Raw genomic sequence first — 69001 nt, forward strand, 5'->3', positions numbered from 1 at the left:
TCGCCGAGTACTATATCACCCGGAAGGAAAAAGGTACTCCTACGGGGGTGTGCACACTTAAGTATAGTCACTCTATGTTCGGGTAGGTGTCGTTCTTGTGAACCTAGTGAGGCTAGCTAGGAATCATTCCAACGCTCCTATAAGTCCAGGGGATCAGTATTAGACCGGGCGATGACCACTGAACCCGAGTTCAACGATCCAAGTGGTCAAAAGTGGAGAAAGAACTCCAAAGGCCTCACACTTTCTATCTAGGACTAAGTGGAATTTCGAAATACGAATGTAGTTACTCCGTAGCTACGGGAAAGAGAGATGTAACAATTTTTAAGTACCCAAAGGTTGTGGGTGATCTCTCTCTTTGAGAGGTGAAAAGTGATGAGCATCTCATTATGAGGGAAAGGTTTCTACTAAAGTGATCACAAGCAAGATATGTGACTTATGTTTTATACTACTTACTAGTATGTTTAAGTGTTTAGCAATATATTGTTGAGTACGTAAGTGAATATCAAATGACCCTGTCAAGAGGGAAAATGTTATGAGACGTTATGGAATTGTGCTCATAATCTATGCAAGTTGCTATTTATGACTGTTGCAGGTAGAATCTTGCAGATGAGTAAGGTATAGGGTTTCTATGTAACAATTTTTACAAAACCTTTANTGAACCTAGTGAGGCTAGCTAGGAATCATTCCAACGCTCCTATAAGTCCAGGGGATCAGTATTAGACCGGGCGATGACCACTGAACCCGAGTTCAACGATCCAAGTGGTCAAAAGTGGAGAAAGAACTCCAAAGGCCTCACACTTTCTATCTAGGACTAAGTGGAATTTCGAAATACGAATGTAGTTACTCCGTAGCTACGGGAAAGAGAGATGTAACAATTTTTAAGTACCCAAAGGTTGTGGGTGATCTCTCTCTTTGAGAGGTGAAAAGTGATGAGCATCTCATTATGAGGGAAAGGTTTCTACTAAAGTGATCACAAGCAAGATATGTGACTTATGTTTTATACTACTTACTAGTATGTTTAAGTGTTTAGCAATATATTGTTGAGTACGTAAGTGAATATCAAATGACCCTGTCAAGAGGGAAAATGTTATGAGACGTTATGGAATTGTGCTCATAATCTATGCAAGTTGCTATTTATGACTGTTGCAGGTAGAATCTTGCAGATGAGTAAGGTATAGGGTTTCTATGTAACAATTTTTACAAAACCTTTATTTAGTTTGAATAACCCATGGATATCCTTACTTAGCCGTTGTGCTAACTACACTTCACTGTGTTCTTATCAGATGCCGTCTAGTGTCAGTTCTTGCAGCCCGGTGAACTCCGAAAGTTCACCGGAGTATGTGTGTCAGGGCATGGATTATGATGATTACATACAGATGATGGAGGGAGAAGACCCATACGCACCCGGTTATGCTCCCGAGGCTCCCACGAACCCAGATACTCCTATGGCTCCGTCGGCCCCTTTTGTCTCTTGCCCGGTTATGGACGAGATCCAGGCTGCTTACGGCTTTTACCCCATAGCGCCGTTAGATGGTAGCGATCCCCTAGAGTTCATTGTGCACTACCCCTACCCTTGGGACCCTAGCCCTCGGGATGTTTGGGAGGAGTGGTCGATGGTCATAACCACTTCTCGGTTTTTGGACCATATTACTTGGTATGAGGGGGAGTGGCACCTGGTCTGGGGAGAGTTCACTGGCCCTGTGTACCGCATGCTTGACTAGACGTCGGATCCTTGGGAGTCTTTGGGAATTTTTGGTGTACATATATTTTTGTAGCCTTTGTGATGGCTAGGCATGACCAGTTGCGTCTAGGTTAAACTTTGTTGGTATTTTGGCCCGAGGGGCAGTCTTATGTATGTATTTTTGCAAAACTATATACTTGCTTAATGAAGCTTCACCAGTTAATATGTATGAAAGTGTTTAATATCTGTTGAGTGATTGTTGTGATGAGGATAGTTCCTTTAGCCTGTGCACCTAGAGTGAGGTTTATCGCGGAATGATAGAACTCTCTCTCTAGGTGTGGCGGTAACGCCTCGGATGTACGGGAAGGTTGGTCCGGGGTGTTACACCAAGCCCCGGGTATTGGGAAGGGAACATCTTGGTTGATAGCGTTCACCGCCTCCGGTGGCGGCACCCCGGCCATGTTGTTGGGATCCATCCGGGAGCTCAAGTGAGAACGAAGATCGTAGTTATCGTTGGCTTCTTGGTTATCGAAGAAATCCATGTCCGGATGCATGGAGGGACCGATTATGGCAAACTATCGCTTTTAAGTTGCGGTCCCCACGGACGGCGCCAAAAATGATATGGTTAAATACGAATACCAAGCTAAAACCGGAAAATACGATCTGTTATTGCCTCAAGGATCCAAACCCGGTTTACAATACAAGTATGGGCTCGAAGGGCTCGGCAGGTCGGCAGTGGGCTTCCCTACTATCCGAGTTCGCTTCAAGACTTAATCAAGAATTGTCCAAAAGATCCTCTCTCTCCTCATAAATGCGCTATTTATAAAGGGGGAAGGCGCGGTTGCCGGGCCTCCGGCATGGCAGGAACGTGGCGCGCATGCGCCAGCCTCATCCCGCGCCCAAGCAGGAAGGAGTACGTGGTAGCCGTTGGCACGCCACGTTGTGGATGGGTCGAGGGTACTGTTCGGCCCGTGACGCCCGACCTCGCCACGAATCTCCCGACCAGCCGGCCTCCCGACCTAACGTCCACCGACCGGGTCTGGAATGTATCCGACCAGTCCTAGGGTATATTTACTATCAATGACCATTTTGGGAATTAACACTTTCTCATCATACAAGGCATGGTTTTATAATGATTCTTAGGAGAATCACTAACTATTGGCTAGTCAACTCATTACACATGCAATTGGGGAATTTTTGGTCCTGAGAGGAATACACAATTACGTTTTGAAGCATTTGACTTCTGATCCTAAAGTATCCTGATATCATTAAATTGCCCTATATACTTTGTGTGTATAATGATGTATGTAGAAGGTAGGATCAAGCCAAGAATTTAGCTCCCAAAGTCCTCCTTTATTCATTGTTCTTCAATAAAATAGAGAGAAGGGAGAGAATATGAGAGCTTTAGAGAGAAGAAGCGAGAGAGGCCAAAAGCCTTTTTCTTGTGAGTCCAATGGCCCTTATATAGGCCTAATTTATTTTGACTTTGATTAAAGACTTTGAACCGATCACACGACCTTGACCAGAATTTTGACCGACTTGGGATTGTATATCGTATAGTGGAGAGTTTAGCATGGTGTTCTCCTCTAGAGAGAGGAAGAGAAGGGAGCAAAAGCCCTTAACTTGAAGGACTAGGGTCTTTTTTATAGGCCCATACCCATATAGCATACTGAACATATGTATAAAATACTTAGGGTCGTATACCCAGAGTATATTCCCTATCAAGTAGCCCCCCAGTCCGAGCCCTGACATCGAGTCAATAAGGAAGGGGTAGGGCTGGAAGACTGGTCTTATGGTCCGCGACTTAAGCTAGTTGCCTCGTTAAAAACCTCGGGCTAGGAAAAAACCCAGTGGGAAAAAATCATAGCCAAGGAAAAAAGAGCACAACTTTAAGCGCCAATGAGGAAGAGTTCGGGCTGGGAAAACTAACCGTATAACCTGTGACTTATGCCGGTTGCCTCGTTAAAAAAACCTCCAGCTAAGAAAAAACCCAACGGGAAAAAATCTTAGCTAAGGAAAAAGGAGCACAACCTTAAGCACAGTCTTTTGGACTATAAGGGTCGGTTGAACTCTACCGATCTAAGGATCGAATTTGCGATACGATTGAGAGGTCGAATTTTACCGATCTAGCAACCGGATAGTCGGGAGGTCGAACTTAATCTCGATTTAGAGATTCAAATTTTCCAATAAAGGGATTGGATTTTCAAATGAGAAACTAACCAAGGGATTGGATTTATTCGAGGCGGAATGCCGACCTGGCGGGCAAAATTGCCTACCTCGTAGGACTTATGTCGAGATATGATCTCGGACCGATGGTGGCAATGCTGACCTAATCGGGCTTAAGACGTCGGTGGTGGTAATGCCGACCTAACAGGACTTAATTACCTACTACGTAGGTTTTATGCGGAGATATGGTCTCGGGCTCATCATGCTGATGGTGGCAATGCCAACCTAATCGGACTTATAGCACCGGTAGTGGTAATGCCAACCTAACCGAGTTTTGCACACGACTAATCTATATATATGACCATGTACAATTTACAAAGTGAATTAAAAATTCACAAGTTTTTAAAACTTCAACTTTGCTTTGTCGCAGCTTCGAACAAACAGGCTCGAGCATTTGATGGAGTTTGTAGATCTTAATGATCGTAAATGGGCACCTTACTCCCAACGCCCTATGACCGGGCAAATAAATGGAAATCTTGCTCCCGTGGTGGGCACTAAACCCAAAAGATCGGTACGAGGACCGCAACGGGCACCTTGCTCCCGTAGTAGGCACTATACACCCAAAAAGATTAGTCCGAGGACCATAACGGGCATCTTGCTCTCGTAGTGGGCACCTTGCTCCCACAAATTGGTTAGAGGACCGTAACATTTTTTCCGACCGCCGTCATAGTGGGTACCTTGCTCCCACAAATCGGTTCAAGGACCGTAACGGGCACCTTGCTCCCGTTAATGGGCACTAAACCCAAAAGATCGGTTCGGGGACCGCAACGGGCACCTTGCTCCCGTAGTGGGCACTATACACCCAAAAAGATCGGTCTGAGGATCATACACGGGCACCTTGCTCCCACAAAATCGGTTCGAGGACCATAAACGGGCACCTTGCTCCCACAAAGATCGGTCTGAGGACCATAGCGTTTTTCTGACCACCGTCGTAGTGTTTTTTCCGACTGCCGTCGTAATTATGCTGAGGTCTAACCCCGAGCTTACAGTGCCGGTGGTGGAAAGACCAGCCTAACCGGGCTCATTACATTTATAGCTTTGTTATTACAAATTTCTAAAGTCTAAGCCTATAACTTATATAAATTACAGCTTAGGCTATACAATTTACAATTAGAAAGCTATAAATTATACAATTTTTACAATGTAAAATTAAATTACAAAGTTGCAAACTCTCAAAATTCTCATCCTGCATTCTTCACTAAATGCATGTAGACTACCAGCCACTATTGGTCTCGTATGTTTATTTTATTTTATGCTTTTTTTAATTGCACAGTGCGTAACGCACACCACCAGTTCAACAAATTAAACTGGGCTCGGGGGTGCTCCTTTTCTGTGAATTAAGAAATTCATATGCTCGTCCCGATCATCCGGCTAACCGAGATAGTTGTGCGCTGGGCGGTGACTACAGTAGTGACCGGGAAACCGACCTTCTTTGTAAAAGATACAGCTCGATCAATAAGAGGTCGAAGAACTTTCAACTCTATTAGTAAGAGGTCAGGGAGTTGTCCAACTCTGTTGAGGATACCGCTCGGTGCTCAGTTCCGACTATTAACTCAGACGAAGCCGGGGAACAACACGACGCTATAATTAGTTTCAGATAGAAGTCCGGGTCGGGAAAATTCAAGACCACCAGAGAGTTTGTTAGTGTTCATTTGCTTGAGGTCGGCAATGAGTCCGATCTCGGCTCTATCACCAGTCCCGAAGAATATGCTCGGAGGGAAACCATCTCAGGTCCAGCAGTATGAAGTTTTGATCGGGGGCTGCTAGAGCTCGGATATCATTGTTTGGTTTAGCCGGTCATAGGAGCTTGCTACAGTGCTGGCCTAGCAAATAGAAAAGATGTATACGATCTGAAGTCCACCTTGATCTGGTACTCAGCGAAGATCATTCTCAGCTTGGGAGACCAGTTTCGCGAGACACATGAAAGTGATGGATTGATGATAGATACCCAAGTAATCGGGCCTCGAACTCGATAGTCAGCACTCGAGACATGACCAGGCGGCTCCCTAATTATCTTTCTGTAACCCCCAATTAAATACCTCATTTTTTACCCATTAACCCCCAATTAAAACCGATTAACTACCCATAATATCCCATTAATTAGTCATAAAATTACCGTTACCTTCCTTACTCATTCTACTACTACGAAAAGCTAGAGTCAAAGAACAAGAGGGGACAACTCCATCATTCTAGAGAAACCGACAGCTTCATCTCTATAATATTACATGAATCAATTATCTATCAAAATATCTTGGCACCGCCCAAAAAGACCCATGATTTTCACCTTTCGATTTCCATGTTAAAATTCTTGTCTCGTCTATTTTTTTCCACTTATTTATATTTTATTATTTGCTTCTCATCCGATCGGTCATGTTGGCCCACCAAGTGACTACCCCAGGTTACAAAACCAACAATATTGTAGAACAGTAGACAATTGAAGGATTGAATTTGCATAAATTAACGAGTATGGATCAAATTTTAAACGTGAAACAATTCAAGTGCTAAAAATGTGATTTTTACTCTTTTTTTTAAAAAAAAAAAAATCAATGTATTATAAAATTGATCTGTTTTTAAAATAATACAATGGAAATATTAAGAAAAAAAATCATTATAAACCATTATAATTAGTGATTAGTAAAGGCCAAACACTATCCGGTGGATGATCGAGCAAATAGAGCTTTCCGTTCAATGGTTGATATGCATACATTTTTTTTTTTAAGATCCTGAGTATGATTAAATGATTAATATGAACCTCTAGGTCCAAGGCAATGAAATTTGATCTTTATTGGTGTAAAATAATACCGATTCCAACATAAATCAAATGATTAGTTAAATAATGTAAATATATAGAATGAGGCAATAATTTTGTCATGAAAACCTTATGGGAAGCTCGAGTCTTTTTGGATTCAGGCTCGTCAATGATTTCACTATTGATGTAATATTACATTTACAATTGCTAACTCTAATGGCACGTTTGGTTCGCGGAATAGGCCTGGAATGGAATAGCATTCCCGGTAATAGGCTTATTCCGCTGTTTGGTAAAACCTTCTATTCCTAGGAACAATATTCCTGGGAATGACCTATTCCCCTTGCAAGGGGAATAGAGATTCCTAGGAGCCCCCTAGGTATTAGGCTATTCCTGGGTTCTCAGGAATGGCCTAATGTTGTTATTTCCAATTTTACCCCATTGCGTTTTGGGATAAATTTTAAACCTATGACCTCCCAGTAAAAATCGATAAGTAAGTTAAAGAATAATAAATAATTAACGAAATATTCCATTACTAAAGTTTACTATGGAATTCGAGGATGATATTTAGAAAAACTAAATGATATAATAAAGAGTAAAGTAGGAAAAATAATTAAAAAAATACTAAATCAAAATAATATGAACCATTTAATTATTTGTTTATTTCAACAAATAATTGGATCAACATTTTTTAGTTCCCTTCATGGGCTCTTATTAGATTTATTATAGTTATCACACGCACATTGCGCGATTAAACCAATGCCCAATGCGTATTTTTAAATTAGTATTTCTTAATTGGTTAAAGTAGTCATATAATAATGACAGAGAAAAAATACTAAATTAATAAAAATCAAATAAATAGTCTCGATGCTTATATATTTTAATAAAACATAACGAAATTGTAAATAGCTAAATTGCAACTAAAGTAAGTAGAAACAAATAAACCACTTACATGGCAGCAAATGGCATGTCATCATTGTCACTTGTTTGGACACCGATCCGACCATTTAAAATCCATGTATAATTGTATTTGTGATCAAGTACTTTATAGTTCGTCCGGATAGGTTGACAATGACATTTGATATGATGTACAATTTGTTGGTTTGTAAAGTGATATCATACATTCCAATGTCATTATCAAACACTATTGATTGAACCCGAATTCCTTGTATTTAGATATAGCATTTACAATGATGTTGGTGGCGAATGAGAGCATCTTCATAATAATAATAATAATATATACTAATAATGATAAAAATAATAATAATAATAATAATAATAATAAATAAATAAAGCGAGAAATTTTTTACTATTTACTTACTGTTTCATCCTCAAGTACGATGAGCATATACTTTTTCTCAGGCGTTCCAATAACGTTTTTTGGTTCGTTTTTCTTAATGACATGAACTGTACAACTCCAGTCCACAGTTTGTGTGTCAATATCAATTAACTTTACTGCATTTGTCATGACTAATATCCTTGTGCCATGGAAAATATGTTCATAAAGGATGTTATAAAATAATATAATGGAAACCACAACATAAATTCAAAAACCATAGATTAGGGAGTTAGGAGTAACTAAAATGTGTAGATTATAGAGGAATATATTGAGAACTACAACATTACATACAATGATACAAGTATAGATGAACAGATTATACAATAGATATATTTAGGTAACAAATAGATATATTTAGGTAACAGTATTGAAGTTATACTAATTAATGAGTATACCATCATTGATTTTTTTTTAAATTATAATCATTATGAGTATAAATACAAATAATAGAATTAGCAATATAATATTTTGACAATCATACCTATAGAATGTCAAGTAGATGGTGTGTTACAGAATATGTTAGGTTTAGTTTTGGGTGAATACCAATGAGAAGATGAGGGGTTTATATACTGTTGTTTTGGGTAGAATAATGGTTTATTTAGGAATCTATACAAAATTGTACTATAGAACCCTATTAAGACTTCAATATTCTAATTTTAAGTTAGGAATCTATACAAAATTGTATTATAGAATATCGCCAATTTGTTTGAAAACTGCAATAAAGAAATAAATTGCCTAAAGAATTTAATGTTAAACTTCCGTTATATTTAACGGAAAGAATTTAGTAAAATTATAAAGGATTAGGATATATTAGAAATTTAATTGGAGGTTGTACAATAAGAAGAACACAAAGTACAATTATAGCAAACTATTACACTAACATTTTTTTTAGTTCCAGTTAAGGGTCTACATTATTGGCTCTTATTATAAGTGTAGATAGATTAGTAGAAGTAGATATATTAGTATTATTATATCAAAAGGGAAGTAGCTTAATTGAAAATTAATTAATTATAAAATCAATCGTTCAAATCTCATTTCAAACGAAAAAAAATAAATTTATAATTAATTTATATAAAAATAAATATATACAAAAATTCTAGGCCTAGCCCGGGACTAGCTAGTCCACAAGAGGCCCAGGATAGATCCGACACAAGACCAGTCCAAGTTATTCTGGACCAATCTTGGTCTGTGCTAACCCAGGCTGGGCCCAAGTCCGGGATTTGGCCACGTCTTATTACTTGTGTAAGAGCATTCTTATCAATTGATTTTTTTCGTGGTTTTTTAGGAGTTTTTGTAAGTGTGATTAGAAAAGAGAAAATGAGTAGGAATTAAGAAAAAAAAAAACAAAACAAAACAGAATTTAAAAAAAAAAAAAATAGTTAATGTTGCTGTCAGACGCGTCGCTGACACGCACAGAAAGCATAGTTAAATTTTTTTTTTCTTGGACTCCTAAAATCCCCATTCTTTGGGGTTGAACCCCACACCCTCTCTCTCTTCTTCTCACACTTGCCATGTAAGCATTAGATCTGACATTATCTTCATATAAACCATAGATGTAGATGCTCTAAAATATATATAGCACTAAATCATATCATTTCAATAAAGAAATTTAAAAAAAAAAAATCATGATTTCTTTTCCCTTTTACATTAAACTATCTAAAGAAACCTTAGACCAAATACTACACTAACCTACTAGACTAGGATGGTTTGTTATGAATCAACATTCCTCCCTGATTCATATCTCAAAATCAAGTGTATCTTTACAACTATACAGTACAAAACAACAAAAACACATATACAGCTTGAATAGTACATATGAAAAATGTCTTCTACTGCTCCTCTACTCCAGTCTCCAGGTACCAAAATTGGCAAAGCATCAATCCAGTGAGAATTCCTCCAGCCATATAAGCACTTCATTTCTCTTCAATCATAACAGAAAGTGAAATCAGGTATGAGAGATAGAGATGAAGGGATCATTGCTAGCATATGCAAAATGCGTGGGTGAAAAACACTTGATATTGCACATCACTCGAGTCCTGTTCGCCTCAACTACAAGATTAAACTAATAGAAAATTCCATCTAATAATGAAATGAAGACAGTATGTATGTGGGTATTTCAATTCTAAAACAAGTAAGGATGGGAGTGGATACCATTATGTGTTCCCAAGTTTTATCAGGATCATTGTAGCGAGCGAGCAGGCACCCCGGTTTAGGTTTGAGGCCATTTCTAATAAGACTAGACCTCAGCTCTTTCTCCTTCTCTAGAACAATGTTCTCTGTTGGTTTCCCGCTGAATTTGGTCACTGCAGCAATGCCTCCTTCAACTTTCCTCAATTTTAGTCCTTCTTCATTCGGAGTTGGTAAACTGTTGTTGAAGAATTCATAAAAGATTTTTTTTTTTTTAATGATACAGACAATGAACTAATGAAGTAAGCTTCATTATTCAGCAAGCAACATGTTTCCTTTTGCAAATGAAATTCAAATGTTCCCAGAAATTTATGCAGATTAACAAATTTCACCTGTTCAAAGATTTAGTTGATGGAAGAACAATCTGGATTGAGACTTCGGATTTTTGATCATCTGATGCCCGAGTGAACACGGGAGTAGTCATAGGTATCTTCTCCGATGCAGAGTTCTTTCCAAAGATATACCTATTTACCCGTTGTAAAAGATTGATTGATTGCATTGCATACTTCAAATAAAGAAAAGAACATAACAGACATGAATTAGAATTCGAAAATCTCACCCAGCCACATCATTGAAACCTTTTGATCCTGATAACACATCGCCATCTGCTTCTACAACTACAAATGGATCATACTTTCTTATCTGTATCACAACAAATAGAAACTCTGTCAAGAAAATACAAACCATATGGTAGTTTACTTCAGATAGTAAAAGTTAAGAACTTTCGGGTTTTGGTTAGAAATTCCAAGCAAGATCTACAAATCTACAAACCTGGCAACTTGCAGTTCTTTTTAGGATTTGATAAGAAGGTGTTTCCAAGTCTGGGGTCTTGTAAAACCACAACTGCTCAAGCCACACTTCACGTTACCAAAGATGAACACATATACAAATAATATAACATTGACAAGCTAGCTAGGGTGATACTGCACCTGCTGTATTACATCGAATAAACCTTCTATCGAAAAAAATTCATTGCTCATAATTGAATCCCAGTAATCCTACAATATCCAAAAAAAAAAAAAAAAAGCTAAACAGTGATTTATCAGGTCAATCTTGAAAATTTTGTTTTGTATTAAGGGTATAGTAAGATTCTTACAACATGTTTGATAAATTTCTTTGTTTCTGGGTTGACTTTCATGACAGAAGTTCCGGTGAAGACTAACTCAGGTTGCCATGGCAGAAGAAGGAACCTCATGACCATAGTCCAGCGTGTGGTTATTTCAGAGGGTCCTGTCTGCACCACCAAATCAATCACTCAAACCACATTACAAAATATGACTTTTGTTGGGGGCAACCCTTGGTAGGTTACAAGTTCGAATCCCCTCACAAGAGGGGGCAGCAGCCTATTGGCCTTCCAGGTTTAAGTCATAATTTTAGACAATTTAATCTAGTTTATCTCTTTGTGGTCCTATGTCAATTAGAGTCGCAAAGAAACAAATTGAAGAATAACTATATGTGAAACCAAGCTACCCACACTACAAAATATGACTTGTGTTGGGATTGAAGATTAATCTAGCATAATAGTTGGAGGCAATTCTTGGGTGGGTAACAAGTTCGACTCTAAGATGAGCAATCTATTGGCTTTCTTGGTTTGAGTCTATAGCTCTGGACAACTAGGCTAGTTTAGTCCATTAATGAGGTTTAAGATTTTCCTATATGAATTTTGGGCCAATTAAGACATCAAAATCAATTTACAACACAGTAACAACAGAATTGAAGAACAAGTATATGAAATTAGGGTTTATTTTGAGGAGAAATAATGTTGAGAAGCTAACCTGTTTGACCCAATGCAACGTGAACTTAGGCCTAAACAAGTATTTCAAAGTAGCAATATTAAGGAGGTAGCTTCTAATGTTATCGTGGCGGGTGATGGGGTCTCTGAACTTCACAGCAGCATCGTAGGCCGTGGGATCAATTCCTTTGTCATCGAAGAGATGGGGAAGATCCTTGTACAGGAAATCCACCAGCTCCTCCAAATTGGGGGCTGTTTCTTGTTTTGGGGTTGGCGGCGGACTAATTTCTTGATCCGCCATGCTTAACCGAACAACCCCCTCAAGCTTCTCATGTGATCTGAGGCCTTTTCTGGGTCGGAGTTGGGGATGGGTGAGGGAGATGGTGGTGGGTGGGTGGCATTTCCGGTGGAGGGTTGGCCGGAAAATGAGGCCGGGAAGATGTGAGGTGGCCATTTGTCCTACACTCCTTATTCCTCGGTTCATAGCTTTTGTAGTTTTATGTGTCTGTTAAATCTTGGCCATTCAAATGATTGGTTACCATTTTTTGGCGTCAAAATTTCACATTTTCCTATGGGTTCTCTTTCGACCAACCATACATTGAAACTGAAGTCGTTAAAGCTGTGACGGGTGAAAACATGAAATTAAATTATTCTAATCACATTATTTAAAACTAGTATTTTCACTCGTTCGTGGCACGGAATGAATTTGTTATAATATTTTAAGAAATATTTGAATCGATATACAATTATATAAAATTATAAATTATAACATCGAATATGAGTATGAATAAGTGTATAAATGCAATTATAGTATGAGTCTTCCTTGCATGTAACAAATATCACAAAAATTCAGTGTTCTAAAATAAGTGTATAAATGCAATAGATAGATAATTTACATTATTGCATCATATTCATTAATTTAATTACTTGTCGGTTAGTTATTGCAAGATCTTGAGGTACACTTATATTTTGATATTCAGTAAGTATAACTATATTAGAGAAAAATTTACATGGAGTAATGGGATAATCAGTTGAGTAATTGTTGGTTGACCGTAGAGCGTTGTGTTGGAGGAGGAAGATGATATATATATAGTGAAGATGATATTGCCCTTCACTATATATCATCTTCTTCCTTCAACACGTTGATATTCTCTGGACAAATAACTGTTGGAAAAAAATTAGCATAAAATGGCATTTTACTGACAATATTGTGGTACAAATATATGTGGGGTCCACTTTTTCGTAGTTAGACGAAAAGATTGATATATTGTACGCTCAAAACTGATAATGGGTGAATGAGAAATTGGTTCTCAAAGTTGACCCATTTGAGTTAGAAAAATATAGAGAAAAACCTTTCAAGTAACTTTTGTCCCACATTGGTTTGAAAAGTGGTTTGCACCACAACTTATACAAGAGTTTTTCTAAGGCTTATTGAATTGTATAGCATAGAGGCTCTCTCTCGCGCGCAGGGGGTGCAAATGAAATCCCAAAATGAACTTAAAAAGGCTTGACTCGTGCGCCGACACCTGCATGCACGAATGTCGTTCAGAAAATTGGTTGGCCTTGCGGGTTGAATTATGCCAAATTTTCATATTTTTTACAACATTACGCAAACCATACCATAATACTATCGGTCTGTTTTGGGCGGGAAGTTAAAACTGAGGATATTGTTTTTATTAATAGTATAGATTGCATTGCAGAGAAATATATATAAAATTGAATTATTACCATTAGTAATTCTAGTCTAGAATTGTATTACGAATAGGAACGTAGGAAAGAATATATTTTATTAGGAATTTTATTTTGATTTACAATTGTATTGGGATAGTAATTGTATTACCATATTTTACAATATTACGCACACCAAAATATTATAGGTCTGCTTTGGGCGGAAAGTTAAAACTGAGGATATTGTTTTTATTAATAGTATATAGTATAGATTGCATTGCAGAGAAATATATATACTGAATTATTACCATTAGTAATTCTAGTCTAGAATTGTATTACGAATAGGAACGTAAGAAAGAATATATTTTATTAGGAATTCTATTTTAATTTACAATTGTATTATGGATATGAATTGTATTACCATATTTTACAATATTACGCACACCAAAATATTATAGGTCTGCTTTGGGCTGAAAGTTAAAACTGAGGATATTGTTTTTATTAATAGTATATAGTATAGATTGCATTGCAGAGAAATATATATACTGAATTATTACCATTAGTAATTCTAGTCTAGAATTGTATTACGAATAGGAACGTAAGAAAGAATATATTTTATTAGGAATTCTATTTTAATTTACAATTGTATTATGGATAGGAATTGTATTACCATATTTTACAATATTACGCAAACCATAATATTATAGGTCTGTTTTGGGCGTGAAGTTAAAACTGAGGATATTTTTTTTATTAATAGTATAGATTGCATTGCAGAGAAATATATATACTGAATTATTACCATTAGTAATTCTATTCTAGAATTGTATTACGAATATGAACGTAGGGAAAAATATATATTTTATTAGGAATTCTATTTTAATTTACAATTGTATTAGGGATAGGAATTGTATTACAATATTTTACAATATTACGCAAACCATAATATTATAGGTTTGTTTTGGGCGGGAAGTTAAAACTGAGGATATTGTTTTTATTAATAGTATAGATTTTATAATAAATTATTGAGTCACTTTATCCGATTTAAATTATATTTTAATATACAAAATTTGTGTGAGACAAATATCAAATACTCTCCTCCTCGTATGTAATTTTTTTTAACAAAAGTATAACTCTTGTTAATAATTTTTTTTTAATTTTTACTGAAATATATTATATTGCTTGTTAAATATATTCATTTTTTATTGAAAATCAGTGTTGTAAAAATCGGACTTAGGCGGCCGTCTAGGCACCCTAAGCTAAGGCGATTTTAGCTCTAAACGGCTTTTAGTCGGCTAACCGACTAACTTGCTGACTAGACACTAACTCGGTTAAGCAGGGTGCCTAACTCGGCCAAGTCGGGGGCCTAACTCGTCCGAATCAGTGCCCAACTCGGCCGAGTGATTTTTTTTTTTGCTTGCTCGACTACTCCTCTTATATATTTCTTCAATCATGTACTCAACTAACCATCTAACATATGCAGTTGACTACTTTGGAGGATTATAACAATCTAACAACTCTTAGCCCTGCGTGGAAGTTGAGACAATATCTAACAACTCTTGGCCCTGCGTGAAAGTTGAGACAATATATTCAGATTACTCGCCCGCCTAGACGCTCTAGGAGGCGCTAGGCACCCCGGGGCGCCCAACTAGCGCCTAGCGCCTTCTGCAACATTGAAAATAGTTCTCAAGGAGCACATATTATAGCCATATTATAATCATATTATAATCTATACAATAACAACACATCGGGGATCATGAAATTCCACATGATAGCAAACCAAAATGCTTTACGGTTGAATACCATCAACTCGTGACTATATAGTAAAACACACAGGAGTCAACCCCTAGAACCATTACAAAGGTAAATTATGAGTCGCTCAATCAGTCTATCGATCACTCTAGTCTTCATACATGTACAAAGGATTCGATCGAAACATTCCATCATATCCTTTTCCCAAATATTGAGTTTTTGTGTTAGGGATATGTGGAGGAGGGAGGAAATATGAAATAGGAGAGGAGGGAAGGGCTAGTTTTAATTTAAATTTTTTGACAGCTTTTGTTAGGACAAGTAAAAAAAAAAACAAAAAAAAAAAAAAAAGTCTGAGTGTTGCACGTCTATTGGGCACGCCAAACAAGCTAAAACTATATAGTTCAGGGTAATTGCATAGATCATCATTCTACTCCGGTAGTATGTTAAAATATTTGTCTGACCATTTTTGAAGGGTTCCTGGCTTAATCCACACATTCAAACAGAAACTCAGAAAAGACGCAACATAGTTTACACACAGAATTTATAAGCAAATCAACAGAAGTTGTTTAGAGGAGGAGGTTTCAGCCATCACTGAGAGTCAAAGTATTTACAAGCTCTATACTAACAGTCATAAGAAAATTGCATAGAGAGGATGATGTGTAGAAGTAAAGTGCTTTACCCCTGGAGAGCTTCTGTAGCATGCGAGGAGCAAAAATCTCTGTGACTCAAGAAAGCAACACCATTTCCTAAATGCCATTGTTTTTCATTGTTCTGATACTACTATGTAACCACTTCTAGCTAGCTTGTGTCAGTCTCTCAACCTCAAAGCCTTTTTGGTCCCACCTTTGCTAGCAACAGGGCATGGTGCAGCCACGATGCGATTTGAGAAATCACTACCTGTTGACCTCATCAATTTCTTCCTCTTGTGTTGTTCATCTTCAGGAAAAGGCTCTTTAAACACTTGACGGCTGTCCATTTCCCCAATCACATTAAGTGTTTTCAACGTTCTTCTTTCATGAACATGATTGAAATCCTGATGGTGAGATGCTAGTTTCACATTCACTGGGCTTGATGAGTCCTTTAAGTTTACTTCAACTCTTTCTGCATTTCCAAGCATCTCCACTTGGATTGACAAGCTGATATTCTTACTATCTGAATGGTCTGGGAAAGGTACTTGGTGGCTTCTCTTTTTTGCATTCTTATTTGCTTCTTTAAGATAGGAGCTCGCATTGTATGTACTGTTCAATCTAGAGAGACTGTTAACTTCTCCGTCCCTGTCATACATAGGAAACTCTGGAGGAAAACTAATGCGGGAAAACACATTGGTCTTCTGACTTGGAGTTATGTCCTCCGCCATCCACTTTTCGCGTCTCCACTTCATTATTCTGTGCACTGATTGAGGAACCCCAGATTTTCTTTCATTTTCTTGTTCAAAAGATGAAGACTCTGAATCCCATTTTGAATGAGAAGGATAATTTATATTCTTACGAGAGTTTTCTCCCCATTCTTGTGAGCCACATTGCAACCGAGAAAACACACTCCGCCTTTTCTGTTTAGTGTCAGAGTACAGCCTCTTCACTTTGGGGTGAAGTTCGTCAGAGTACTGCCTCTTCACTTTGGGGTGAAGTTCAGAGTCACTTTGATCATTTCCATCACCAGAGTTTACAGGGTCACAATGTTCGGGATCAGATAATGGTATGTAATCTTCAAGTAACAGTGAATCATTAGAAGTATTCTTGCACTCAGGTCCTGTCTGCAATTGAATTAACAGACTTCCTGATGAAGAATCTTTACTAATTTGAGCTGTAAATCCATGTTTTGAAGTAAATCTACTGTCTGCCTGCTTAACTGGTGTCCCAGGGTTTACAGTGTAATCTTCAAGCAAGAATGAATTATTAGAAGTACTCCTGCACTGATCAAGGCCTCTCTGCAACTGATTTAACTGACTTCCAGATGAAGAATTCTCACTGATTCGCGCTGTAAATTCAAGTTTCGAAGCAAGAATACTTTCAGTCTTTGACAGGGCCTTAGATAACTCAAATGATAAAGCTAAATAACTCAATAGAATTAGTCTTGTTTCAAAGCACCTGTATCAAAATCTATCTTCCTATCAGAAGATTTGATGGTCAAGTTCTCGAATACTAGAGGTTTTTGAACTCTGGACCTACTAGAGCCAAACAGACATAAAAGCTTCCAAACCTGAAAACTCAAAAGTAGGAACCAAAGAAAAGAAAAGAAAGAAAGAAAAAAACAAACACAATTATGTTATACAATCCATTCAATTCACAGTTTAACAGAAACATAAACTGAGCAACAGGTTTTGATAGGACCTTGCTTTCCATTCTCTAACCAATTAAAAAGACAGTTATCCCAAAATTAACTTTCTTTTCTTTAACAATTGGCTAGTAAAGCTCAAAATTAACTTTCTTTTCTTTAACAATTGGCTAGTAAAGCTTAAAATTAACTTTCTTTTCTTTAACAATTGGCTAGTAAAGCTTGGTTTGAATCAAACTCAATAGTCAAACAGGGAATGTGCAGAAGAGTTAAATCTTTAAGAACATATCATGCTTTCCATTCTCTAACCAATTAAAAAGACAATTATCACAAAATTAACTTTCTTTTCTTTAACAATTGGCTAGTAAAGCTTGGTTTGAATCAAACTCAATAGTCAAACAGGGAATGTGCAGAAGAGTTAAATCTTTAAGAACATATCATGCTTTCCATTCTCTAACCAATTAAAAAGACAATTATCACAAAATTAACTTTCTTTTCTTTAACAATTGGCTAGTAAAGCTTGGTTTGAATCAAACTCAATAGTCAAACAGGGAATGTGCAGAAGAGTTAAATCTTTGAGAACATATCACGCTTTTATCTAAGTTGAAGTGAATGCAGACCTGTTCCTGGGATAAACCAAACCTAAACTTGTTAGGTGCATAGTAGTTGTCTCTAATAGCATCACGAAAACAATTCTCAGAGAGGGGATGACATCTCCAAACAACACAAAAGCGAACCTACAAAAAGAGCAGTTAATCGTGTAAGAGACTTTTGCTTTTGGCATGAAAATCTCCATATTAAGCCAAAAAGTAATATAGTTACATATACCATATTTAGGCACTTGTGCCTCTCTTAAGATATGACAATGTAGTTGAAAGCAAGAACACAGATACAGCATTCATATTTTAATAATACCTGTGCAGGAAAGGACATTCCCAATGAACGATACGCTTGAGGTATGATATTCATTCTACCATCTGAAGTAGCCTTAAAAACCCCATAAAGATTCCGCTCCTCATATTCAAACAGAAACAAATACATTCCAGCTTTGACGTTCTTCACAAAATTAGCAGAAGAAGGCGGAAGTCCAAAGACTCTTTTATCGAAACATTCATCCTTGGTACTTCTGTTGGACATGAAGATTGCTCCAAATTCAGGAACGTCTTCAGAGAGCCTCCCACCAACAACAGCCATGACACCCTTACAAACAAGCAATTGAAATTAATGAGCCAACATTATAACAGAAAATTTCCAAATACTATTGCACAGATGTTTACCATGCAGAATTATAAATCTCAAAATACCCATGCCATGTAATTCTTATGTCCAAATGGTACTACACAATTATTCTTCCTTTTTATCCTGCAATTCTGCTCAAACTGATAAAAAGTTGAATGGGATAAAATAGCTAATGCAGTGCTAACTAGCTTTCAGAAAAACTGGCATAGAAATCAAAGGGATCAATTTATTTTAAATTATAGGCCCAGGTAAATAAGGAGCAAAAACTGTGTTAATGCTCACCAACTACATTTTACTTCAAATATCTAAACTTCCCAAATTGAAGAAACTTACAAGTAAACATATTCTCTTTTTTCCTTTTTCATTTCACTATGAAAATGGAGAATTTCAAACATCATAGTTAAAAATTGATTGTTCAAAGTTTAAATGGAAAGATCAGAGAACGTTAAAACTACTACCTACCGAACAGAATCTCTGAAATAGGAACCGCTCCCCAAACCAAAACAAAAAAACAAACAAAAAAAAACAAACAAAAAAAAAAAAAAAAAAAAAAAAAAAAAAAAAAAAAAAAAAAAAAAAAAAAACAAAGCCTGAAATTCTGCTTTCCTTCATGATTTTTCTTACTTGTACTAAGAAAAATCAGTTCTGAGATGAAAAAACTCCAGAAATCTGTGACAGCTCCCTCTTACAACGAGTTTTCTACATATTAGAAGCTCGTTATACACACCTGGACATGAAAACACAATACGAAGGAAGAAGCGATGATGAAGAAAACGCAATCACAGATACATAGACGTAAAACTTCCAGTAAGGGCATTTATACCACTGAAACACACACCTCGAGTACGCAAAGTTCTACATACAAAAACCTATATAGATACATTCCACGGAGGTTCGATTACCTGAATAGCAGATTTGATGAGGCGAAGATCACAGAATGTTTGAGAAATGAGATTTTGGTTCTGTTAGAATGCGAGGAGCCGAGGCCCGAGAGTTAAAGTCTCGCGACGACTTGAGTCTGGAGTCAAGCTGTGGGTTCCGCCAAGTCTTTTCCATTTTTTTTTTATTCCCTTAAAAAAAAACCTATATGATCCAACTTTGTCAGACCGCAAATTATTGTGTAGATCATTGTCCACATAGTTGCATGAATCATGAATAACTGAATACAATATATATTTTTTTTGAGAAGAAAAACTTAATTCATTAAATCAAACTGAATACAATCAACGAGAAAAAGATGAGGGGCATCGAACCACTCTTCGCAACCTGACAAAGAAACGGCTTCCCGAGCAACAGAATGGACAACGCGATTCGCAGATCGCTTAGCAAAATAGAAGTCAATCCCATGAATCGTGGAGACTACTTCTTTAACATCATCAATTATGAAACCAAAACAAGAACTAAAGGAGTTTGAACACAAAGCATTAAAAACAATCTCAGAGTCAGTTTCAACGTCAACCTCTCCCATGCATGTTCCTTTCAGCCAGGTAAGTGCTTCTCTAATACATACTGCCTCAGCTTCCTTAACCTCATAATTGCCCATAACACACATTCCTTTAGCCGCCAAAAACGTCCGCAATCGTCTCGTAAAACCCAGCCCAAACCCATAGTATTGCTACCTTGGTCGAAAGCAGCATCGGTATTAAGCTTTATTCGACCGGGCGACGGCATCTTCCAACGAACCCCTTGAGTGAATTCATCATTTTTCCCCTGGCTCGTGTCCTGCGCATCTCTCCAATTTGACAAGTATGAAATGGCGAAATTGGTAACCATATGGCTAGTAAACGGTGAACCATTCCACACCTTTTCGTTTCTGCTGCCCCATAAAGCCCAACAAACCATCACAAACTTACATTTTAAATAGTCATTAAGCAAGCCAAGCAACTCGAAGAACCATGAAACCATGTTACCTTGAACATGCGTCACCGCCGGCAGCCCCATCTGAGACCATATTGCTGCCACCTAAGGACACTGCACGAACAGATGATAAGCAGATTCCTCCACCTGTCCACACATATGACATGATAAATCACAGGACACATGTTTATTCATCAACGCATCACGACATGGCAACACTAAAGCCGCAAGCTGCCAACAAAATAATCTAACCTTTGGCAGTACGAATAGCTTCCAAATCAGTCGCCATGGCTCATGGGCATTAAATTCACCTGTCAAGAGTCTATAGCATGATCGCACAGTGTAATTACCTCTTGATTCTCCACTCCAAGCCCATGTGTCTGCCGGCTTGCGTATAGGTACAGGAATATTCAGGATAATGGTGGCAACCCTTTCATTAAAAATATCTCTAACACATTCCACATCCCAGCCCGAACCCTGAACATTAAGAAGCAAAGAGACCGGTGCAGCAAAGATTGAATCATGTAACACGGTACTTGTTGGTCCCAAGGGGATGGGGTACAAGTCTAGAGGGGGGGGGGGTGAATAGACTTGTATAAGATTTTGCAAATCTTTTTCGACTTCTCGTGTGTATAGGACTTAGGATGTTTAGGTCCGATACCTCACAAGATGAAGACAAAGTTTTATGCGCAGCGGAAAGGTTATCCCCTTTTAGTTAGCACGAGTTTGAGTTAGTTCGAGAGGTGCGGTTATATGTAGTGCAGTTCGAGAGTTAGATAGCGAGAGATAAAGCAGAAAGTAAATGTGAGAGAGATTTTTAAGTGGTTCGGCCAACCCGCCTACATCTACTCTTCTTCCAGAAACTCCCTGGAAGGATTGCACTAAAACTTCCCTTTTTAGTACAATATCGAGCGCTTGAGCTTTGATCACGAAGCCCGCCTCAAGCCTCAGGTTTTTCGCCCCGCTTCTTGTTACTCCACCTATCGAGCACTTGAGCTTTGATCACCAAGCCCGCCTCAAGCCTCAGGATCTTCACAAGACAGCTCCCAGGTTACTCCGCCTCTCCTCAGGTTTTTCTCCCCGCTTCTAGTTACTCCACCTCTCGAGCACTTGAGCTTTGATCACCAAGCCCGCCTCAAGCCTCAGGATCTTCACTAGACAGCTGCTAGGTTACTCCGCCTCTTCTTGCTTAATCCAAAGTAAGGACCTTTGGTTGTCAAAGTTGAGTGTAACAAGCTCCAATCTGACCAAAATCTATCGTTGAATCAACTTCGATGTAGAGCCGCTTCGGTCACCTTCTAGATGTATAGCAGTTTAAGCTTTGTAACTCTCTCACACACTAAGATGTGNGCATTTTTCATGGAGTGGTGGTCTTGTAACTTGAACCTTTTGTTTGGTAGTGGATATTCCATAATCCACTTTCTTGAGTCCATGCTCCACTTGCTACTTTTGGTAAAAGTTACTCTTTTTAAATTCCCATTGATCCTCGTTTTAGGGAATAAGACTGACTTTGGATTAGTGCACCTTCTATCCGTTTGTTGTGGAATTCTGATGTGGCATCCAGTTCTGGCACCTCCTTAATATTTTATCTCCATGATATTCTTCTTCTCCAAACTTTATTCATGCTTCCTGACCATCATTCAGCCTTTTGGAGAAATGTTAGTTTATCGAGACCAAGATTGATGTCTCGATTGTTTGATGTCTTGATCCCCATGTATCGAGAGATCTATCTCTCGAACTCTGCTTATGTCTCGAACTGGGTTGTTGTATCGAGAGGTCCTACTTCTCGAACTATGCTTATGTCTCGAGACTTAGTTGATGTCTCGCAGACCCTTATTCCTCCAGTGTTGTCCCGTGCCTTCTTCTGATCTATCTATAGGATTACACCATGAGACTTTCTAAGATGTTCACACAAGTTTACCTTAAGCTTGAATATTTTCCGAGTTGAGCTCAAGTTACCCGGTTGTATTTTCGCTCTTAGTTTACTTGTCGAACTTACATTGATTCCTATCTTTCGAGACTTAGGGGATTCTAAAATACATTTTGGTATCATCAAAACCTAATACATTGTGTTCCTAACAATTTCCCCCTTTTTGATGATGCCAACACTTATACTCACTCGTATGACTGATTAGCAAGAAAAGAACATTGATTTTATTTTCAGCGCATACGGTAAGTTTGACAAGTGAGCTAATCTGCTAAAGCATGAAGTAAGAACTCACGCAACACCCCAGCAAAAGATATATATATATATTAACATAACGGGAATGTTTTACAAGGTTTTAGCAGAAAAGATAAAATAGAAGAAGGCAAAAGAGATCAAGAACAATCAGAGATGATCAAGAAAGAGTTATGGACTACGAGAGCTTACTTCTTGTTTGCTCGAATCTTCTTGTTGATTGCTTCTCGTGTCTTGATGGGGTTTTTTGTGTCTACCAAACTCAGATAGTCATCTGTGACATGGAAGTATAGGTAGTTTCTGAAAGCCTCCCCAACAAACTCACCTTCAATTACTTCGTTCTTCCACCAGTAGATACATTCATCTGGAGACATGTTGCTGTGAAGAGACATTCCAACATACTTCACCAGATTGAAGATCTGATGGACGAGACTTTGCTCGGTGTCTTCTCTATTTCCGAACTTGAAGGTGATCATCTTTTGTTCATCTTTTCTTTCTTTCTCTGTTTGTTGTTCTTGCCTTTTCCTTTTTCTTTCTCTGTCTTCTTCTCTTCGCTTCTCTAATTCTTTTGTGCGCTGAACCCTTAGATCCTCCTTCCTCTTGGCTTCCTCCACTGCCTTGCTTATTGTCTTTGGGACTTTTGGAGGAGGTCCAGCTGGTTCACTTGCTGCCCTTTTCTTCTTGCTGATTGTTGATGTCCTTTCTTGAGTATTTTCCCCCTTGGTGGCATCATCTGTGCGGGAAAGGAGGGTGGACATGCCTTCGAAGAGTGCTTGAAGTTGGGCAGGCATTTGGTTCGACAGATCATCGATTAGTGCTTTGATTACGTCCTGTCGAAGCTCACTAGAGTATTGAAAGGCTCGAAGCTCTGCTCGTATCTCAGCTAATTCAGCTCTCGCACTTACAGCCTCTGCTCGAGCTACAGCAGCTTCATCTGCAGCTTTCCGTGCTGCATCCTCAGCCCATACTGCCTGTTCGAGAAGTTCTGCATGACGGCCTTGGGATTCACTTATGCCAGCAGCAGGCATTGCAGCATTGCGGACAACAGCGAGTATTCTCTCGAGCTGAGCCATCTTCTGAGATTGATCAGCCATGAATTGACGCACTTCGCCAATGAAGACTTCTTCGGCCTGTTGATCATAGTCAGAAGTAGAAGAAGAGAAGTGAGAAGTACCTTTTATCGGAGGGGACTTGGGTGCTTCCAGATTTCCACCCATGACTTGCAGTTGCGAGTCCACCTCTCGATTGAGTGTCTGAGGGGTCGCAGGGACACTGGGTTCAGAGCGCGAAGGTAGCTCCATGTCAGGTGCTTCCCGGTTTCCACCTGAGGGATGGATCACTTCTTGCTCTTCACCTCTCGAACTTGGAGCCTCAGCTTCAGCGACTGTTGAGATTGGATCAGCCAGGGAGGGTTCTTCGGTATTGGACGCTTCCCGGTTTCCATCCAATAGAAGTTCCCCCTCAGCGTCACCTCTCGAACCAGTGCTGGGAACTTGGTTCTCTACTGGTGGGGTTGGAGACGAAGTGTCGACAGGTGCTTCCCTGTTTCCACCTTCGATGTTCGCATCGTCCTCCTCAGTACCTCTCGAACCAGCAGGACTTTGAACATTTTGCTCTCGTTGCTCATCAGATTGCACTTTAGCTTGCTCAGGTGAGTCAGGAATCACTATGGTTTCAGGAGCAGCTGGTGCACTCCACCTTTCTCTTTCCGTATCGATGGGAAAGCCTGGGAGTTGGAGCAACGGTATTTCACCCTCTCGAACTGTCTGTGCTTCATCGGTGTTGTTTGAGGGTGTGGACTCAGGAGCTGGCAGCAGTATGACTGAGCTGGGTGCCACCTCAAGTGCTTCAGAGGTCTCGGATTCACCTCTCGAAGCTGCTACCTGTTCGTCCGGAGCAGAGAAATTTAATTGGGACAAGGGGATTGCGGCTGTTGGTATTGGGTTCTCAGAATCATCTCGAGCAATCCCAGAGGTCTCTCCTAGACCTCTCGTNGTTCCTAACAATTTCCCCCTTTTTGATGATGCCAACACTTATACTCACTCGTATGACTGATTAGCAAGAAAAGAACATTGATTTTATTTTCAGCGCATACGGTAAGTTTGACAAGTGAGCTAATCTGCTAAAGCATGAAGTAAGAACTCACGCAACACCCCAGCAAAAGATATATATATATATTAACATAACGGGAATGTTTTACAAGGTTTTAGCAGAAAAGATAAAATAGAAGAAGGCAAAAGAGATCAAGAACAATCAGAGATGATCAAGAAAGAGTTATGGACTACGAGAGCTTACTTCTTGTTTGCTCGAATCTTCTTGTTGATTGCTTCTCGTGTCTTGATGGGGTTTTTTGTGTCTACCAAACTCAGATAGTCATCTGTGACATGGAAGTATAGGTAGTTTCTGAAAGCCTCCCCAACAAACTCACCTTCAATTACTTCGTTCTTCCACCAGTAGATACATTCATCTGGAGACATGTTGCTGTGAAGAGACATTCCAACATACTTCACCAGATTGAAGATCTGATGGACGAGACTTTGCTCGGTGTCTTCTCTATTTCCGAACTTGAAGGTGATCATCTTTTGTTCATCTTTTCTTTCTTTCTCTGTTTGTTGTTCTTGCCTTTTCCTTTTTCTTTCTCTGTCTTCTTCTCTTCGCTTCTCTAATTCTTTTGTGCGCTGAACCCTTAGATCCTCCTTCCTCTTGGCTTCCTCCACTGCCTTGCTTATTGTCTTTGGGACTTTTGGAGGAGGTCCAGCTGGTTCACTTGCTGCCCTTTTCTTCTTGCTGATTGTTGATGTCCTTTCTTGAGTATTTTCCCCCTTGGTGGCATCATCTGTGCGGGAAAGGAGGGTGGACATGCCTTCGAAGAGTGCTTGAAGTTGGGCAGGCATTTGGTTCGACAGATCATCGATTAGTGCTTTGATTACGTCCTGTCGAAGCTCACTAGAGTATTGAAAGGCTCGAAGCTCTGCTCGTATCTCAGCTAATTCAGCTCTCGCACTTACAGCCTCTGCTCGAGCTACAGCAGCTTCATCTGCAGCTTTCCGTGCTGCATCCTCAGCCCATACTGCCTGTTCGAGAAGTTCTGCATGACGGCCTTGGGATTCACTTATGCCAGCAGCAGGCATTGCAGCATTGCGGACAACAGCGAGTATTCTCTCGAGCTGAGCCATCTTCTGAGATTGATCAGCCATGAATTGACGCACTTCGCCAATGAAGACTTCTTCGGCCTGTTGATCATAGTCAGAAGTAGAAGAAGAGAAGTGAGAAGTACCTTTTATCGGAGGGGACTTGGGTGCTTCCAGATTTCCACCCATGACTTGCAGTTGCGAGTCCACCTCTCGATTGAGTGTCTGAGGGGTCGCAGGGACACTGGGTTCAGAGCGCGAAGGTAGCTCCATGTCAGGTGCTTCCCGGTTTCCACCTGAGGGATGGATCACTTCTTGCTCTTCACCTCTCGAACTTGGAGCCTCAGCTTCAGCGACTGTTGAGATTGGATCAGCCAGGGAGGGTTCTTCGGTATTGGACGCTTCCCGGTTTCCATCCAATAGAAGTTCCCCCTCAGCGTCACCTCTCGAACCAGTGCTGGGAACTTGGTTCTCTACTGGTGGGGTTGGAGACGAAGTGTCGACAGGTGCTTCCCTGTTTCCACCTTCGATGTTCGCATCGTCCTCCTCAGTACCTCTCGAACCAGCAGGACTTTGAACATTTTGCTCTCGTTGCTCATCAGATTGCACTTTAGCTTGCTCAGGTGAGTCAGGAATCACTATGGTTTCAGGAGCAGCTGGTGCACTCCACCTTTCTCTTTCCGTATCGATGGGAAAGCCTGGGAGTTGGAGCAACGGTATTTCACCCTCTCGAACTGTCTGTGCTTCATCGGTGTTGTTTGAGGGTGTGGACTCAGGAGCTGGCAGCAGTATGACTGAGCTGGGTGCCACCTCAAGTGCTTCAGAGGTCTCGGATTCACCTCTCGAAGCTGCTACCTGTTCGTCCGGAGCAGAGAAATTTAATTGGGACAAGGGGATTGCGGCTGTTGGTATTGGGTTCTCAGAATCATCTCGAGCAATCCCAGAGGTCTCTCCTAGACCTCTCGTATCCTCTACGTGATGTCCCAAGGATAATGCAGTGGCGAGCCTGATATCTTCTTGAAATTGAGCTTTTAATTCAGGATCCACTACAGGCTCGTCTTCAGCTTCTTGCGCATCAACAGCTATGCCCTTTCCCTTGTCAGATCGACCAAGATTTCTCCTGGTTACGTGCATCTCATGGGCAAGATTCAGAAGTTCATTGGCTGGGATTGCAGCGAGGTTTAACCAATTTAAAGCAAAGTCCTCCTCAGCCACCATATCTGCTGCTCTCGAAATCAATTGATCAATCGGACCTGTTCTCCAGTTGATCCATCGAAGTACTCTGGAGAAGTCATTCAGGCTAGACATATTTTCAGTACTTTGATCCAACTGAGAAGTGATTTCAGCATTCAGCTCATCAGAGTTAGCAGACAGGATTTCTGTTGCCGATGCAGCTTCCACTGTTACCTCTCGAGCCACCTCTCGTGGTTCCTCAACTTCTGTCTGTACTGGATCACTGATCCCAGTACATTCAATCTCTCGAACCTCCTCTCGAGGCTCGACAACAGACTCATCAGCACGTAGACTTACAGATAAAGCTCCTGACAGAGACATGGTAGGGGGCACTCTCTCAACCTCAGTGGCCAGTGTAGCCTGAGGTTCCCCCTGGGCTTGTGCCCTGTCTTCGAATGGTACTTGGATAGCTGAGGGTGTTACCTCTCGAATCTGAGTGATGGCGATGGTTTTGGCTTTCTTAGCCCTTTNCACTGCCTTGCTTATTGTCTTTGGGACTTTTGGAGGAGGTCCAGCTGGTTCACTTGCTGCCCTTTTCTTCTTGCTGATTGTTGATGTCCTTTCTTGAGTATTTTCCCCCTTGGTGGCATCATCTGTGCGGGAAAGGAGGGTGGACATGCCTTCGAAGAGTGCTTGAAGTTGGGCAGGCATTTGGTTCGACAGATCATCGATTAGTGCTTTGATTACGTCCTGTCGAAGCTCACTAGAGTATTGAAAGGCTCGAAGCTCTGCTCGTATCTCAGCTAATTCAGCTCTCGCACTTACAGCCTCTGCTCGAGCTACAGCAGCTTCATCTGCAGCTTTCCGTGCTGCATCCTCAGCCCATACTGCCTGTTCGAGAAGTTCTGCATGACGGCCTTGGGATTCACTTATGCCAGCAGCAGGCATTGCAGCATTGCGGACAACAGCGAGTATTCTCTCGAGCTGAGCCATCTTCTGAGATTGATCAGCCATGAATTGACGCACTTCGCCAATGAAGACTTCTTCGGCCTGTTGATCATAGTCAGAAGTAGAAGAAGAGAAGTGAGAAGTACCTTTTATCGGAGGGGACTTGGGTGCTTCCAGATTTCCACCCATGACTTGCAGTTGCGAGTCCACCTCTCGATTGAGTGTCTGAGGGGTCGCAGGGACACTGGGTTCAGAGCGCGAAGGTAGCTCCATGTCAGGTGCTTCCCGGTTTCCACCTGAGGGATGGATCACTTCTTGCTCTTCACCTCTCGAACTTGGAGCCTCAGCTTCAGCGACTGTTGAGATTGGATCAGCCAGGGAGGGTTCTTCGGTATTGGACGCTTCCCGGTTTCCATCCAATAGAAGTTCCCCCTCAGCGTCACCTCTCGAACCAGTGCTGGGAACTTGGTTCTCTACTGGTGGGGTTGGAGACGAAGTGTCGACAGGTGCTTCCCTGTTTCCACCTTCGATGTTCGCATCGTCCTCCTCAGTACCTCTCGAACCAGCAGGACTTTGAACATTTTGCTCTCGTTGCTCATCAGATTGCACTTTAGCTTGCTCAGGTGAGTCAGGAATCACTATGGTTTCAGGAGCAGCTGGTGCACTCCACCTTTCTCTTTCCGTATCGATGGGAAAGCCTGGGAGTTGGAGCAACGGTATTTCACCCTCTCGAACTGTCTGTGCTTCATCGGTGTTGTTTGAGGGTGTGGACTCAGGAGCTGGCAGCAGTATGACTGAGCTGGGTGCCACCTCAAGTGCTTCAGAGGTCTCGGATTCACCTCTCGAAGCTGCTACCTGTTCGTCCGGAGCAGAGAAATTTAATTGGGACAAGGGGATTGCGGCTGTTGGTATTGGGTTCTCAGAATCATCTCGAGCAATCCCAGAGGTCTCTCCTAGACCTCTCGTATCCTCTACGTGATGTCCCAAGGATAATGCAGTGGCGAGCCTGATATCTTCTTGAAATTGAGCTTTTAATTCAGGATCCACTACAGGCTCGTCTTCAGCTTCTTGCGCATCAACAGCTATGCCCTTTCCCTTGTCAGATCGACCAAGATTTCTCCTGGTTACGTGCATCTCATGGGCAAGATTCAGAAGTTCATTGGCTGGGATTGCAGCGAGGTTTAACCAATTTAAAGCAAAGTCCTCCTCAGCCACCATATCTGCTGCTCTCGAAATCAATTGATCAATCGGACCTGTTCTCCAGTTGATCCATCGAAGTACTCTGGAGAAGTCATTCAGGCTAGACATATTTTCAGTACTTTGATCCAACTGAGAAGTGATTTCAGCATTCAGCTCATCAGAGTTAGCAGACAGGATTTCTGTTGCCGATGCAGCTTCCACTGTTACCTCTCGAGCCACCTCTCGTGGTTCCTCAACTTCTGTCTGTACTGGATCACTGATCCCAGTACATTCAATCTCTCGAACCTCCTCTCGAGGCTCGACAACAGACTCATCAGCACGTAGACTTACAGATAAAGCTCCTGACAGAGACATGGTAGGGGGCACTCTCTCAACCTCAGTGGCCAGTGTAGCCTGAGGTTCCCCCTGGGCTTGTGCCCTGTCTTCGAATGGTACTTGGATAGCTGAGGGTGTTACCTCTCGAATCTGAGTGATGGCGATGGTTTTGGCTTTCTTAGCCCTTTTTGTCAAGGCAACCCTCTTGACCAGGGTATCCAGAGGCTCATCATCAGATTCCTTCTCCTTGGCTGGGGCTTTCCTTTTGCCCCTTCCCTTAGGCTTCGAGGGAGAAGGTGCACCCTTAACACCTTTAGCCTTTGGAGCTTGAGATTTCGTCCTACCCATATAGGTATTCCGATGAATCTCTCGCCCTTCCCTCAGTTCTAAGCCCTTCAAACTTAGAAGATGTTGAACAACAAAACCGAAACCAACCTTTTTACTGATCGTCAGGTTGGTGTTGGAGACTGAGCTTTGCACCTGCTGTTGAAGAAAATTGAAGATGATACGTGCCCAGTCCATTTTGTTGTTATTCCAGATGGCGTGGAGGATTTTGAGGATGTCCAGATTGATTTCGTCAGTTCCAGACACTTTGCCGAGCACGAATTTCATTATTAGGTCGCCAGCAAGAGCAAACCTCTCCTTTAGGTGGAACTTGCGGAGGGCAGAGGATGCTCTGGGCGGTGCAGTCTCTAGTCGGATTTTATCCCAAAAGGCTTGCTTGTCCAGGTCGTAATCCGAGAGATGCTGGACTGCTTCCTCCGACGTCGCGAAGTCGAATGCCGCTCTGAGGTCACCAACAGAGGTCGTGATATCAATCTCATTGAACCGACTCTCTATTTTGCTCTTCGTGACCTTGGCATTCGCGAACCATTCAGTGAAGTCGAGTTCATGAATGGTTTGGTAGTCGTGCGTCTTGTATTTCATTAGTCCTGCCTTCTCAAACTTCTTCAGGACTTTCTCCGCCATCTTTGGATTTGACGAGTGGGTGATGAAGCCGTTTTTGTCAAGGATACTCCCCGCCTTGACTTGTTTGATCTGAGTGCGAATGTGTTGCAACTCCCTCTGATATGCGTCGGAAGATGAGGTTGATGTGGAGGATTCGGACGCCATTGTTGACAGATTTGAGGTTTTGGAGGGAATGTGTACAGTGTTTAGGATTTGGGGGTTTTGGGTATTCGGTTTGAGCTTGAATCCGGGTAAGGAAGAAGAATTTGGCTTTTATATCATGTGGATTCGGGTTGGATATATGGGTAGGGTTGAGAGCTTGACCCGAAAAAGGAATCCCGGTTAATTTAAAAGAATTTAAAGGTCAGAAATACCCTTTATAACGGTTATGTATGTAAGATATGGTAAGGGTATTTTGGTAAAATATAATACGATTTTGGATAGTGGGATATAAAGAGATGATATTTATATAAGCATGTTCCCACTTATCAAGATAATGCCTTTAAGAGCAGAAAATCGTCAATAACCGAAGACCACGTGGCTAGCATTAATGCCCAAAATTAGCCATTCCACATATATCCGTTGAGCTCATTTGTTTTACCTATCGAAGGTAAACTCTCGACTTTGCTAGTTTAAGGATCTTCCCCCTGAGTGATTGATCCCTAAACCTCCTTATTCCTCCATCTGAGCATTCCTGTGGTTAAGGATCTTCCCCCTGAGTGATCGATCCCTAACCCTCCTTATTCCTCCATTTAGAGATACGTAGATAGTCAGTTTGATATCTTTTGAAGTGATCTCTCGAACTACCCTTCTTCGAGACATAACACAAATAGGCAAACTGAACATGTACCTCTCGAACTACCTTTCGAACACAATTGCGATACGAAGACAAGATTGATTCATCAAAAGAAGATATCACTTGGAACATTTCCTTAAGTTCATTTAGTGATTTTTGAAAGGATTACATATGAATCAATATCCTATTAGATTCCATAGAAACTTTTGTTTGGCCTTGGGCAGCCTAATAGGAATCTATCGTTAGAGCAGGAACTAGCCATCTAAAGTCCTATTTCTCTAATAATAGAACTAGGGGTGGCTACTCCCTTTCTTGTTCTTCTCTCCGCTGCTGCCTTCCTCACAGGCTTCATCTCCCTTTCCCTTGGTTCTCCATTTGGTTGAGGGAGGTCCTTTTCCAGAATGTGCAGCGGTAGGAGTCCCACTTGTGCAAGACTCTTCTCCTGACTCCAGTATCCCATCGTTGTGGATCTCCTCGCATTTGGGGATCCATTCACCTTGGATGGGAATAGGATGCTTGCTTGGATTATCAGGAAGCTCCGCAATCTGTTCACCCTTCGTTGATTCTGGATAGTTTTCTCCTTGAAAGTCTTTGGACTTCGTTGCTGATTTTCTCCCTCTATACCAGAACGGTACATCGTCTTTTCCTTTCTTCTTCTCCATGAAGAAGTCGATGACATAAACTGATGAGAAAACCCTTCTATTTATAGCCCAAAATGGTTACCACTGTTGAGTCACGGGATGCCATATGAATGACCATTCAATGCTGTGTAACTCCAAAGCTGCCATAAAGTTGATGAAACCGCCCCTCACATGCGAAACAGTTCATGGCACTAAATACAAGAAGATAAGATTTGATCACTCATCCCAATTCTATCATTCCCAATTCTAACCTTAGTTGAGAAAATCTATTTTCACATAACGCTTTTGTGAAAATATCTGCTAGTTGCTCCTCCGTTGCAACGTATTCCAAAGTTATATCCTTTTTCTCAACATGGTCTCGGATGAAGTGATACTTGATATCAATGTGTTTTGTTCTTGAATGTAACACTGGATTCTGAGTGATAGCTATAGCACTTGTGTTGTCACACATGATCTTAACCTCTTTACATTCAACACCATAATCCAGTAGTTGTTGCTTCATCCATAAAACTTGAGCACAGCAACTTCCAGCTGCTACATATTCTGCCTCAGCGGTGCTTGTAGCTATCGAATGCTGTTTCTTGCTAAACCATGAGACAAGTCTTCCACCTAGAAACTGACATGTCCCTGATGTGCTCTTTCGATCTATTTTACAACCGGCAAAGTCTGCATCTGAATAACCCATAAGTTCGAAAGATCCACCTCTCGAATACCAAAGTCCAACACTTTGCGTACCTTTGAGATATCTAAGGATCTTTTTAGATGCATTTAAGTGACTTTCCTTAGGACTTGCCTGAAATCTAGCACATACACCTACTGCAAAGGATATATCTGGTCTACTAGCAGTTAAATAAAGAAGAGATCCGATGATACCTCGATATGTAGTTTGATCGACCTCTCGACCTTCACTGTCGACATCGATACGTAGAGAGGTTCCCATGGGTACTTTGACTGAGGATTTCCCTTCTATGTTGTATTTTCTGAGCAGATCCTTGGTGTATTTCTCCTGATTGATGAAGATACATTCCTTAAGCTGTCTCACTTGTAATCCAAGGAAGTAGTTGAGTTCTCCCATCATGCTCATCTCGAACTTCCCTTTCATCAACCTGGAGAACTTCTCGCACAAGTCTGGATTGGTGCTTCCAAAAATGATATCGTCCACATAGATTTGCACCAATAAAATGTGATCCTCATCCTTAATTCTAAACAATGTTTTGTCCACTAGGCCTTTGGTGAACCCACACTGAAGTAGAAAAGAGGATAAGGTGTCATACCAAGCTCTCGGAGCTTGTTTTAAGCCGTAAAGTGCCTTCTTCAACTTGTATACTTTGTCAGCTCCCACGTCCTTCAAGAAACCCGGAGGTTGTTCAACGTACACCTCTTCTTCGAGAAGTCCGTTCAGAAAAGCGCTCTTGACATCCATTTGATATACTTTAAAGTCTTTGAAGGCGGCATATGCGAGAAAGATGCGTATGGCTTCGAGACGTGCCACTGGAGCGAAGGTTTCATCAAAATCTATTCCTTCCTCCTGACAATAGCCTTTGGCAACAAGTCTGGCCTTGTTCCTAACAATGACTCCATCCTCATTCATCTTATTTCTGAAAACCCACTTTGTACCAATGACATTCTGATGATGAGGTCTCGAAACTAGTTCCCAGACATCGTTCCGTTCAAACTGATGAAGTTCCTCTTGCATGGCTTGCACCCAATCTGGATCACATAGAGCCTCATCGATCACCTTAGGCTCTATTTGCGATAGAAAGCAAGCAATCATGCTTTCTCTGTATGCTGATCTGGTCCGAACTCTGTCATGTACATCTCCAATCACTTGATCAGCAGGGTGACTTCTCAGCCATCTTAGGTCGGGTAGTGGCTCCTCAGTTGACACTTCCGTTGAAGGTTGAGATGTGGGTTGAGCATCTATGATCTGGATCGGATCAACTGAGTCAGAAGCTTTCTTCTTGGTAGGCTCTTCATCATCTGATTCTGACGGGAGTTCCGCTACGTCTCGAACTATCGGTTTCTTCCCATCGAGAGGTGAGTCTAATCTCTCGATTGACTCCGACTGAGCTTCCTCAGCTGCTTCCATTGACTTTGATGGTTGATCTGTTGATGCTCTATCATCAAAAGAGACATGTATGGATTCTTCAACCACCAACCTTCGCTTGTTGAAGACTCTGAAAGCTTTACTGGATGATGAGTATCCCAGAAATACTCTATCATCTGCCTTTTCATCAAAAGTTCTTAGCTGAGTCTTCCCATTGTTGTGGACATAGCATTTGCACCCGAATGTGTGGAAGTAGCTTACATTCGGTTTTCTTCCATTCCACAACTCATATAGAGTCTTTCCAACTCCTTTCACGATCAAGGACCGATTTTGGGTATAGCATGTTGTGTTGATTGCTTCTGCCCAAAATCCTTGAGATATGTTAGCTTGCGAGAGCATGGTCCTTGCGGCTTCCTTGAGAGTTCTGTTCCTTCTTTCAGCAACCCCGTTCTGTTGAGGCGTTCGAGAAGTTGACAACTGATGATGAACACCGTTTTCGTTGCAGTAGCTCTCGATAACTTGATTAACGAATTCTCCACCTTGATCTGACCGAATCTTTAGTATCGAGACATCCTTTTCAATTTGAACCTGCTTCAGAAGGTTTGGTAAGGCAACTTTTGTCTCGCTTTTCTTGGTTAAGAACACGGTCCAGGTGAATCTTGTGTAGTCATCTACTACCACAAGAGTGTACTTTCTTCCTCTCATGCTGGGTGGGTCTACTGGGCCAAATAAGTCCATATGGAGAAGACTTAGTGGTCTAGTAGATGATGTCTCGGCTTTGGTTTTGAAAGAGGATTTGGTCTGTTTGCAACGTTGACATGCCTCACAAATCTTGTCTTTTCGAAATGTAACTTTGGGCAGTCCTTCCACAAGGTTCCTCTTAGTAAGCTTGTTGATAGTTTTGAAGTTCAGATGGCTAAGCTTACTGTGCCAATCCCAGCATAAGTCTTCCTTGCTTCTTGCCAGCATACATAGGGATGGTTTGGCAGATCTCCAATCCACTATGTACATGGTTCCTTTCCTTGCTGCTTCCAGGACGACTTCGAGAGATTTCTCTTGTATGATTTGGCACTTGCTTTTGGTGAAGATTACTCTGTAGCCCTTGTCACAGAACTGGCTTGTGCTAAGGAGGTTGAATTTGAGCCCCTCAACGTAGGATACCCCCTTGATCACCAATTCATTTTTATGAACTTCACCAACGGCCTTTGTACGTCCTTTCTTCTCGTTGTCTCCAAATGTCACCAGGGGACCTTCGATAGGATGGATGTTCTCTAGCAGTGTTAAGTTTCCCGTCATATGTCTCGAACATCCACTGTCAATGAACCATGTGTCCCTGGTGTCCTGCAAGCAGATCAAACAGATTTAGGTACCCAAACTTTGGGTCCTGGTTGGTTAGTAAGTTTAGGCATCCATTTATACCTTGGACCTATTACTCCAGGCCTAGGTGCAATGTAGCCATTGTACGTTTGATAATCATAAGGAATGCTAGCAAAGGTTTTGGGCCTCTTTGGTGCATAAATCAACTTAGGTATAGACTTTTCGATCGGCTTATACACCATGCCTTTCATACGCTGTTTGGTCATGTGAAATTGCTGGAAGTGAGGTTTCTTCCAGAAATAATGATTCGATGACCAATTCTCACTAGATGGATAGAGTCTGCCTTTCTCCATCCGTGAGTTTCTAACTTTGTGGATCTCAGACCTTCCATATTTGCCTTGAAGCGCATTATATGGAATGTAGCTCCTTTTGTACTTGGAATGGCCTTGCGAGAGATAGCAAGGTGATCTCTCGATATTGTTTACCCGGTCATTCTTCGTAGCTTTCCTATACTTTCCATTGCTGGTGTATAGGGACGGTTTATGAATAGCTACTCTGGTCTTTTTTGTTGGTCTTTTATGGCCTTTGTTTGGTTTGGGTTGAGATCCTTCATTATTTGAAGTTCCCAAATCATTGGTCTGTTTATCTCTCGAGAGACAGTCTTGACGGAACCCTAGACCGGTTCTATCACTCGTAGATCTGTAATCATTTACCATTTTCTCCATAGCTTTGGAGGAATTAGTGTATGATGCTATGACCTTTCTAAGATTAAGCTCTCTGGTCTCTCGAGCTTTGCACTCTTCAGCCAGTAGGATTACTTTGGCTTCTAACTCACTTACTTTGAGAGTTAGCTCCGAATTCTCTTTCGAGACATTCTTAAGCATATCTCTTTCAACAGTTAGCTTGCTGTTTTCTTCCCGGATTTTGGCATGAGTGCTGTTAGCGATACCGAGATCCCTTTTAAGTGTTTCAAGCATCTCAAAGGGATCTTCATCGCTTCTGAACGAAGAACAACGAGAGGTAGAGGTAGAGCAGCGAGATGTGGAAGTGGAGGTTACCTCATTGTCAATGGCCATTAGACATTGATCCTCTTCTTCCTCGGTGTATAAGCAGATGAGTCCCCTCTCATCTTCTGAGCTGCTGCTGCCTTCACTGGAGCTCGATGTCTCGGACTCCTCGATTGTTCTCTCGAGTTCCTCAGCAACAAGCGCCTTTCTGCGTAGATGTTTCCTTGAGTCTCCCTTGAAGCCACTTTGTGCTGGCTTCTCTTTGGATTCCTCCTTTCTCCTGGAATCCCTGCCTTCTTGGCCTTGATACTTACTTACCATAGGGTAAGAACATTCAGCCTTGAAGTGCCCTGGTCTCCTGCAGTTGTAGCAGAGACCCTGATTTTCCTCCTCTATCCTTCTGGATGAATGTTTCTCATTGTTCCTTCTTGAGGAGGAAGGTGAACTTGTGTTGCTCTCCGTTGACTTCCTCATGAATTTCCTGAATTTCCTCATGAAGAGAGCAAACTGTTCGTCAGATAACATATTAGTGGGATTAGGATCTGACCTTGAAGAGGTGGATGGTTGATCAGCAACCAGTGCCACATTCCGTCTGTCCACCACGTCCTCATCTCTCGGAAGCATCTCAAATTCGAAGGCTTTGAGATCTCTGAAAAGTTGGTCGGTTGTGGTGNTGAACGTTTGAAATAGACACCTCTTAAGATTTTCGAATCGAACCAACTTCTTACGAATCCTCCCCCTCTCTTTAACTTGTGTCTTCACGTCCTTTTTATATGAGAGTTAAGGAATAATTCCGTTGGAGGGAAAATTATTCCGTTTGAAATTTGTCTCCCATGCTGTGTATGGGACTTGCATCGTTTCAGCATTTTTCATGGAGTGGTGGTCTTGTAACTTGAACCTTTTGTTTGGTAGTGGATATTCCATAATCCACTTTCTTGAGTCCATGCTCCACTTGCTACTTTTGGTAAAAGTTACTCTTTTTAAATTCCCATTGATCCTCGTTTTAGGGAATAAGACTGACTTTGGATTAGTGCACCTTCTATCCGTTTGTTGTGGAATTCTGATGTGGCATCCAGTTCTGGCACCTCCTTAATATTTTATCTCCATGATATTCTTCTTCTCCAAACTTTATTCATGCTTCCTGACTATCATTCAGCCTTTTGGAGAAATGTTAGTTTATCGAGACCAAGATTGATGTCTCGATTGTTTGATGTCTTGATCCCCATGTATCGAGAGATCTATCTCTCGAACTCTGCTTATGTCTCGAACTGGGTTGTTGTATCGAGAGGTCCTACTTCTCGAACTATGCTTATGTCTCGAGACTTAGTTGATGTCTCGCAGACCCTTATTCCTCCAGTGTTGTCCCGTGCCTTCTTCTGATCTATCTATAGGATTACACCATGAGACTTTCTAAGATGTTCACACAAGTTTACCTTAAGCTTGAATATTTTCCGAGTTGAGCTCAAGTTACCCGGTTGTATTTTCGCTCTTAGTTTACTTGTCGAACTTACATTGATTCCTATCTTTCGAGACTTAGGGGATTCTAAAATACATTTTGGTATCATCAAAACCTAATACATTGTGTTCCTAACAGTACTCACGTAAGGATTATCATCATTCACCAGCCACGGGTCATAGCCTATGAAAGTTGACTGACCATTACCGATACACCTCCTACAGCCTTTCTCAACCACACTCCTAGCTTCCACAATCCCACGCCAAATGAATGAAGGGTTAGACCCTACACTTGCATCAAATAAAGAACAATTGGGATAATAACGACTTTTGAACACCCTCGTCACAAGTGAATCGGGTCTACTCAATAGTCGCCATACCTGTTTCCCTAGGAGGGCCAAGTTCATCTCTCGTAACTTCCTAAACCCCATACCACCTGCCTCTTTAGGTTTACATAAGTTCGACCAAGATTTCCACCTCATGCCCTTGCCATCACCAACCCTACCTGTCTACCAATATTTGTTCAAAATAGTCTCAATCTCAGTACAAAGCCCCATTGGCAACAAGAACACCATCATAGAATAGCATGGCATTGCCTGTAAAACATTCTTCAACAACACCTCCCGGCCTGCACGAGATAGGAACCTTGAATTCCAACTACGAATGCGATTAAGTATCTTGTCTTTCAGATAGCCTAGAATTGCTTTCTTATTCCTGCCCACCAAAGAAGGCAAGCCCAAATACTTGCCCGTAGTGTCACCTTGAGCGACACCCAACGTGTGAACCACTGCATTCCGATCTGCCTGTGCAACATTGGAACTAAAACAGACCATGGACTTATCAAAATTTATTCGTTGACCCGAGGCTGAAGAATATAAATCAAGAACAGACCTCATATGAGTACTTTCCACATCATTTGCACGGAGGAATAAAAAACAGTCGTCAGCGAATAGTAGGTGAGAAATAGGTGGTGCTCCTCGAGCAACTCTCACCCCATGCAGTAGCCCCTTCCGCATTCTATCCTCGATCAACGAGCTCAGCCCTTCCACAACAAGAAGAAATAGATAAGGAGATAGAGGGTCTCCTTAGTGAATTCCTCTTTCTGGTAATATTGGACCCAACTGACGATTCTCATGCAACACATGGTATTTCACGGTACTAACTGATTCCAACAAGATATCCACCCACCTCTGAGCAAACCCCATCTTCAATAATACCGCGCGTAAGACCTCCACTCCACACGATCGTATACCTTACTCATGTCAACTTTCAGAGCAGCGACACCCACCTTCCCCTGAGTTTTACGCTTCAGAAAATGGTGAGCCTCATATGCTAACATAATATTATCCGTTATTAAACGACCCGGCACAAAAGCACTTTGCGCTGCAGAAATAAGACCATCAAGGATAGGTTTCATACGATTTGCACACACTTTCGCCGCTATTTTGTATAGCACGTTACAAAGCGCAATTGGGCGAAGATCCTTCATGGACTCGGGAACGGCCTTCTTTGGAACCAATACAATAAAAGTGTCGTTCGATTTAACCGGTAGGCGAGCAGTATCAACAAACTGTTTGCAAAATAAGTTACGTCACCCCCTACCACATCCCAAAACTGTTGATAAAATCCCGGTCCAAACCCATCAGGCCCCGGCGACTTATCAGGATGCATTTGAAACACAGCTGCTTTAACCTCCTCCATACTGACTGGCCTGATTAGCATCTCATTATCCGCAGGCTTCACATAAGAATTAATGCAGGAGAGTACCTCGTCCATATCCCCACTGTCAGCTTTGAATAAAGTGGAAAAATAATCAACCATGATACCACATATTTCATCTGAGTCCTCAATCCACACACCTGCCTCATTTTGCAATTTACAAAGCTTATTCCTCCTCCTCCTGGATTTAACAGAATTATGAAAGTACTTAGAATTTAAATCACCATCCCTCCACCAGTGCTCTTTTGCCCTTTGTTTCCAATAACTGCTCCAACAAAGTAATTAGCTCCCTTTCAGCACAATTATAATCAGATAAACCACCAGCATCCCTACGAGTATGAAGGGTATCCATTTTCGTTTGCACTCATCAATACGTCGCTGAAAATCCTTGTTGTAGTTTCGACCCCATCTCCAAATATCCCGACTACAAACCTCAACTCTATCCATAACACTCAAACCAACTGTTTTCGACCAACTGTGCTGAACAATCTCTCGACAAACCTCTTCCCATAGCCACATATTGTCAAAGCAGAAGCGCTTTCGTCGAGGGGGATGTGCTACTATTATTGGCATTAACAGTAAGGGCAAGTGGTCACTATACGGACACGACACAGAAGTAGCCGTGGCGCCGTCAAACAAAGTTAGCCAAGTGTCTGTAACTAGAATCCTATCTAGTTTCTCCTCCACCATTGCAGCCGAACCTCGAGAGCGTTCCCAGGTAAATTGGTGGCCCGAAAAAGGAAAGTCCACCAGTCCACAATCTGCAACAGCCTCTTGAAAGCCCGTAAGAAGCCAGTCCAGATGAGGTGCTCTACCACGCTTCTCATGCTGATGTAATAAGTCATTGAAGTCTCCCATCACCACCCATGGAATGGAGCTTAAACCCGCAAGATTACGGAGGAAATTCCATGAGTCGCGTCTACGGGCCCTCTCAGGGAACCCATAGAATCCTGTAAACCGCCATACTAGACTACCTACATCAACTGTCACAGTAGCATCGATGTGATTATGTGAAAAAATCGTTACCTCTACATCCATACTGTCAGTCCATAAGAGTGCCAGACCACCCCTATGACCCTGAGCATCAACCACAAGCATATTAGGAAAACCTAACTGCCTGCGAATCGGTTCCATTTTGCCTCGAACCAGAAAAGTCTCCATCAGAAAAACCAAACTCGGCCTCTTAGTGCGAATCAAGTCCGCAAGAACACGAACTGCCGTCGGGTTGCCAAGCCCCCGGCAATTCCAGGTTAAGAGACTCATAACTCTTGGCGGGCATGCATCGCAATACCCGCCTCCAAGCCATTTTTTGACACCGCATTCTCACACTCCATCGCCCTACTCGCATCGTTTAACTCATCAAACTCAACATCTGTACGTTTACGCTTCTGCTCACCAACAATAATTGCCGGGACCCCATCGACAGACGAACCCGAACTCGGAACCACCCGAACTCAACCCTCTATAGAATGAGCTAATCATGTCCCATGGGTGCATCAGATCTTGTGGGCACTGCTTTTTAAGAACTTTAAATCTTCGCCAAGCCTCTCCCAAACTTTCAAGTCTTCCTTGTTTGAATTCTTGTATCAGCCTTCTAATCCTCATAGTTTTTGTAATGGGAAAGAACTCGTTCATGAATTTGCGATGCAACTGTTGCCACGTTCTGAAATGATTGTCGTCTTGGCTTTCCAACCATCGTGCTGCCTCTCCTATAACTGAAAATGGAAATAATTTTAGTCGAATTATTTCCTCGCTAACGCCTTCTTGTCTATACATCCCACATGCTCGTATAAATCTTGTGATGTGTGCGTTGGGATCTTCATATGGTAATCCCGAGTATTGACTGTTCTGAACCAGTGTGAGAATAGTTGGATGCACATGAAAGTTGACATTCTCCATTGGAGGTACATAGATCGAGTTGTGCATGTTAAAATCTGGAGTCATGTAATCTGCGATTGATCTTTGTGGTTCTTGAGGGTTTCCATAATATTCCTCTTCACGAATGTTCTCTTGATTGTTTGCTCTGTTAGCCTGCGGTTCTTCAATGATTGGTTCTTCATGGTTAATTGGTACTTGTGGATTGATTGGAACTAGGGGTGGATTTGGTACTGCTGTGCCTCTTCCTTGTGGGTTTCTTGTTGCGCTTGATGAAGCCATTAGTGATCCTTGGATATTTTTCCTTCTAGTTGCTTTATTAATTTTAGGAATGTAGGGTAGTAGACCTTGATTTCCATTTGCTCTCGTGTGCATTCACCTAGTAAAATTATCAATGAAACAGAAATTTCCACAATTGACTAGAAGTAGTGAATTGGGTTAGTAGCAAAACAAGTAATAATAAAACAAAATTAAGTGGAATGCATTAACATTACTCAAATATAGCATTCATGCAATCAAAGTAAACAAAAACATATGACAACCTATTGCCCTCCCTAGCAACGACGCCATTTTTGACAACACTTGCGTGCATAGGGTGAAATGTCAAAAGATATTTTTATGATAAAACGGAAAGTCTGTGACTCCCCGAGTGTCGGTCTCGAAGGAGGGACGTGGAGGTATGTCAAACATTCGGGAGTTTACTTGATTGGATCATGCATAGGACTTGAGTGTGGTGAAGGGTGGAATTGCAAGTGAAAGTGTAGTTCATTGGTTGGTTTGAGTGCAAAAGAGTAGTAAAGTAAAAGTGATTTTGGGAATATGTAAAAGGGGTAGGGATTGGATAGTGTTCTTGAATATTGCATAGTGAGAGTGCAAGGTCATGGATTAGGATTGCTAGGATATTGGCTATTCAAGAGTGTGTTGTCTTAGTCCTTTTCCACCTTGTGTACTAAGGCTTCTTTGACTTAGGAGTGCCTTCAAGCATCCAAAGTTCTAAGAGGAATTTTATCAAACACTTAGGCTACACATTATCCTACTATTCTTAAGAAGTCCATAGGAACTTTGATTGTGTAAAGCTTTAAATCCTAACTCTAATCAAAGACATGAAAGAGTCAAGAGCTCAATCTCTCATCTAGATTGGCCAAATCCAAACAAGATCTCATCAAAACAACAATCAAAAGACAAGAATAGATAATCCATCAACACAAACTCATAGATCCAAGATATAGAAATAAGATCATCACAAAAGCAATATTCAATCACACAATCCAAATCCCTAGACTAAATTAGCTACTCATGATATGAAATGCAAGCAAAAGCTAATTTAATCCAAGAATAAGATTACTAAAATTATAGAAATGAAATAGAGATCACCTAGAGAGAAGAAGATCTTCAATCCAAGCTTGTTGTCTTCTACAATGGAGATTGATCTAATCTAGAAACTAGGAAAAAATGGAGAAAGTTCTCCAAAGGAAAAACTAAGAAAAGGGAAAACTAAAAATTCTGGAATCCTCCTCTGGAAATTCATCAAAGGGGTTTAAATAGTCTCCGAAATGACAAGCCTAGCTGAAATTCGCGCAACACGCCTCCACGCCTCTCACACGCGTGTGAGCGTGCGTGGGGAGCTTCTGGAAAGTTTCCACGCTTGCTCACACGCGTGTGGCCTTCCAGATTGGTCCTCCAAGGCTCCGCTTTTGCCTGGTTTGCTTTTTAAGCTCATCTTTTGGTCCTATTTGCTCCCGGGGCTCCTGTTTTACTTCTTTTAAGCTATAAGTAGCTTCTGTGCATCAGTTAGTGATTTTCAAACATTTACGAACATAATTTACCAAATAAGGATGCTATAGACGCGATAAAACACCCTAAAATGTGCCTGAAATAAGGGTATCTCGGAGTCTTATCACAAACCCTATCCCCGTGGCCTATTACACCACACAGAAAACAAAAAGTAGGAAGTCTTTCGTACCGGAAATCGATAAACGCCCAGGTAGCATTCCCCTTCTTCAACTTCATCTGTTTCTTCAACGGTTTACTAACATCGATTGCAACCCGGATACGATAAAACATTCGCATCCCCCCATCAAAATTCCGCTCATCCACACATACCAGATTGCCTAGGAACATTCCTATAGCAGATACAACTATCTCAGACCGAAACCCAGTAGGCAAAGAATGAATTTGTACCCAAAACTCAGCAAATTGGAGTACAACATTCTCCGGGTCCTCCCCAGGTTGCAGCCTCTGCATGATTAATAAACACTGCTCGTACGTCCATGGTCCCTCAGCCAACACACGGGAGATATCAGCGTCGTGATAAAACCGTATCAGAAATCTTTGAGGTTGTAGTTGTCGCATTGTGAGACCCATTGCCGGCTGCCAAACAAGTGCCATAGTGTCTTGAAAGAACTGAAAACGGATCTGCTTATTGGTGACTACTCGACACATTGCATAGTATCCCCCATCCCCAGCCGCATGATCCACCGGGACATCAGGAATCTGCATGGACCCATCCTCATCATCCACATCAGCGAGAGTTAGGTTTGCACACAAGTCAGAGATATCCGTCGTCGCCATCGTAATCGGAAGAACAAAGAAAAACGTCAAAAACAAGCAACAGCAAGAAAAGGGCAAGAAACCCTAGAGAGACTCGCAAAGGGAGGCGAGAGGAAAAAAATCTTTTATTAAGTAATTTCACTTTTTACAATATATATTTTTAATATACTAAAAGTATTTAATTTGTATACTGAATGTACATTATTTGTAATATATAAAAAATCATGTAATTTCAAATAATGCACTTTATCCATACAAATAATGTACTTTTTATTTATGGTTCACACAAATGCGTGGACCATGGTCCATGGAATAATGATTGAATTCTAAGTTTACAGGATTCCGTTTTTAGAATTACGCAAACGTAAATCACGAGTTACACAATCAACCCATCACCTAAATTATAATTTTCATTTGCATGAATGAATTTAATCTAAACCTTCTAAATCTACACTTCTACTTCCAATCATAACTATTAAGTTCAGTAACAAACTAACTACGCTAAGTCCGGGCCCTTCTTCCATTTTTGTCACACGTTAAGAAGTTGATATATCGGGAAGGAGGTGGGGTCACCATCCCATTTATTCTTTGACGCTGCATTAATGCCTTTGGATCAACTACAACGTTGGCTTTAAGACTTAAAAGTGATTTAAAACTTGATAAAAAAATATTTATTAATTTATAAACTTCAGTTATAACTTATAAACTTTTAGATCATATATATATTAGTAGGGGTGGACAATTTGGTTCGGTTTATCCAAACTGAACCGAATCAAACCGTACATATACCAAAAAATCGAACGGTTCGGAATTCTTGTAAATCGGATAGTTTAGTAAAAACCGAACCGAACCGAATACGGTTAGATTTTAATAATAATAATCTATACTATTAATAAAAATAAAATCTTCCATTTTAATTTTCCGCCCAAAGCACACTCATATATTATTAAGGTTTGCGTAATATTATAAAATATGATAATACAATTTCAATTCGTAATTCAATTGTATACTAAAATATGGTAATACAATTTCTAATACAATATATTCTTTCCTACTTTCATATTCATAATACAATTCTAGATTAAAATTACTAATCTTAATAATATAGTACATATGTTTCGCTAATCTATACTATTAATAAACACAAAATCTTTCATTTTAAGTTCACATCAAAAACACTTCTATACTATAAAGATTTGCAGAATATTGTTAAAATTAGGGTAATACAATTTCTATTAGTACTACAATTGTATATTTGAATATAGTAATTAATACAATTCCTAATACAATATATATTCTTTTATACTTTTATATTCGCAATACAATTTTATAATAAAATTACTAATCATATTAATACATTACATATATTTTCTTGCAACGTAATCTATACTATTAATCTATACTTTCTATACTATTAATAAAAACAAAATCATCCATTTTAATTTTCCGCCCAAAAAACTCCTATATTATTAAGGTTTTGCGTAATATTGTATAAATTAGGATAAATACAATTTCTATTCGTAATACAATTGTATATTAAAATATGGTAATACAATTTCTAATACAATATATTCTTTCATACTTTTCTATTCATAATACAATTCTAGATTAAAATTACTAATCTTAATAATACAGTACATATATTTCGCTGCAATGTAATATATACTATTAATGAAAATAAAATTCTCCAATTTAATTTCCAGCCAAAAAAACTCCTATACTATTAAGGTTTTGCGTAATATTGTATAAATTAGGATAATACAATCTCTATTCGTAATATTGTATAAATTAGGATAATGCAATTTCTATTCATACTACAATTGTATATTCGAATATAGTAATACAATTCCTAATATAATATATATTATTTTATACTTTCCTATTCGTAATACAATTCTAGATTAAAATTACTAATGTAATAATACATTACATGTAATTCCATGTAACGTAATATAAAATCTTCCATTTTAACTTCCCGCCCAAAATACTTATATACTATTACAGGGCGTTTGGTTGAAGGGAAGGAATTATATGGGAAAGGAATTGTAATTCCATGGGAAAAAAAATAATGTGAGAATAAAGTGAGAGTTTAAATTCCAGTGTTTGGTTGGCATGAATAAAATTACTGTAAATTTCAATTCTAATGTTTGGAATGCATGGGAATTGAAAGAGAATAAGTAGTATAAAGTCCAAATGTCAATTGCTATTGTTGTTGTCGTTGTTGTTGTTATTAATCATCTTATATGATACGCATTTATTGGACCCATTTGCATATTCAAACACCAAAATAATATAACATATTAAATTCAAAATTTTATTTTTCAAAATGTAGGCAAATACGCTATATACACATCAAATTTAAATACTTAAGAGTTTTTAGAAAACATACTTAATTAAGGTTGGCCCAGAATGATTATTGCTCAGAAACGGCGTTCAGTAGTCGAAGAATAATAACGCACAGAGTTTTTTGCATTTTTAGTCCCACGACTATAGTGGCACTTGTAGGATTGGTCCACGACTTTTAAACTTTGCAATTTTGATCCATGACTATTGTTTTTGTTGCAAAAATGGTCCTTCCGGCACCGGCAAACAAAAACCGGCGGATTTTCCGGCAATTTTTCGCCGGAAAAAAAATCGACATATTTTTCGTCAATTTCTCGCCGGAAAAAAATTCTCCTTTCAAGTTGGATTAAAATTGACATTTCTAAACAATTAATTTAAGTTAAAACAAATTCATTTCTAAAAATATATGTAGTCAATTTAATTATTTTTTATTTTGGTAAACTAATTAAAGTTAAAACTAATTATTTTTAAAAGCATACATAGCCAAGTTAATCTTAGTAAAATTAAATACAAATTCAAAATTATTTTTACTTTTTCGTTTAAATTTAAATTATATTTACTTTTAAGCCAATTAAGTACAAATTTAAAATTATTAATACAAGTTCAAGATCAACAAAAAATAATATGGAGTATTATTAAGATTAAATTTAAACTAGAAAGTAAAAATAATATTTGAATAATTTTGCCCAGTAGTGTCAATTTTGAATAAAAATGCAAAGTTTGAAATGTCAATTTTGAATAAAAAGTAAACTAAATTAATTTTTTAGAAATGTCAATTTTTTTTTAGTACCAAATGTCAAAAATCCTACTGCAAGAAATGTCAATTTTAATCCTACTTGAAAGGAGAATTTTTTTTTTCCAGCGAGAAATTGACGGAAAATATGTCGATTTTTTTTCCGGCAAAAAATTGCCGGAAAATCCGCCGATTTTTGTTTTCCGGCGCCGGAAGGACCATTTTTGCAATAAAAACAATAGTTATGGACCAAAATTGCAAAGTTTGAAAGTCGTGGATCAATCCTACAAGTGCCACTATAGTCGTGGGACTAAAAATGCAAAAAACTCTAACGCACTCTCATCTAGAAGGAAGGTCAAACATTAATTTTAGATTTAAAAAAGGGAAGGAAAATTTTATCTTAGGATTCTCTTTTTTTTTTTCTTCCTAAAATCCATGGAATTAAAATAGCAAGGGAGACATGGGATTCTAATTACATGAAAATGAGGGAATTGCAATTCTCTCCATCCAAACTAAGGAAGTTAGTTGCCTTTGAAATTAGGTGGGAATTAAGTGGAATGGAATTTAATTTCCCTCAAACCAAACATTCTATTAAGGTTTGCATAATATTGTAAAATATGGTAATACAATTTCAATTCGTACTACAATTGTATACTAAAATATTGTAATAAAATTCTTAATACAATATATTCTTTCCTACTTTCCTATTTGTAATACAATCCTAAATTAAAATTACTAATCGTAATAATATCAGTTCTTATATCGTGGACCGTGGTCCCAAAACGACGTCGTTTCAGTAAGTGGGAGACGGAGCCTGTAATTGACACTACAGTTCATCTCAAAAGATACTGCCTTACATTTGTTTTGATATTATTGAATGAAACTGTAGTTATATAGAAATGTAACTGTAGTTGTGTTGTAATGTAACTGCAGTGTATATGAACTGATACTGAATAACAGTTTCACATTTGTGTTTTATATTATCGAATGAAACTGTAGTTATATCGAAATGTAACTGTAGTTGTGTTGAAATGTAACTGCAGTGTATATGAATTGATACTGAATAACAGTTTCACATTTGTGTTTTTATATTATCGAATGAAACTGTAGTTATATCAAAATGTAACTGTAGTTGTGTTGAAACGTAATTGCAGTTGTGTTGAAATGTAACTGCAGTGTATATGAATTGAAAGTGAGTGGCGCAAATTCATCCGTCTGTTTTCATTAATCAAAACAACGTCGTTTTGATGCGCGCGGTCCACAATGCATTGTGGACCACGGTCCACGATATAATTTGCGTAATAATATAGTACATATACTTCGCTACAACGTAATCTATATTATTAATAAAAACAAAATCTTTCTTTTTAAGTTTCCGCCAAAACACTCCTATACTATTAATGTTTGTGTAATACTGTAAAAATTAGGATAATACACTTTCTATTCGTACTACAATTGTATATTAAAATATGGTAATAAAATTTCTAAAAAATATATATTCTTTCTACTTTCTTATTCGTAATATAATTCTATATTAAAATTACTAATCGTAATAATACAATATATATACTTCTCTGCTATGCAATCTATACTATTTATAAAAACAAAATCATCCATTTTAACTTCCCGCCCAAAAGACTCTTATAATAATAAGGCTTGTGTAATATTTTAAGGTTTTGCCCAAAAAACTGTATAAGGTTCTGGCTAATGCGTTGTTATTTGTCCAGCTAATATCAAAATTCCACGGTCAACCAATAGAGACTGGAGTGCTTACTCCATGACTCCCAGGTTAATGTTATTAACTATAGGTCTACGATTTGTAGTTCACATTGAAAATTTTAATTTTGTTAACCTGGATGTTTTGTTGTTGTTGTTTTTTTTTTTTGTATAAAATTATAAATGCAAATTGTGTTTTAAGTTTTATCAAAAAAAACTTTAGGTTTTCAAAAAAAAAAAATTATCAATTTAGATGCTTATTAAAGTTCTTAGTATTTATTTTGTTTTCCTGGAGTGCTTACTAGAGTGATTTTTTTTATTACACAACTATAGTTAAATACATAATTTTGTAGTATATAGTTAATTTACTATAAGCCATTTAATCATCCTGTTATGCATAAAATAGAATTTTATTACGAAATTTTATTTCTATGTTATTTCGGTGTTATTAGTAGAAGCTTAAGTGACTATTTATGTGTTATTACTATATTAAAACCCAATTATATTCTGTTAAACTGTTACACTAGAATTCTATCACTATATGTATGTCTTCGTTCTTTAACTAACATGTCTTTGGCATAAATGCATAATTTAGTTTTAAGTTTAATCAGTTTAGATGATTATTAAAGTTCTTAAATCTCAGCTTGATTACCAAACAACTATAGTTCATCTAGGTTGTAAAAAATTGAATACTAAAATGCAAAGTTAAAATTTACCTAGGTTATCATCAATAACAATTCCCAGTGTAGCTACAATACCAAGCGCTAAAGAACACAAACTAAAGTTTGTCACTATGACATGTATAGACATAATCGATCCAAACTATATTTTCAATTGCACTATATAATAATTGATGTTATACTTTATATACTTATATATCGATCCAAATATTCTTAAAATATTATAGCAAATCTATTCTGTGCATCGCACGGATGAAAATATTAGTAATGATATTAATAATAACAACATCAACAATAATAATAAAGAAGAAAATCTCACAGTTTGAAGCGACTTCTTTTTATGTGATTTCTTTATAGCGACTTCACAATTTGAAGCACAAGAGCCAGTATTGACTCCACTAAGGCTTGAACCCACCACCTCCCGTATAAAGGGAAGGGTTTGATGCCACTGGACCACAAGGTCCTTGGCTCACAATTAGTATTTAGTTATGGGGATGTTTGGTTATTGGCTTATCAGCTAAATTGATGATGTATAATGATGAGTGAAAATATGGGTGTGAATGTCGTTCCGCTAAGGATTGGGGCTATGGCAAGTAATTGTATGAATTAAGAATACTAGGCACTAGAGTATGTGAATCAACTAAAATCCAAGCAACTAAAACTGAATGATGAAAATTAAAAGAAAGCAATTTACTAAGGAGAAAACTATATGATAAGGGAATGGGCCAGATTAGGGGGATTGTAACTTTGATGTTCTAACAATCTCAAAATTAGGGAAGGAACAATTAACCTAGGGATTTATGGGCAATAATTCAGCTACTTTCGTAATCAATAAACAGAATTAGGTTACAATTGCTCCACTGTCGTGATGCATCAATCATAACCTTAAGCACTTAAGCATTGTAAGCCCCCAAGATTACCCCTATTCTCATAGTAGGAAAAATTAGGTTGAAATTGGTAAGGCTCGAGATCTCCATCCAACTTTCGTTGTAATGAATCCCTCTCCTAGACTAGCAATTAATTGTGGCCATCAATAAATAACAACACTACTACAAAAATACCTTTTAACGTCGATTATTTTTGACATACGACGTCAATTTTTTTCCGACGTAGTTCCAGCAGACGTTATAAATAAATTATACGACGTCGGTTTTAAAAAATCGACGTCGTATATTATTTTTAATTTTTTAAATAAGTACATACGACGTCGGTTTTTTATAAACAACCAACGTTATATGGTTTTCAATTTTTTTTTTTCACTTTTAACGTCGATTTTTCAAAAAATCGACGTTATATGTTATTTTTGTAGTAGTGCAAGTAGAAAGAAAATCTCCAAATCAACATAAACCCTAGGTAAAAGATTCAATCCCTTTATGCAATAATCACAAATCAAACATCAAGATTTAACAATGGACCCCTAATCCAAACCCATAAGCGAATTACTCACGCATGATTGAAGTAAACACAGTAAGGCAATAATTAAAGATGGAAAACATAGCTGCAAGATTAAAGAATAAAAAGGGAAAACTTTACTAACGATTCTTGAGAGTAATTTCAATCCAAACGATGATTCCAAGCTCGAAACCGAATTCAATTATGTAAATCTGCTGTATTCTATGCTATGGAAAACTCTAAAGAAGGGAAAAATTGCACTAAACTAAACTAGGGCTCGGGATCTCCCCAAATATCAGAAAACGCGGAATAAATACTGGACAGCAGCCGGGTCACGGCCGCCATCACGGCCGGGATCGGGGCCGTGATGCGGCGTGGCCAGTTGCTGTCCGCGGTGGAGGTCACGGTCGTGAGGCTGGCCGTGAGGCGGCCTCCTGGTCCTCTTCTGACTCCTTTCGTGCTCCGTTGCTCCTTTCCGTCCCGGGGTAGATTTCTTGTGCCTCGAAAACTAGTCCAAGATGATCGAAAATCCTTCCTTTGCTCCTCATTTGTGAATAAACTAAGATTGATCAAATGTAACACATAAACGAGCCTTAAATGTATCAAGGTAAAGAAAATAAGCAACAAAACTCCTGAATCGTGGGGCAAATAAAGGTATAAAATCATGTGTATCATAAATTTTAGCTTATTTGATTAAGTTTAGCTATTTGACCTACCAATAAGCTATTTTGAAGTGTTTGGTAAATGGCTTATAGGTCTTGGCTTATTGGGCCAATAAATTGAAAATTGAAAAGTTAGTGAATGTAGCTTTTTCTATTAGCTTGTTAGGATCAATGAGTATATTGACTATTTTATCCTTTGAAATCAATGGAATTTAATTATAAATGGGTGGTGGGTTTGTTATTTTATAATAACTAGTGTTTTACCCGTTCGATGCACGGATAATATTTTTATATTAAATATTTAAATAATAAAATTAAAGGTTAAATTATAAATAATCAAATAAACAAATAGATAAATATATAAAAATGGAACAACAATATATATTATGATTCAATTAGTTCATATAAAAACAAACAAATGGATAAATATATATAAATGAAACAACTGGGGTGAGAACTTCATGAGGGCATGAGCAATGATTTTATATAACAAATATAAATTCAAAAACTAAAAATAATAAAGAAAGACAGAAGAATTGAGAATCCAGATCAAAGCCTAAAAAGAAACAATAAAAATATATATTATGATTCAATTAATTTATATCAAAACAGACAAATAGATAAATATATAAAAATGAAACAACTGGGGTAGAACTTCATGAATTATGATCAGATTGAAGCGACAAAAACATAAGAAACGGATATATATATATATATATATATATATATATATATATATATATATATATATATATATATATATATATATATATATATATATATATATATACACACGCACACACACACGCACACACACAATGTGTAAAGAACATATACCTCCACATCTTCCAACACATATTCTAAGGTTTCTCCTCAGTTATTCTTGACTTCGTAAGACGAATCAATTGTACTTTGATTGCCCACGCAGTATTGAAGGCGTTTATCTTATTTATAGTAACACAAAAATATGGGCCATTCTATGTAGATTTTTTTGTGTATGAAGCTAAAGTGGTAAGATGGAGTGAACAAAAGATGTGAAATTGGTTGCATGGTTGCATGATTTATATATTGCTAGCGGAATTTATTAGATAGAAATTTATTTGGAAAACTTTAAAAATAATTGATTAATAATAATTATTGATTGATTAATATTAATAATAATAATCACTCTTGCTATTATCCGATTATTATTATTATTATTTTTATTATTATTAATTAAGAATTACTCCGTAATAATTTGTAATTTGCCTTTTATTAATAATAATCAATCATGTTATTATTTTAAATCAATTTATCGTTTGTCACCGATTAAGAATTTTTGCGTTTTTATAATGTAATAATAATCAATCCTGTTATTATTTTAAATCAATTTACCGTATTAATAATAATAATCACTCTTGTTACTATCCGATTATATTATTATTATTATTATTATTATTATTATTATTATTAAGAATTAAGAATTAATAATTTACAATTTGCCTTTATTAATAATAATAATAAATCTTGTTATTATTTTAAATCAATTTACCGTTTTTCATTGATTAAGAATTATTGTCTTTTTTTATAATGTACATTAACATGTAATTTCTATTTTATTTTATGCAATTTGCCTTTATTAAATCATTGCAATTTGCCTTTATTTATAATAATCACTCCTGTTATTATCCGATTAAGAATTAAGAATTTGCAATTTTCCTTTATTAATAATAATCAATCTTGATATTATTTTAAATCAATTTACCATTTTTCACCGATTAAGAATTATTGTCTTTTTTATAAGTTAGCATGCAATTTCTATTTTATTGTATGCAATTTCCCTTTATTTATAATAATCACTCCTGTTATTATCTGATTAATAATTAAGAATTTACAATTGCCTTTATTAATAATAATAACCACTCCTGTTATTATCTGATTAAGAATGAAGAATTCGCAATTTACCTTTATTAATAATAATCATTCCTGTATTATTTTAAATCAATTTACCATTTTTCAACGATTGACCAACACAATATTATGTTAGATATATCACAAATTATATATCACCAATCACCAATCAATATGAACAACATATATTACCATATTACCTTATGGAATTACATTATTAATAAATATGGATAATTAATAAAATTAATAAAATAATAAATATATAAATATTAACAATATTACCATATTAGATATATCACAAATTATATATCACCAATCACCAATTAATATTATTAATAAATATGGATAATGGGATTAAATTATTAATAAATATGGATAATGGCATTAAATTATTAATAAATATGGATAATTAATAAAATAATAAATAAATAAATAATATCCATTATGTTGTTACTAAAATGCTCTCCAGTTTTTGGGGGAAAATTTTTGCTAGGCACTTATATTATTATTATTATTATTATTATTATTATTATTATTATTATTATATTACATTATATATATATATATATATATATATATATATATATAAAATAATAATAATAATAATTATTATTATTATTATTTCGGTTCATGGTAAGTTAACTATGTTTCTTTTTCATTTTCTTTTTTTACTACTAGTATTATTAGTATTAATTAGTAAATTATGAACCCTTTTTATTATTTCCTTTTCTATTGTTTCCTCAATAAATTTTTAGTCTCATTTGTTTGGGTAGAAGTAGTTCGTTTTTTATTGATAACCATATTATTAGCAGTCTGTTTCCTGGTAAGTTAATTTCGTTTCGTTTTCTATTTTTTCTTGTATGTTAATTTTGTTTCCTTTTTCATTTTTCATTTTTACTACTAACATTATTAATATTAATCATTGAATTATTGATCATTTTTTTTATTTTCTTTTCCTATTGTTGCTAAATATTTTTTTCTTTTTAAATTGTCTGGGTTGAAGTGTTCGGACGGGAATAAACGAGATGAGAATTTTTTTAATAATATTATATATTATAGATATGGATTAGTAGCCAGCCATCAAATATGTTTTATATATATATATATATATATATATATATATATATATATATATATATATATATAAGTTGGTTTGGCAATCCTATCATACAAAAAGTAAATTACCACATATAAATCAATGATCAAAAATAGAATTAACTCTAATTTTTTTTTCTAATTAGTTACTCCGTATAATAATTGTTTTGTTCAATATCATATTACAACATAAATCATAATGTGTAAATGTTAAAAAATATAGCCAATACCCTCGAGTAGTAACTGCTAACGTGAGTGGATCCACCATTCTTGAAAAAATCTTAGGGACAGAATCCAATTCTTGAATCTCTCTTTTTTTTTTTCCCAATTAATAATTATAGTATTCCAATTCTATATTAATGCATTGTGCATATCACAAGTGGACTTTTACCACAACCATGACATATATTTCAACATTTGCCAATGAACATGGTATTACATTTATGATATGAAAGTAATTCTAGGAAAATAAACTATGGTGTGAGACCCATCAACAGCATTATATATATACATACGCTTTTGTTTAATATTGCTGCATCACCTTCTTCTTCAAGTAGGCACTGCTTCATATTCGTACTACTGGAAATGTCTTGAAGGAAATTCAAACCGCGATTTATTTCATCACCTATTGACGAATACATGGTCAGGTATGGCGAGACGGGGGAGTTGAATTGGGGAGTTGCTGAACTTTTCGACAGCATTTACCTAGAGAAATTGCCCGAGCATCAGTATAACAATCGCAAAGCAAATGAGAGTAAGAAGGCAAGTCCAACTTCGGACCTATCATTTTGTAGGCATGGCTTAGGGATACTTTTTATTTATTTGTAGTCAATTAGTAACTAGTAATTCAAATTTCCTTTTTCAATTTTCATTTTCATCATTAATTTATGTTTTTGTACTGTTTTCATTTTATTAGGGATCTTTTTTTATATATAGTCAATTGGTGAGTCTTTTCCTTTTTCATTTTCTATCAATTAGGTGTCAATTAAGGCACAAATATGTATAGGAGTGATATTATTATTATTATTATTATTATTATTATTATTATTATTATTATTATACTGTTTCCTTTTTCATTTTCTATCAATTAGGTGCCAATTAAGGCACTAATATACATAGAAGTTATATCAACATTATTATTATTATTATTATTATTATTATTATTATTATTATTATTATTATTATTATTTATTAATTATTAATATTGTTTCCATAAATTTGTCAAAATGATTGTAACACCCCAATTTTCACCACTTGGATTTATTACAAAATCCCTAATAGTACAATACATTGCGGAAGCATCAAACCAGCAGAAAACTAGGTGTTACCGCCACGCTTAGGCATCTCTCCTATACCCAAACGCTAAGGCTAAACTTACAACCTCAAATAACCATATCAATATCCAAAAGTGTACATATGGAACTAATCCTTCCAGGGTGTCTATTCTAGGATAGAGTAGTCTTCAACCTCGACTCCCATCCTATTCAGAGCTCATCGGGCCACAGAGGCCCACGCTAGACTGCATCTAATAAAGGACACAATGAAGTGTAGTTAGCGCGACGGCTAAGTAAGGAAATCCATTGTCACTCGAAAGTAAACAAAGGTTTTGAACACAATATAATAATTAGAAAAAGATAACCGTTACCCAACGGTCGCAATCTACCTGCAAGTATTTAACAGTAAAACAGTGCAGCGCAGTATATAAGTGACATCAGCACATAATACTTCTATTACTGAAAATTTTCATTTAATTCAAAGTGGGAAACACAACACGCATTTTAAGGTTCGGGACACACGACCTTTTCATTCCCACTCAATCTCTCAGCGAATAGACTTCGCTCTGCAGTATGAACAAATCATACAAATTCTCACACTTCACTCAGCGAATAGACTTCGCTCTACAGTATGAATAAATCATACAAAATCTCACACTTCACTCAGCGAATAGACTTCGCTCTGCAGTATGAATAAATCATACAAAATCTCACACTTCACTCAGCGAATAGACTTCGCTCTGCAGTATGAATAAATCATACAAAATCTCACACTTCACTCAGCGAATAGACTTCGCTCTGCAGTATGAATAAATCATACAAAATCTCACACTTCACTCAGCGAATAGACTTCGCTCTGCAGTATGAATAAATCATACAAAATCTCACACTTCACTCAGCGAATAGACTTCGCTCTGCAGTATGAATAAATCATACAAAATCTCACACTTCACTCAGCGAATAGACTTCGCTCTGCAGTATGAATAAATCATACAAAATCTCACACTTCACTCAGCGAATAGACTTCGCTCTGCAGTATGAATAAATCATACAAAATCTCACACTTCACTCAGCGAATAGACTTCGCTCTGCAGTATGAATAAATCATACAAAATCTCACACTTCACTCAGCGAATAGACTTCGCTCTGCAGTATGAATAAATCATACAAAATCTCACACTTCACTCAGCGAATAGACTTCGCTCTGCAGTATGAATAAATCATACAAAATCTCACACTTCACTCAGCGAATAGACTTCGCTCTGCAGTATGAATAAATCATACAAAATCTCACACTTCACTCAGCGAATAGACTTCGCTCTGCAGTATGAATAAATCATACAAAATCTCACACTTCACTCAGCGAATAGACTTCGCTCTGCAGTATGAATAAATTATACAAAATCTCACCATTCACTCAGCGAATAGACTTCACTCTGCAGTATGAACAATTCATACAGAACCCCTCACCATTCATTATATTCACACGACTCAAAAACCATCACACTTGCTCGAATATATTCCCCAAAATACACATATTAGTTAACGTTATTTCTATTACGAAAAGCCAAGTACGAGAGTCACGATAATTCTTAAAACACCAGTTTTCTCTAAATTAGTAATTATAATGCACAGAAATAATATTTGAGTCTTCAAAAATTCACCCGCCCGTAGGCCTTCAAAACATCGCAATACTCGGGCTTAAAAACATCGGGGAAAAGTTTGGTCAAAAACAAGTTGAAAACGAGTCCGCGTCGCGCGAACTCGCGATTGGCCGCACCAGCGGACGCACGGCGGACGCAGGCGTCCGAGCCGCGTTCGCTGGTTCGGCGTTTCTCGCCGAAAGTAGAGGGTGATATGCTTTCATAACTAATGAGTTACTTTTGCAAAAAGATTTTCAAAATAAGTTTTTTCTTTAAGTAAATGTTTGTAAGCATAATAACAGTGTCTATCATAAAGATTTTTCTTACTAAAGTTTGGATTCTCTTCAACAAGAGGTCTGTATATTTTAAGTTACCTTATGACTTCTCTGTATTGTCTTTTCATGACAATAAAAGTATCAAAATAAGTATATTCCATTATAATTTGTCTCAGATATCGTAAGAGCTCTGATACCAAGTAGAGGGGGGGGGGTATGCTCCCGCAGGAGTGGTGTATGCCTCTATTAGAGGTTTCGTGAAGGGAAGTTTTAGTCTGTTTCTGGTCCACTGGAATAATTATTGTCATTCTGGGGGGCATTCTGAAAAAGTATTCTCAAGTTTCTTTTTGGGAATTTGAGGTTCAAACCTTTGAAGTTTCTTTGAGCTGGAAGCTCCAGTTTCTAAGTTTTTCAGAAGTTCTTGATCCTTTTAAAACATGGGTTAGTTAAGTCAGCCAATATTTCTCCACTCCATGAATTTTCTGGAATACTTCCAGAAATGCTGGCAGAAACTTTTGAAACTATTATCCCTGAATTTCCTAAAAAATTCAGATTGGATTTCACTTCCCTTTACCCAGACTTCAAAGAAAATAAACCTGCCTATCATCTACTAGAAGTAAACTTCCATAATGTGGATGACGAATACAAAGACTTCGAGACAGAACACCAACACCCCAAGGCCTTGAAACTTGAAGAAACAGTGGAAATACAACTTGATCAGGCCAGAGCCAAAATACTTGCGGAGAACTTCAACTGGACAAAATTCAAATTTGCCAACAAGAACATACTTAGAGAGGACTCTCATGGGAAAATCTACTGTGATCCAAGCATCGGATCAAGATACTTTTTTCCTTTTGAAATCACTCATTCCAATCCAAGACTTGTCAACTCCTACAAGAGAAGGATCAGGAGGGTACTGCCGAAAACTTTGTCGTCTTCTGAATCTGAAGATATGAGTTTATCTTGATAAGATGGCATCACTTTACTTCTTTGGCTAAGATAAGGGGGCCTGTCCCTTTCAACTTTTCTTTAACTATACCACTTTTGCTGTACACTTTTTGACCATGAGATAAAGAGATAAGATTCCATATCTTTCTGTCACTTCGACCGAAGATATGAGATAAGATTACATTTTATCTTCGGTGTGTCAATAATGTAAATAGTAGTAGACAGCTGTAAAGGTAGTTCTAGGTTCTTCTTCTCCCTTCTATATAAGGAGAAGCTTGTACATTTGTAAAAAACACACAAGAAGAACACAAGAAAACTATCAATGAAAAACCCTTTTCAGAAAACACTTTACTTCTAAAAACTTTCTTCTTTTCTCTGCAAAACAGATTGCTACTAAGAGGTAATATTACTTAAACCAGATCTCTTTACTTTGTGTTTGTTCTTATTATTATGCTTTATTGTTCTTATTGTTCATATTTAAAAGACGTAAATCCTGCTTGAGCCGAAGCAACCTGTGTAGTCTAAGTTTGTATGTCAGGTAGAGAAAGTACCTAGGTGGGGAAAAGAGAAACCTGAGTTTGAATACTTAGATGTTGTTAAGGTTGTAGACGGAGGGTCATGGGATCCTTTGGTTAGTAGGTTAGGGATGATAAGGTGAAAATAAAAAGAACAAATCTGATAATAAAGCAATAAAAGTAAGAACAAACATAAACTAAAAAGATCTAGATAAGTAATAAAATTCTTAGTATAACAGCCTGTGATACAAGAGAGAAGAAGAATCTTTAAACCAGAAGGTTTTCATAAAACTTAAACTTCTTGAAAGACTTATCTATCACCATGGATAAAAAAACTTATCCAACAATACTTTGGAAGTACTAAAAACTTTTTAACTGAAAAAAATACATCAAGAAACTGATGAAATCCATACTTTTTACCTAGACCAAAACTCAGAAACATATTTCGACTACAATATCACTGTACCAAATCATAACTTAATCAAAGAAGGAATAAACAAAATCTTTCCTACTGAAATTTCAAACACTATACTTTCAAAATTAGAATTCCAAACTTTTCAAGAAACTTTAACTCTAGATTCAATTAAAGAGTCTGTTGGTCAACTTTTTGAAAAACACGAACTGGAACTTAAACTCAAAGAGTTATCTCACTTTGTTATTACTTCAAATCACATATCCAACTTCAGAGGTTTTCTTAGACCTTTTGAGGTAAACGCCACTTATCATCTTGGTAATAACCTCCAAATTTTCAACTTTCCCACTTATAATAATCATCATGAAACTGATGATTGGGATAACTTTGCTGAAGGAAACTGGAATGACAATAATTATTCCAGTGGACCAGAAACAGACTAAAACTTCCCTTCACGAAACCTCTAATAGAGGCATACACCACTCCTGCGGGAGCATACCCCCCCCCCCCTCTGGTGTAGTGAGTTTTGCAAGATCTTTAAAATAAGGCCTAGTATAGTTTACTAATCCTAGAAAGGATTGTAATTGCTTTAAGTTTTCAAGTTTATCTGGAAATTCAAGTATCTTCCTAGATATATGTGGTTGAAGTTTAATAGTACCTTTTCCTATCTCAGCCCCTAAAAAAGAAATATGGTTTTTGCAAAGTTCCATTTTCTTTTTAGAAACAATAAGTCCATATTTTTCAAAAATAGTAAAGATAGTGTAAAGATGAGCTCTATGCTCTTCTTTAGTTTTTGAAAAAACAAGTATATCATCTATATAGATGCAAGTAAAGTCATAGCAATCCTTAAAAAATTCATCCATCATTCTTTGAAATTTTTGAGGAGCATTTTTAAGTCCAAATGGCATTACTTTCCATTCAAAAAGTCCCAATGGACATGAAAAGGCTGTCCATTCTATGCTCTCTGGATGCATTCTAACTTGCCAAAATCCAGATTTTAAGTCGAATTTTGAAAACCAGTTTCTATTTTGTATTTTGTTAATTAAAGTATCTTTGTCAGGGATACAATACCCATCTTCATAAGTATTATCATTAAGTCTTCTGTAGTCGAATACCATTCTGGATTGACCACGTTTCTTTTCTGCTTCTTTCTGGACTATAAAAGCAGGAGTTCTGTGTCTAGAAGTTGATCTTGTTATAATACCAAGTTTTAAAAGTTGGTCGATGTGCATTTTAAACTCATCTTGTTCCCAAGGTCCATATTTAAAGTTTTGGGATTTGATAGTTATATCTGGGTTAATAATTTCAAGTTTACATTCAGTTTTATTCTTTTCCCAGAATTTTACAGGATTTTCTCCTATAATCTCTATTTGTTCAAGTCTTTTAACCAAGTTTTCTAAGTCATTTTCCCTTAGTTCTTTTTTGAAATTAGTAGTTTCTACTAAATGTAAGTTTAATTCAATTCCCTCAAGATTCTCTAGATGTTCTGGAAAATCTTGTAATTCTTCAGTGTTTATACAGTTACAATCCTTATTGTTACTGCATTTACAAGAGTCTAATATTTAGTTTCAAAAATTTTAGCAGGGAAGTTTGAAATAATGGGAATTTGGAAGCAATTCCTACTAAGAGTTAAGTAGTCTTTGTTAATGGTCATTTGGCCATTATTATGAAGTATAAAATCTAGTCCCATAATTACAGGAACATTGTGATTTTTAAGTGTTCTTACCCAAAGTTTTGGCCAATAAAAGGATTCAGACCAAGTGTTGCAGTTGGTTTGAAATTTGGCCTGTATATTTTTAAGTTGAGTATCTATAGATACTTGAGTACCATCAAATTGAGTAGATTTGACAGGAGTAACTTTAACAGTTTTTTGTTTAATTGTTTCTGGTAGGATTCCAGAATCAATTGTTGAAGATGTGGCTCCAGTATCAACCAGTATTGGTACAAGTAAATTTGTACCATGTATTGAAAGTTTGGATGGAATAATTACTTGGGTTATCCTTGTATTATTACATACCAAGGGTATATTGGTGCTACAAGATTTTTCAGTTTGAGTATTAATTATGTTTTGTTCTTCAGTAGTTATCTCAATTATTTTGAGATTAGTTTCAGTTACTACTTGTTTTCTTTTTTCTAAGAGTTCAAGTATTTTTTCAAGTTTTTCTTCAATTTTAACCATTTTGTTTTCTAAAGTAGTTACTTGGTTTTCCAAAGTTTTTATTTTTTGGTTTTCCCATTGAGTATTGTTAAGTATAGTATTATTTTCTGGGATAGGTATATTGAAGTTTTTTGTAATACAGTTATTACAAATTTGTTTAAGACAAGTTTGGCATTTCCATCTTCTGTCGAAGGCTGGATACCATTTACAGATATGACAACAAATGTTGTCACTACCTGACCTATGTTTCCATGAATGTTTACATTCCATAGTTCCAATTATTCAGTCTATCCATAAGGATATTAAGTGAGTCTTCTTCTTCAGGAGTTTCAACCTCTTTGGTTTCAAATCCTTCTAAAGAACATATACTCCAAATATCTGAAGTATCCGAAATGTCTGATGTGATTTCAAGTATATCTTCGTTAATAGTGTTTACTAAGTTTGCTTCTTCATTAAATAAGTTATTTCTGTTTGGACAGACAGAAGATAAGTGTCCCGGTTTTTGACAAGCATAACAAGTTATTGTTTTCTTGTAGTTTTTGTTTGGATTGTACTTAGTAACATGTTTATCTTTATTAAGATAAGGTTTTTTAGCAGTTGATTTTCTTATGTATTTTCTTTTAACATAGTTTCTTTTAGGTTTTGCAGGTTGTCTTCTGGGAGTTGGATCATCAGGGTGTCTCCCATATTGTTGTGGAGTGTAGATATTTTTACAAAAACCTACGTTCTTTTGTTTCAAGTTTCTTTGGATTTGTATATAAGTACATCTAGTTTTAAGTTCACTAATAACATGTTGAATTCTAGTTCCCATGTTATCAAAGAGTTCTTCTTTAGGTATCAAGTTCCAAGAATCATGGATTTCTTTTCCTAAAGGTCCAGGTAATTTTGAAAAAAGTCTTTCTCCAAGGTCTTTAGAGAAATAGTTTCCAGAGGTACAAGCTAGTGATAAAAAGTCTATTAAGAAATCTATAACCTTATGCCAATCATACAATTGGATTTGTTCTAGATCTCTCATTGCTTCAGCTTGTCTTATAGTTAAGCCAGTGTTTGCTTCTCTTCCAGTGAGAAGTGTGTGTATTTGATAAGCAAAGTTGTGTATACTATTTCCTTGCATTGCTAATTCTGCAAGCTTATCAGGAAATTTTAGTTTAAAAGCTTCCCATGCTGCTCTAGCAGTTCCGCCTAAATAGTTTTCAGCTATTTTAATCATTTCTTCTCCGTCATTGACGTAAGGATGTTTAGATTCAAAGTCTCTTATTATAAGTGCAGTCCATTGTTCAATATAGTTATCAAAAAGTTGTGGATGAACCCTAGTTATGTTAAGTATAGTTGGTTTATTACTGAGTATCTGTACTTCATGAGGCATTTGTTTTCCTAAAGTCCTTCTGTTCGGATTATTTTGGTCATAAATAGTTACAGCTCTTCTGGGAGGATGTCCCAAATTATAGCTCATTTGTTCAGGATTAGTTCTGGGATATGAAGTAGTAGGATGTGATGAAGCAGTTGCTTCATTTTGTCTAGAGTTTATTGTTTCAATATCTGCAAAGTTTTTAACAGACATTGGTTCAGTTTCTGATTTTGTTTCTTCAACAAAATCTTTTTTGAATTGTTCAATATCCATAAGATATTGGTGAAGTATTTCTTTCTTTGCTGAATTTTGGTTTAGTTTTTCAATTATGTTTGTATCCACTTTATTTTCCAGTTCTTCATTAAGTGTTCACTGTGTCTAATTTTTTGTTGAATTTGTTCTTCTGTTAAGTCCATTAATTTTCTTCTTCTAGATCCTTTTGATCAGAAGCTTCATAGTTTCCAAATCTTAGACATAGAGGTCCATTTTTTCCCTCTGAGTAAGACGTTATTTCAGTGGGTTTTAAAGTTTCGGGTTTAGTTACAAAAGTTTCAATCTTCCATTCTTCTCCGGCTAAAAGAGAAGATGAGATTGGTTTTGGTCCAAAGAATTTTATCCCTTTGGATTCAATGGTTTTGACAATACTGTCAATTTTAATTTTGTGTTTAGGACAGACTTGGGTAGATAATTTTCCAATGAAAATTATGTCTACTGACAAGTTTGCTCCTTGAAAGTTTCCAAATCCCTTAGTTTGTATTTGAAAAAGGAATTTGTGAATGTCTTTTAAAGCAATAGTATAATCAGGAAGTAAATAATGTACTCCTACATTATTATTCATGTCTACCTCAATTGCTCCAATCATTTGAGCTTGAGTTGAATCTTGAATTCTAGTATCTAAAGCAGTTATGAGTACTTTAGCTCCATACTCTTTTCTGATCAATCCTTTGATCACAACAGTTATCATTCCAAGATGAACGTAATTCATCTTTTTGAGTTTAAGTTGCTTAATACTCTCTTCAGTCATTAAGCTAAAAGTCTCTGCTCTTCCGTCTGGAATTTCGAGCATTTCTGATCTATGAGTTTTGATTAGACTAGAGTCATTCTGCATGAATCCAGTTCTATACAAAGTAGAAGGTCTCAAAGTATTAATAAAGTCATTTGACATTACCTTAGTATCTCTGTCAATATTAACAATTTGTTCTATAATCTGAGTATTTCTACTCTGATTAGGTCTAAAAAGTCTTCCTACCCATGTGGAACTAGTAGTTTGATCTAAAGTTGTGGTTCTCGAAGAACTTGGTTCTTCAGAAATAGTTCTTGACGTTCCAGTAAAGGGCCTCATTTTTTATTTAGTTCTTCTTTATAATCTTTAAGATTGTATACTAAGAAGTTTGTTTGTTTCTTTTTTGTAAGTTGCCTAGTTTCTGTTGACACTTTAATTTGTGAAAACTTCTGGGAAAGTTGGTCTATTGTTTTGTTTAAGTTATCAAACTCTTTTGGAGTTTGTTGGGGTTGTTTTTCTTTGAGTATTAAGTCTATTTTATCTATCATAGTATTTACTTGTAAAGTTAAGTTTTTTATTCTTTCTTCTATCTTATCAAAAGAAGTTTTTAAGTATTGGATATTGTTTTTTAAGTCTTCCATTAACAAGTAATAATAGAAATAATTTTTTCTATTCTTCTTACCATATAAGAATGGTATTGGAATTCTAAGAAGTGTTCTAAGTAGAAGTCATCTGTGTAATCATCATAATCTTTTATGATAAAGTTGTATAGTTTTGCGAAGTTTCTATGATGATACAGCTGTGATTTAAGTTATTTAATTGTTTCAGGATAGCTTAAATTTAAGTGTTCTAGTTGTAATTCTGCTATCATTTCTTTTAAGTTCATGTTAACAGATAAGAGTTGACATAAGACTTACTGAAATTTTATACATCCAGTTGTGGAAGTTATATTCATGTAAACAAGTATAGTAATAGTCATCATGTGGTATATCAGTGGTTATTTCTTTGTATATTTTAGTTTGAGCTCTATGATGGTTAATGAGAAATTTTAATGTTTCCATTAACTCAAAGTAGTTTAAGTTTTCTAGCTGCAAAGTAGCTATCATTTCTGTGTAAAGCATTTTAGTGTATTATTTTTGAAAGAAGATTTTCAATTTCTTTCACAGTTTCTTTTGCCTGTGTATAGTAAAATAGAGTTTGTGTATAATAAGGATCCAAATCTTTATTTGGAACAAAGTCAAAGTTTTTCAAAACTTGTTTATGTTGTTTCATTTGTGAAGTAAAATATTTGTGGTAAAGTTTCAAGTTTGATTTTCTTTCAAAAGAATTCATAGGAAAGTTTCTTCAATCTGTAAATTCAGTTATAAGGCTCCTAATAGCCATAATGGATCTTATTAAAGTCTTTTGGTAAGAGTATTGCCTAAAAATAATTGGATGTTGTAACTCAAGTTCAAGATTTCTAAGTTCTCTGTATAAATAATCAAGGTTTGCCTTGGCATGCTTGATATTTACAAGAAAAGTGTTTCCAGAATACCTATGAGTGTTCATAATAAAGTTTCAGTTTCGTAATGATCTTTGGTACAAAGTAGAGGGTGATATGCTTTCATAACTAATGATTTACTTTTGCAAAAAATTTTTCAAAATAAGTTTTTTCTTTAAGTAAATGTTTGTAAGCATAATAACAGTGTCTATCATAAAGATTTTTCTTACTAAAGTTTGGATTCTCTTCAACAAGAGGTCTGTATATTTTAAGTTACCTTATGACTTCTCTGTATTGTCTTTTCATGACAATAAAAGTATCAAAATAAGTATATTCCCCTCTACTTGGTTCCAGAAACATTTTAGATTACAAACTTTATGATCCTCCATAGATTATTTTAACAATTTGTCTAAGTTTTGCAGAACTTTTCTAGACTTCACTATGGAGAAAACTTTCAAGGTGGACAGATATGAACTTGTTGTTATTCCTGAAAGGAATCAGTTCAAAACTCCACTTCGTGATGTTATTCCTGAAAGGAATCAGTTCAAAACTCCACTTCGTGAGAAACTTACTGAAAGGAATCAGTTCAAAACTCCACTTCGTGAGAAACTTACTGAAGAAGAACAATGCTTAGTTGACAATATTTGGAGCTTGTCAACTATAGCCCAATCTTCCGGAAGGAAGGCTACTTGCGTAAACTACTTAATCCAATTTTTGGTCTCTGGAAGGCATAAGAACAAGAAACCATTTACTTGTTATGCACTTTATACTGGCAGGAATGCTGGTTTATACTTGACATGGGAAGAAATGATCATTGAACATGAGGAATTTAAGAAAGATCCAAAATCTGGAAATCCTTTGTATAAAGGATATTACAGTATTGAGGAGGCCACTTCTATGTTAACTCAAAAGTTTGGAAATGACTTTGTTGTTTCTGAACAGATACTTAGGTATAAAGAATACCTAAAACACTTGCATCAGTTCTCTGATCAAGAACTTCTGAAAAACTTAGAAACTGGAGCTTCCAGCTCAAAGAAACTTCAAAGGTTTGAACCTCAAATTCCCAAGGAGGTTTCGTGAAGGGAAGTTTTAGTCTGTTTCTGGTCCACTGGAATAATTATTGTCATTCCAGTTTCCTTCAGCAAAGTTATCCCAATCATCAGTTTCATGATGATTATTATAAGTGGGAAAGTTGAAAATTTGGAGGTTATTACCAAGATGATAAGTGGCGTTTACCTCAAAAGGTCTAAGAAAACCTCTGAAGTTGGATATGTGATTTGAAGTAATAACAAAGTGAGATAACTCTTTGAGTTTAAGTTCCAGTTCGTGTTTTTCAAAAAGTTGACCAACAGACTCTTTAATTGAATCTAGAGTTAAAGTTTCTTGAAAAGTTTGGAATTCTAATTTTGAAAGTATAGTGTTTGAAATTTCAGTAGGAAAGATTTTGTCTATTCCTTCTTTGATTAAGTTATGATTTGGTACAGTGATATTGTAGTCGAAATATGTTTCTGAGTTTTGGTCTAGGTAAAAAGTATGGATTTCATCAGTTTCTTGATGTATTTTTTCAGTTAAAAAGTTTTTAGTACTTCCAAAGTATTGTTGGATAAGTTTTTTATCCATGGTGATAGATAAGTCTTTCAAGAAGTTTAAGTTTTATGAAAACCTTCTGGTTTAAAGATTCTTCTTCTCTCTTGCATCACAGGCTGTTATACTAAGAATTTTATTACTTATCTAGATCTTTTTAGTTTATGTTTGTTCTTACTTTTATTGCTTTATTATCAGATTTGTTCTTTTTATTTTCACCTTATCATCCCTAACCTACTAACCAAAGGATCCCATGACCCTCCGTCTACAACCTTAACAACATCTAAGTATTCAAACTCAGGTTTCTCTTTTCCCCACCTGGGTACTTTCTCTACCTGACATACAAACTTAGACTACACAGGTTGCTTCGGCTCAAGCAGGATTTACGTCTTTTAAATATGAACAATAAGAACAATAAAGCATAATAATAAGAACAAACACAAAGTAAAGAGATCTGGTTTAAGTAATATTACCTCTTAGTAGCAATCTGTTTTGCAGAGAAAAGAAGAAAGTTTTTAGAAGTAAAGTGTTTTCTGAAAAGGGTTTTTCATTGATAGTTTTCTTGTGTTCTTCTTGTGTGTTTTTTACAAATGTACAAGCTTCTCCTTATATAGAGGGGAGAAGAAGAACCTAGAACTACCTTTACAGCTGTCTACTACTATTTACATTATTGACACACCGAAGATAAGATGTAATCTTATCTCATATCTTCGGTCAAAGTGACAGAAAGATAAGGAATCTTAACTCCTTATCTCATGGTCAAAAAGTGTACAGCAAAAGTGGTACAGTTAAAGAAAAGTTGAAAGGGACAGGCCCCCTTATCTTAGCCAAAGAAGTAAAGTGATGCCATCTTATCAAGATAAATCATATCTTCAGATTCAGAAGACGACAAAGTTTTCGGCAGTACCCCTGATCCTTCTCTTGTAGGAGTTGACAAGTCTTGGATTGGAATGAGTGATTTCAAAGGAAAAATATCTTGATCCGATGCTTGGATCACAGTAGATTTTCCCATGAGAGTCTCTCTAAGTATGTTTTGTTGGCAATTTGAATTTTGTCCAGTTGAAGTTCTCCGCAAGTATTTTGGCTCTGGCCTGATCAAGTTGTATTTCCACTGTTTCTTCAAGTTTCAAGGCCTTGGGGTGTTGGTGTTCTGTCTCGAAGTCTTTGTATTCATCATCCACATTATGGAAGTTTACTTCTAGTAGATGATAGCAGGTTTATTTTCTTTGAAGTCTGGGTAAAGGAAGTGAAATATTATAAATATATAGTATATATATATATATTATATATATATATATATATATATATATATATATATATATATATATAATGAAAATAAAAAAAATTGTTTTAAATATATTTTAATAAGAGTTAAATAACAAAAAATAATTAACTTATATCCTTAAAAAAAATATAGATGATACCCAAATTTTATAATTATTTATTAATAAGAATTTATCTTCTTGTTATATTTAAAGGTTGAAATAATACAATACATACGTACCCTTAAATGTCATTTTACATTCAATCAGCTACTAGTAAACAGCTAATTTACCAAATAATTTTTTTATAACCAGCTAATAAACCAGTTGGTCAAACCAGTTAACGCAATCAGTCATCAACTACTAGCTAAATCAATTAGCTATCAGCCTTTTGCCAAACACCCCTATATGTTTGAACTTTGAATTGCTATTTTGTTATATAATGTTAGATTTTTATATGAATTATGTAATAGTATGTTCGAAAAATTTAAGAAATGTTAAAATTTGGGAATCTAAAACCGAATCGAAAACCGAACCAAATTAAATCAAAACCGAACTTTAATGTTAAACCGAATGGTTTAATTTTTTT

The 69001-nt window shown here is 37.2% G+C and overlaps 4 protein-coding genes across 9 annotated transcripts; all 4 read right to left on the minus strand.

Moving 5' to 3' along the window:
• Positions 1-9566: 9566 nt before the first annotated feature.
• On the minus strand, positions 9567-12412 carry LOC115998046. Its single transcript, XM_031237498.1, has 8 exons — positions 11955-12412; positions 11276-11413; positions 11109-11177; positions 10951-11022; positions 10739-10821; positions 10512-10643; positions 10144-10357; positions 9567-9913 (listed from the first exon to the last, which is right to left on the minus strand). Exons 1-8 carry the CDS (start codon positions 12393-12395, stop codon positions 9869-9871), a joined length of 1194 nt encoding a protein of 397 aa, XP_031093358.1. The 5' UTR covers positions 12396-12412; the 3' UTR covers positions 9567-9868.
• Positions 12413-15852: 3440 nt separating this feature from the next.
• LOC115999681 lies at positions 15853-19857 on the minus strand. Of its 6 annotated transcripts, XM_031239540.1 has the most exons (7): positions 19744-19775; positions 19466-19568; positions 18880-18972; positions 18518-18802; positions 18223-18339; positions 17416-17527; positions 15853-17305 (listed from the first exon to the last, which is right to left on the minus strand). In XM_031239540.1, the coding sequence occupies exons 3-7, from the start codon at positions 18880-18882 to the stop codon at positions 16137-16139; spliced, it is 1686 nt and encodes a 561-aa protein (XP_031095400.1). In that variant the 5' UTR covers positions 18883-18972; positions 19466-19568; positions 19744-19775; the 3' UTR covers positions 15853-16136. The 6 variants fall into 6 exon arrangements, with proteins under 6 accessions (XP_031095400.1, XP_031095403.1, XP_031095404.1 ...); XM_031239543.1 differs by lacking the exon at positions 18880-18972 and having other exon boundaries at positions 19744-19776; XM_031239544.1 differs by lacking the exon at positions 18880-18972 and having other exon boundaries at positions 19466-19540; positions 19744-19760.
• A 463-nt stretch (positions 19858-20320) lies between these two features.
• On the minus strand, positions 20321-40837 carry LOC115999403. Its single transcript, XM_031239255.1, has 10 exons — positions 40007-40837; positions 39799-39839; positions 39427-39755; positions 39108-39238; positions 38452-38658; positions 38236-38364; positions 38064-38141; positions 21049-21175; positions 20752-20845; positions 20321-20657 (listed from the first exon to the last, which is right to left on the minus strand). The coding sequence occupies exons 1-10, from the start codon at positions 40835-40837 to the stop codon at positions 20321-20323; spliced, it is 2304 nt and encodes a 767-aa protein (XP_031095115.1).
• Positions 40838-43355: 2518 nt separating this feature from the next.
• On the minus strand, positions 43356-44020 carry LOC115999404. The gene is made up of 2 exons (XM_031239256.1): positions 43413-44020; positions 43356-43368 (listed from the first exon to the last, which is right to left on the minus strand). The coding sequence occupies exons 1-2, from the start codon at positions 44018-44020 to the stop codon at positions 43356-43358; spliced, it is 621 nt and encodes a 206-aa protein (XP_031095116.1).
• Between the last annotated feature and the right edge of the window lie 24981 nt (positions 44021-69001).

Source organism: Ipomoea triloba, chromosome 12 (assembly GCF_003576645.1).
Source record: "Ipomoea triloba cultivar NCNSP0323 chromosome 12, ASM357664v1".
Taxonomy (NCBI): Eukaryota; Viridiplantae; Streptophyta; class Magnoliopsida; order Solanales; family Convolvulaceae; genus Ipomoea; species Ipomoea triloba.

Excerpts from the sequence above, each read along its gene's own strand:
- LOC115998046 (XM_031237498.1), bottom strand. The coding sequence starts at position 12,395 with ATGAACCGAGGAATAAGGAGTGTAGGACAAATGGCCACCTCACATCTT. Across the intron at positions 11,414-11,954 it reads CGTTGCATTGGGTCAAACAG|ACAGGACCCTCTGAAATAAC; the intron begins GTTAGCTTCTCA and ends TTGGTGGTGCAG. Across the intron at positions 11,178-11,275 it reads AGAAATTTATCAAACATGTT|GATTACTGGGATTCAATTAT; the intron begins GTAAGAATCTTA and ends TGGATATTGTAG.
- LOC115999681 (XM_031239540.1), bottom strand. Across the intron at positions 17,528-18,222 it reads TTGGTTTATCCCAGGAACAG|GTTTGGAAGCTTTTATGTCT; the intron begins GTCTGCATTCAC and ends TTGAGTTTTCAG. Across the intron at positions 17,306-17,415 it reads GAAGATAGATTTTGATACAG|CGCGAATCAGTGAGAATTCT; the intron begins GTGCTTTGAAAC and ends TTGAATTTACAG.
- LOC115999403 (XM_031239255.1), bottom strand. The coding sequence starts at position 40,837 with ATGAGTCTCTTAACCTGGAATTGCCGGGGGCTTGGCAACCCGACGGCA. Across the intron at positions 20,846-21,048 it reads TTGGAGTGGAGAATCAAGAG|GTGGAGGAATCTGCTTATCA; the intron begins GTAATTACACTG and ends ATGTGTGGACAG. Across the intron at positions 20,658-20,751 it reads GGCGGTGACGCATGTTCAAG|CAGAAACGAAAAGGTGTGGA; the intron begins GTAACATGGTTT and ends TTTATGGGGCAG.
- LOC115999404 (XM_031239256.1), bottom strand. The coding sequence starts at position 44,020 with ATGGCGACGACGGATATCTCTGACTTGTGTGCAAACCTAACTCTCGCT.